The 63,223-nt window shown below is 32.9% G+C and overlaps 5 protein-coding genes across 5 annotated transcripts in view; 3 read left to right on the top strand and 2 right to left on the bottom strand.

The window, feature by feature from the left end:
- Positions 1-2,653: 2,653 nt before the first annotated feature.
- On the bottom strand, positions 2,654-4,785 carry LOC143057108 (dual specificity protein kinase shkA-like). The gene has a single exon (XM_076230347.1). It carries the CDS (start codon positions 4,330-4,332, stop codon positions 3,448-3,450), a length of 885 nt encoding a protein of 294 aa, XP_076086462.1. The 5' UTR covers positions 4,333-4,785; the 3' UTR covers positions 2,654-3,447.
- Positions 4,786-4,917: 132 nt separating this feature from the next.
- Positions 4,918-33,377, bottom strand: LOC143057107 (uncharacterized). The gene is made up of 4 exons (XM_076230346.1): positions 33,294-33,377; positions 9,632-9,772; positions 6,957-7,087; positions 4,918-5,564 (listed from the first exon to the last, which is right to left on the bottom strand). The coding sequence occupies exons 1-4, from the start codon at positions 33,325-33,327 to the stop codon at positions 4,926-4,928; spliced, it is 945 nt and encodes a 314-aa protein (XP_076086461.1). The 5' UTR covers positions 33,328-33,377; the 3' UTR covers positions 4,918-4,925.
- Positions 33,378-34,584: 1,207 nt separating this feature from the next.
- On the top strand, positions 34,585-39,451 carry LOC143057135 (uncharacterized). Its single transcript, XM_076230375.1, has 3 exons — positions 34,585-34,797; positions 38,345-38,458; positions 39,312-39,451. Exons 1-3 carry the CDS (start codon positions 34,605-34,607, stop codon positions 39,383-39,385), a joined length of 381 nt encoding a protein of 126 aa, XP_076086490.1. The 5' UTR covers positions 34,585-34,604; the 3' UTR covers positions 39,386-39,451.
- Positions 39,452-41,905: 2,454 nt separating this feature from the next.
- Positions 41,906-53,727, top strand: LOC143056132 (uncharacterized). The gene is made up of 10 exons (XM_076229216.1): positions 41,906-42,061; positions 42,886-43,129; positions 44,630-44,696; positions 45,164-45,199; positions 45,593-45,694; positions 46,669-46,746; positions 47,725-47,823; positions 49,202-49,297; positions 50,647-50,742; positions 53,594-53,727. Exons 2-10 carry the CDS (start codon positions 42,899-42,901, stop codon positions 53,725-53,727), a joined length of 939 nt encoding a protein of 312 aa, XP_076085331.1. The 5' UTR covers positions 41,906-42,061; positions 42,886-42,898.
- An 8,877-nt stretch (positions 53,728-62,604) lies between these two features.
- LOC143056849 (uncharacterized) overlaps positions 62,605-63,223 on the top strand; it is an 8,534-nt gene continuing 7,915 nt past the window's right edge. The window contains exon 1 of the mRNA XM_076230015.1: positions 62,605-62,703. The gene's annotated coding sequence lies outside the window, so the exon portion shown is untranslated. The remainder of the gene's footprint in view (positions 62,704-63,223) is intronic.

Genomic DNA, 63,223 nt, shown 5'->3' with positions numbered 1-63,223 from the left:
AGTTAGAAAGATAGTTAAAACAATTTTTGGTAATTTCCTACGTCGTTCGGGTTATTGGGTCATCTCGTGCTGTGCAGATTAAATGGCATATACCGACTTGCTTGGTCAATAACTATAACATAACAATTTTAAGAACAATGGTTAGTTTTTAGAAGTAGATGTCAGTCTGACAGGTGACACCTGGCCTTGACCTCAATTGCAGTGCATGTTGAGTTATTGTGATTTTGTCAATTTTTTTCAATAACTGTGAAGATTAAGACATTTTTTGGTTATGGGGAGTACATATCGGTCTGACAGATGTCATATATCCTTGAATACGTTAATATTTTGTGATAAAGTGTGTTCCTTATTTACTTTGAATGGCAAGATTACAATATTTGGTGTATAGGTTGGTTATGAGGGGTACATGACAGTCAAACAGGTGTGACCTGACCATGACCTCAATTTCACTGTCCAGTTGCTATGTTAAGGTTATTGTGGTTCGGGCATTCCACATTAACTGAATAGTAGGACAATATTTTGTATATTGGTGGTTCTGCAGATATGCATGTCAGTCTGAAAGTTGTCACCTGGTTATGTTCAGTGGCTATGTCACGGTTTTGTAATTAGGTATTGCAAGTATAATGTTGGGTTAATGGGTTGCCGAGTTTGATATGTCTGGCCTTATTTGATACGTTAATTTACCGCAGACTTTTTAGTGTGTCCACACATCTGCTTAAATGTAATTGTTTGCAATAACAACCTTCACAAAATGAAAGATGGAAACGACAGCTACGTGTATGAAGGAACGGATATACTGCAGACATCAAGTGATGGCACGGGCTTTAACTGATTCATAATTGCATGTTGAATATAATAATTTGATAGTTTGATGATTGAAGTTGAATGAATCAATAGTTTTTTCCCCTTTTAATTATAAACAAAGGGGTGATCATAACCACAATTTTAATTTTTTCCCGGAAAATAATATGCATACTGTTTGTCAATAGAAGCACACACAGGAAATTGGTCTTTCTGTTGCCAAGATTATGAAAGGAATGTTCATCAAAAACATTAACAGAGTGAGTTAGTGAGTGCATGTTGTTTAAGGTGGCTCGGGACTATTCGACTGCGCATAATTTCACGCATGAATTACAAAAGTATTTGTCGTAAATTTGACATAATTTTTCTAAATATTTTGATTGATTATAAATGTTAAATCATTGTTGTTATGTGACTTATAGAATATTTTCGTTATTATCCGTATTTGTTAAAGGGTCAAAATGACAATTCAACCATTTTCCCCATTTTCCCGCCAAAATTTGGGTTTTAAGGCAAAATAATTTTTTTTCCTTATCGGTGACCTGTGTTTTTTATTGGTTCATTCTTTGAAGCTATATTCCAGCTTTCCATATTACAGTTTTGGACCAATTGTCATAGAACGTTTTTTTTGAAATTCCGATAAAAATATGTCAACACCTCTATTTTCCCTATCATTTCATTGAAAAATGGTCCCTTTTACATACCTGTTTAAAAGTAAAAATTTGAGCTTAAATGGTCCGTGACCCCCTATTTTTTTTCGACCAATTTGATTCATTTTGTTTAAAGAATAAAATAACCAAAATTACGACACTTCTGATAGAAACTTCGAATAGGCCCGAGTCACCTTAACGCCAAGTGAACAACTGTGTAATGCAAGCTTTCATATAAAAATGAGAAGATGTGGTATGATTACCAATGAGACAGTTCTCCACCCGAGACCAAATGACGTAGAAGTTAGCAACTATAGTTCACCGTACGGCCTTCAACGATGAGCAAAATCCATACCGCAAAGCAAGCTATAAAAGCCCCCGAAAAGACAAATATAAATCAGTTCAAACGAGAAAACTAACGGCCTGATTTATTCTAGACAAACACGCTGGGCTGCATTTTTATAGTGCTAGCTAACTGGAGTAACTGTCCGCAGTAAGACATGTCACCCCACTCGGACAAAACTATTCTAACTCAGAGCTGACCAGTCCTTGCTATATGTGATGATTGTGCATTTCAAAACAAAGTTATGATGAACATTTCAATTTAAGGTTTTTAAAATGAAAAAAACAAAGTCTAACAGTGCACTCGTATTAGTATTTGTAATCTTCATTGTTAATAACAATTTAAATCTTACATGTGTGTTAGTGTACACTTGTATAAATGATAAGGTCGTCTCGATTACTTTGAAGCAGAAAAGGATTTTTGAAAGAAACGAAAGAATAGTTAATATATAAAAGATTTTGTGTAGTAGACCGTTGTATAATGTTATAAATATGATAATGAAAAAAATCTATGTTGGTTTAAAAAAAAGATTTATTTAGTTATCTCCTTTTAATTCCTGATGGAGATATGAATTTAGAACATACTAAAATCGATCCACTTTATGAATACTCTAGCCAAAATTAGGACACTGCTCCCAAGCGACAGTACAGAATTGCTCCAAGTGATAATACAGTCGAAAGTTGTTTACCGACAAGCGACCGTACAGTGAAAACTGTTTAGTTTCATGTTTTTGTAAAGATTAAGCACTATTTGAAATGATATGATATTGATGTTAAATTTGAGGAAAAACTATATATTAGTTCTGACTATAGAGGTTAACATTTTTGAAAAAAAATCTTTTAAAGTCATAATGCAGCCAATTGCATAATTTGGGTCGGAGCTCTTAGTTTTATTTCAATATTTTCCCCGTTTGCTTGCCTTACGAATGTTTTCTGCACCCATGATAGTTAAAATATTAATGACAGGTAAAAACATTTACTCTTATGCATTACAAGTTAGCCCCAGAGCTAAAAGTAATAAAAAAAATTCCTTTCTCCGCTGCTGTAAAATATTTCGAATGTCGGAGCACCGCTTGACATTCTCCCGAATGACCAAAATATTAAAAAACCGTACAGTTCCGTTCCCACTGTGGATATACCATTTTCGGCAATTAAAGCCAACTATAGTGCGTAACCTGATGCGCGTTAAGTAGGCGGGGTTACACTGTATCTTTATATAATTAAAGAAAACTGATGCATTCCGAGTTTCACTCCGAATGGTTTACTAACAAACAAACAAAACAAAAAACTATGAGGAATTCCGAAATTCATAAAAGAATTCTGAATGGCCCATTGACACTACATTAACTCGTTAATGTGGGTTCACGCAAAACAAAATGTTCAAAACTACATGTATATATCTTAACTTACATGCATATTTTTACACATGACATACAAGATATGCACATATTTCCTTACTTTAATAAGTCTGCTAAAGGTAGCTACGGTTAGCAGTACATTTAAAGTCCTAAACAAACAGTTAATTTGTATGCCTAATACTAAGATGCGAATTGTGGTTATGACAGACAACAGCTGGTCATTTACGAAAACTAAATTCAAAATCAAGCAGATTTAGTACACATTGTAAATTTTTCTTGTCCTCTATTTGCCATGTCTACGATAATTCCTGCAGTATTTTTTCGGCAGTTGGTCGTAGTGCAGTTTCAAAATGAACGCATTTGTTTAATACAACCATGACATTTTCTGGTATATCTGAACCTTGAGCTACTGGTGACACTTCTTGTCTCATCTTATCTTTAATAGCTGCAACAGGATCTAGCTCATCATCAACCAACCATGCATCTTTTTCGGTGAAAAACTCGATAAAAGTTACACCCAGTGACCATATGTCTGTTGACGGGGATGTGTTTTCCTGCCGGAGCAAACATTCTGGTGCCATGTAAGCCGGGGATCCACAAGTACTGCCTACTGCTGTTGTCGTGGCTGCACCAACAGACTTCAATCTGCTTATACCCATGTCACAAACCTTTGTTGTTAAGCAACCTTTTCTAATTAATATATTACACGGTTTAATATCGTGATGGAGAACCACGGGTTCCAAAGAGTGCATATATGATACAGCTTGGACCACTTGTTTCATGATATATAGTTTGCCCTTAGCTTTGATGTCCATATCAAGTTTTGTTGCTGCACTGAAAATTGCATCCTCCATATTGCATCCCATAATAAATTCATGCACAAGATAAATGGTATTGTCTGTTCGGGCGACAGCCAAGAATTGAATTATGTTCGGATGGCGTAATTTGGAGTTTATGTTAATTTCCTTTTCCATTGCATTTCTTGCTCTCTTCGTGATTGGTATGGCCTTTATTGCTACTTCCAATCCGGTCCACTTCCCTTTATAGACGGTTCCGAAGGCTCCTCTTCCTACAACGGAGGAGTAGTTTATATTAAGATCTTTTACAAAAACCTCTGGAACAGCAAAAGCGGGTCGATTCGTAGCAATGATTTTATCGTCTCTAGGGAAGCCTTTTTCCATACTTGTCGACTGTACAGCACTGTTTCGTGAAGTAGAAGTTGAAATAGGCGGTGGATGGGAGCAACGATTAGATAAATCTTCTTGGATAGAGCCACTGGTTCTGTCGTCAATATCTGAAAAAGCAATGATTTGCACGGCTTTTGACAATTGTTTTATATCAGCCAACGAGACTTCGCACGAATATACCCCAGGTTCTGAAACCACAATTATGTTCATTGATCCACTGCTGGTCATGACGTTATCCTTGAACCATGTATACATAACATTCTCTGTGGTGCCAATTACTAATCCAATCAAGAGGTTCTCTTCATCATATCCCCAAATTTCAATAGCCTCGTGAATGATAAGTCCATTTATGTTGTCTCCGGCTGAGGGATGTCGGGTAGTCTTCTTCAGTATGCCATCTGTCCTTTCAAATTCAGTTTCTAGGAAATCTTTCCCTCCAATTTGCATTCTGCAAATAGAAAATCCATTGTTGCAAGGGTTGTAAACTTCGTCATCTGCAACAGGTTCGTCGAAAGAGGTGATATCTTTACATTGCCGAATGGAACTGCATGTTATTATTGACGTGTCCTCAGAATATTTGGACAAAGTTAACGTTCTCGATAATATTTTATAACAATTTCTTGTTTTTCTTTGACAATCCCACATTCATCAACAGGCAGAAGAATAGACATTTGAGGTTGGTCGGAAATTGCTTGTTGTTGTACTAGGCTTCTTGTTTGATTCGATACAGGATCCTGCTGCGGAGTTTTGAAATTGTCTGACTGAATTGATACGCAGCTGCTTGACGGACTGTGTAGGGAAACGCCTATTGGTTCATGTTTTGAATTTACTGATTGATCCTTTCTTAGTTTTGTCATCAGATAAAATGTACATTTTGACAACTGCAGTCCATTGCATCTTAGATAGTTGCCTAAATTTTGTTTTTTTCCTTTCACTGTTTCAAACGTCAGTTTCTGACCAGAGGAATCAGCAAGGTATAGCTCCATTTCCTTCAAAGGACCATATTTAGATTTGCCATCAGGGTAAAATACGTCTGTTCCCAATAGAACAACGTCATCGATTTCTACATCAAGCGTTGTTATTGGTAGTTGGCGAACATTGCCACCATCGGCTTTGAAAACTTGCTTGTATCGTCCAGCCTTGTAGTGTTGCCAACCAATATATAATTTTGGATTCCTACTTCGAGTATACTGTTCATCATGCTTTCTTTTCAGTGCGTTCATATCCTTCAAAAGGTAATGAAAACAAATATGAGAGAATGGTTCTGGCAAAACAAACACGGTTTTGGCTCAAACAAGTCCTAACCTTTTACAGAAATGGTCAAGAAAAGCTGCAAGAGGACTGTCTGATATAACTAACTTTGTAGTGCTTATATCGCATAAGAAACATTATTTAGGTGACAAAATATTGGATAGATAAACAAAAAGGGGTGAACGGGAGGCTACTGCGAGCCTGAATCGTTAACATTGATATATATAGCCGTTTTGAAAATTAGAACAGATAATTGGGCACAATTTTGAAAGAAGATTATCCAAGAAACATACCTACTAAGTTTGGTAGAAATTGGCTTTGTAGTTTGTAAAAAGAATTAATAAATGTGTCAACCAATCAGAGGACATAGTGGCCATACTGAAAATCAAGCGGGTCATTTGATCCAATGTAGACTATCTAAGGAACATGACTACCAACTTTGGTTCAAATTAGCCCAGTCATTTGTGATGAGATGTCGAAAATGTGTGAACCAATCAGAAGCCAGGCAGCCATATTGAAAATCTCGCAGGGTCATAGGATTCAATTGTTATAGAGGACAGTCCATGGCACATTGCTGCCAAGTTTGATTCATACTGGTCCAGCTGTTTCTGACGAGAAGTCGAAAATGTGTCAACCAATAAGAGGTCATCATGGGCATAATAAAAATTCGACAGGACCATATATAGGAAATGCTTTTGATAGAGGGCCATCCACGGAACATTACTGGCGCAAGTTTTGTTTAAATTTGTCAAGTGGTTACAAAGAAGATTTTTGTTTGAATTTTTTATCAATTTTTTACTTCTAAAACAGTGACGGCAATGTTTGGCCTCGATTCGGGTCATCAACCATAGATAACAAAAGGTGACTTTAAATGATATTTTATTTCAAATTGTGGAAGCAAATTTGTTCTATGTTTTGTAACATCGGCCATTTCTTTTATGGATCAAAACCCGAATATGATTTACAAACAAGATACCCTAAGGAACTTGTAGTTAAAGTTTGGATACAATTGGCCGAGTTGCTTCAGAGGAGATAATTTCTGAAAAAATGTTAGCCCCGGACAATGAGTAAGGACTACGGACGCCAAGTAATTGCAAAAGCTAGCTAAAAAAAAGCAAATGAGGTAGATGTGCTTGACACAACATAATAGTAGTAAGTAAATCTAGTTTGAAACAGGACTTTAATTGTTGTTTTTCACCATGACATCTATTTTATACCTCTTATTAGCGAATATAGCTAACGTCCGTAGTCCAATTTTTTATGTAAGCAAAATCTGCTACTCAGTTAATTGCGTATGTGAATAATAAGACTACACATTTTGGAGGGTGCAAGTAATATTTATAATTTCACTACTAAATACAACCTACCATATTCTCTTCTCCGTCTGAATGTTTTTTCTCTACCTTTTTGGAATCATTCTTAGGATTTTTCTTTTGTTCTCTGATAGTCGTTATCATATCCTTAATGTGCTGTTCTTTATCACTTTCAACAGAGTTTCCTGAAAGATATTCCAAATATTCAACGGGAAAACCAAATACCTCTATTCAAACATTTAAAGCTAAAATTCCGTTATTTGGATGGAATACACTTGATAACTCAAAAATATTTCTCTCACCTCACTAGTATGTTTTGAAACACAAAATGCAAATGAAAAATTTGCAGTGTCTACTTCATCAGGCAGAAGCTAGCGAACAATAGCTAGCGAACAATAAGCCAGCGAACAATAAGGCGATATATCGAGAAACCAAAAAACAGAATAAGACAACAACGGCCGTTAAATAAAAAAATATTCAAAAAGGCAGAAAATCAGTTAAAATATAGCAATTTTAACTCAATTTTGAAATGGCTTTTATACAATCCTTTGATTTAACAAGTCGCATAACTTTCTAGGCTAATATTCAGTACCACAATAACTCTGCATCTATCAACGGATTTTTTGTAGGTGAAGGGCCACCAATGCACCCATTTCAATTTAGAAAGTATGTAAAAGTAGTCCTACCTGTAAAATATAGCACCTTTTATGCCATTGTTTAATCTAGAGCTCAAAATTTGAAAAAAATGTCAAAAAATTAGGGGGTTCGGCCTATTCCAGGGCTTTTAGAGAAAAATAATGAGGGGTGTCACGGGGTATGACTATATAGGTCTTGTAGAGGAGAAACAGGCGCTTCTTTTGCGCTAGGTATCGAAGGGCGCTATGTTCAAAATCTAAAACTAGAGCTCAAAATTTGAAAAATATGTCAAAAAATTAGGGGGGTTGGCCTATTCTAGGGCTTCTAGAGAAAAAAAATGAGGGGTGTCACTGGGTATGACTATATAGGTCTTGTAGAAGAAAAACAGGGGCTTCTTTTGCGCTAGGTATCGAAGGGCGCTATGTTCGAAAATCTGAAACTAGAGCTCAAAATTCGAAAAACATGTCTTTAAAATGGGGGTAGGGTCGGCCTATTCTAGGACTACTAGAGAAAAATAATGAGGGGTGTTACGGGGTATGACTATATAGGTCTTGTAGATGAAAAACAGGCACTTCTTTTGCGCTAGGTATCGAAGGGCGCTATGTTCAAAAATCTGAAACTAGAGCTCAAAATTCGAAAAAAATGTCTTAAAAATGGGGGTAGGGTCGGCCTATTCTAGGACTTCTAGAGAAAAATAATGAGGGGTGTCACGGGTAACATATTTAAATGTTGTATTTAAACTGTGAAGCTGGTTTTCAATGGCGATTATACCATGCGTCTCATGTTATGCAGTTTGCTATACACGTGTAATATCACATTATGATTTGTGACGAATACCACATGCAGTCTCTGTAATAATTATTTTATTCTCCTAATCAATCAAACTGTTAGTATAAGAATCTTCGTAGGACATCAAACTGAAATTATTTTGTGTCGATATGCTCATTAGCGTCACTGTGTTAAACTTTAACATCTGTTACAAATCGTGAGGTCAAATTTGTTAAAGGGTCCTGTCTGGTGAATGTAATCTTAATGTAATGTCAGCAGACTGTAGATTCAATAATAAATTTTGTTCACGGAACCATCGATACTAAATTAAATACTGTGTAAATGTAATTTATTATGAATATTACACTAAATAAAATGAAAATGTAGTTTCTGTAGTAAATATATAAAACATATTAAATTGTTTGGCCTTGGGAAATCACTCAATAAAAATAATTTTGCTTCAGAACTTTGTCAGGAGCCGGTTCTTTCGTGGAAAGTACACCTGAGCTGACAAGCCACTACGCTCAACTTGAATAACACAACTGACAAAAGAATGACAAAGCGAAGCTTCATCTGACGGCCCATGCGTGGCAGTGGACCAGCCCCCGCGTGACGGTGGGCTACATTGTTTTAAGGTGTTGAGTTGAGGTTGGAGATGTTTAATGAAAAATGCTTGGAAAATGAATGAAAATTATGAATGATAAGTGAAATATTTCAAAAGGTTCACTTGTTGAGTTCTTTCCCTGTCATTGAAATATTGAAGGTGAATCATGAGGTGGGGATGGATGGTGGTTGTTTTGAGAATAATTTTTAAAAGCTTTTGCCACAAGGAGCAATTACTAAGACTGTGATTCAACTTGTTTCTCATGTGACACATAAATTATAAAAACTAGAAGCACGCAACTTTATCTAACCTATATGTTTTTGTGACCTCTTAACCGATATTTAATGTCGAGTAACGGATTATGCAGAAACGGGTTAAGAAAAGTCAACAACACCATTAAACAGCTGGGAATAATCAACTCATCTATAAACCATGATTATACTAGTCTATAATCTACCATTTTTATACTCGTTTTTTCTGTGTGTGTTTGTGTAAAACTGATAGTCGAATTTCTGTTTCAAAATATATTCCATGTTTTTTCCCGTCCTGTATATGCATGAACTATTTGCCACTGGATTTATACCAACAACCAATCAACCATGTAAGCAGTCATCCAATTAATCAATCAATAACTGTAGATCTGAAAATAGCGTGAGTTTTTCACATTCGAAAGTCGATTAAAGGGTCACAACATTTCTTGGACAATCTTGCTATAGCTTACCTTCAATTGCAAAATATGTTCGACCTTCCTTAGTCCAACCATCTGCAGGAGTTTTGAAAATTCCATTAGAAGCAGTGATTACTATCTTTTCTGAATTTTCATCTGCATATGCCAGAGCTGTTGCTGCCGGAAATGCTTGAACTAAAAAATATATATGTAAAAAATTAAATAAAAAACTTTAACAACACATGTTCCAGTATTTGGAACAATAAAAAACGGTTTGCACACTATAATTTAACGCCATAGGCACTGGAATTCCAACTAGACACCTTTTTTTCTCTGTAACTGAAGATCTTTTCCCTCTCCCAAATATAAAAAAATGTAAACACTATCAAAAAAGATTGTCACCATATCACTTTCAGTTAATTTAGTGTTCTAAATAAAAAAAATAGATTTAAAATTGTCTCTTGAAATGTTGGTACATGTGTATTTGAAAAACGCCATAACAATTTGGGGTCACCGATGATATTTCTAAAATAATTGATTCTCAAAATCCTCTTAGAATCAAATTCATAACAGTGTGGTCGACGGTAAAACGTTTGTTAGTAATTATACTGAAACATTCACCTATAACTTGTTTGTCGTTGGCGATGATTTTATGCTCACTCAGTCTATCGGAGGCCTTCAAGTGGGGATTTAAATAATCTCTTGTTAAGAGCCAGTCTGCCATAAAACCATGCAAAATCTCAAATTTCGTCCAAATTGGTAGTTATAACTGGGCAACATTATATATATTTCCAAAATCTTTGGGTATTTAGGAGTTAAAATAAAAAAAATTTTTTTTGTAAATTCACACTATTTTTTATTTAACAGCCTTATTTGCATATTTGTGAATTATTATAAAAAAATGCAAAAAAAATAACCATATTTAGGTACTTTTTAAAGGTCTGGATAATTGATATATCTCTTAAATATAGCATTATCTTGTTATATTTTGCAAAGAACATTATATAAATAAAAGAAAAAATGCATTTTGACATTTTTTTTACCTTTTGGCAGGTTGCCAGAGAGGTTCGTGCAACAGATGTATTAGATAACTTGCATGTAGTACATGTACTCAGTAGGTGTTTTCTCTCAAGATCATATTTATTTTTTTCAACTTTTAGGATTTTTTTAAAGGTGCATATCAGTTCTAAGACAAGTAAAAAAATTTAGCCTGGCAAATATTGGGAAATTGGTAAAAAAATGCTCCCAAATATCTATAAAATGCACTAATTGTAATAGTTTTTGCCCCTTAATATTTTAACTAAAACTGATCAAAGTAGACTTATATTCAGGACAATAACTTTAGTTTAAGTGTATAGATCTTTATGATTTTTTTTCACCACAAAAGGAAGGTTTGGGTCGATTTTGGGGATGATGGACCCAACCGTTAAGGAATTAAGGGCACAGAAGGGGGCCAAAACAAGCATTTTATAGTTTAAGGATAATAACTTGTGTATAAGTATTTTAATTGCTCTGATATTGTATCACAATGTTTAAAACCACACGTAGAACGTTTGGATTCATTTAAATGGGTCATGGGTTCAAAGTTTGGAATTAAGGGCCAAAAAGGGGCCAAAAAACAAGCATTTTTCTAGTTTCAAGACAATAACTTGTGTGTAATTGTATGGATCTCTCTCAAATTGTACCACAATGCTCCATATAACAAAGGAGAGGCTGGGACTTAGTTTTGGATTAATTGTCCGAAATATGTAGGAATAAGGGGCCAAAAAAGGGCCTAAAAGAAGCATGTTTCTAGTTTCCAAAGAATAACTTGGGTTTAAGTATATGGATCTCTCTGTAATTGTACTACAAGGTTCTATACTTAAAAGGAAAGGATGGGATTGTGTTTAAGGGTTATTCCTTAAAGGGGGTTTCAATAGGGGGGTGGGGGGATTTGTAAACAATTTTTTAAGGGATTTCTTTTTTTTTCTATTTTCAAGAAGAAATCTTCAATTGCACAGTATTTTGCAATAGATTTGTTGATCTTTGACCACATTTATTTTGTAACAAAAACCTTTAGTTTGTCAAAAATGCAATCACAATCCAAATTCAGACAGCATCAAGCTTGAACATTGTGACCAACTTTAATTTGCCCCAACTGTTCAGGGTCCAACCAATGCGGTTGTATAAAGCTGCGCCCTGCGGAGCACCTGATTTTCACATACTTTCAATTGATGACAGTCTTTTAAAAAGCTTGTTATATGAAACAGAGTTGTGAACATACTTGTACTTCAAAAAATCTTCCTCTTTGAAACTTTTGATTGGAATGCAACCAATTATAGGGGCAATCACTCATTGCGTGTCTAGATTCGAAATCTGTGTCTATTAGAGCGTATGAAAAAAAAGGGGCCATTTTTTTTCATCTACGAAAAAAATTTATATGTACATATATAATGTGCCATATAAAAGTTTTTGATTTATATCTCAGATTAAATAAAGATAAAAAAAAAAGACATTTGAGGTGACCCTTCTTCTTTAAAAATCGAAAGCTTTTCCAAAATTATCTTGAATGTTCCCTCTCCAAAGAACATCTCTTTCTTGTTTGTTGATACTTTGAGATTTTGATTTTAAGTCTCCTAACGGCTAACGTCTAAGTGGACTTAGCTTTGCACTGCGTTTGTCTGTCAGTCTGTCTATCTGTCATTTCGGCAAATCAAGACTTTTTGTGCTTGTAGATTTTGATTTGATATTTGGTTAATTGATTTATCATGACAAGTTACAGGTCGAATTCATTATTCACGCTTTAAGCTTTTCTCTTTGTTCAGTTGAAGCCCTTTCTCTAGAATTAAATTTTTGATGAAATACTTATTCATTAGAAGATTTCTGTTCAAACGGAAATAACTCATTTTTTTAAAGACAAAATGACATTTTGAATGTTTTTACTTTTCTTTGGTATTTAGTGATTCAGTTTTGTTCCAGTCTGATATTTGTGTGCAGAGTTGTGGTCTTTGGACATAGGAAATTCACTTAGATAGTCAGAATTCAACAAGGTTTTTTTTTGTTTTGCTTGAAGATTTTGTCTCGATATTTTTATGTAGTTTACACCATGACAAATTATAGATCAAGTTAAAATTTTGTTCCATTACAATGAATTTGTAAAGGGTTGGGGACTATGTATTGTCATGTATTACTCACAGAATGCTTGTTTTTATCCCAAAAAATTCTGATGCTGTAAAATTGTTTAATATTTAGTTAAAATAGATATTGATGACTTTATTATGTTAAATTTTTTCAGATCTATCAAACTTTTACTTTTTTTTTGCTAATACCTTCATCATGTTCATTCATGACTAAAAACTTGTATTTAGACCATTTTGCACGTTTTTCTTTACGGTAGACCACCATAATATTACATGTACATAAACAGTAAAATCTTACCATTTTAATGACAATATAAAAAAGAAGATGTGGTATGATTGCCAATGAGACAACTGTCCACAAGAGACCAAAATGACACAGACATTAACAACTAAAGGTCACCGTACGGCCTTAATCAATGAGCAAAGCCCATACCGCATAGTCAGCTATAAAAGGCCCCGATAAGACAATGTAAAACAATTCAAATGAGAAAACTGAAGGCCTTATGTATATAAAAAATGAATGAAAAACAAATATGTTACACATAAACAAACGACTACCACTGAATTACAGGCTCCTGACTTGGGACAGGCACATACATAAATAATGTATCGGGGTTAAACATGTTAGCGGGAGATCCCAACCCTCCCCTAACCTAGGACAGTGGTATAACAGTAAAACATAAGAACGAATTATAAAAATCAGTTGAAAAAGGCTTAACTCATCAGATGGACAAAAATACAAGTGGACGTGGACGGGTAATTGTATGTCTGCTCAACAGTTTAACCATTTATCTGTGTATATTTGTTTTTATACAACCGCAAAAAATGAAAAATGTTGGTCGTATATTGGTATGACGTTGCCGTTGACATCGTCGTTGTCATCCAAAGATATTTGGTTTTCGCACTATAACTTTAGTATAAGAAAATAGAAATCTATGAAATTTAAACACAAGGTTTATGACCATAAAAGAAAGGTTGGGATTGATTTTGGGAGTTTTGGTCCCAACAGTTTATGAATTAGGGGCCAAAAAGGGTCCAAAATTAAACTGTTTGATTTCATCAAAAAATGAATTATTGGGGTTCTTAGATATGCCAAATCTAACAGTGAATTTAGATTCTTAATTTTTGGTCCTGTTTTCAAATTGGTTTACATTAAGGTCCAAAGGATCCAAAATTAAACTTATTTTGATTTTAACAAAAATTTAATTCTTGGCTTTTTTGATAATGCTGAATCTAAAAATGTACTAAGATTTTTTATTATGGGCCCAGTTTTCAAGTTGGTCTAAATCGGGGTCCAAAATTAAACTTTGTTTGATTTCAACAAAATTGAATAAATGGGGTTCTTCAATATGCTGAATCTAACCATGTATTTAGATTTTTAATATTTGGGCCCGGTTATCAAATTGGTCCACATTGAAGTCTATATTTTGGATATTGGACCATAATGGGTAAATGTCAAATTAATTTTTTTTAAGTTTTTAAGTTTAAGTTCTTAGACCACACTCATTCTGTTGTGTCAACTATTTAATCACAATCCAAATTCAGAGCTATATCAAGCTTAAATGTTGTGTCCATACTTTGCCCCAACTGTTCAGGGTTCGACCTCTGCGGTCGTATAAAGCTGCACCCTGCGGAGTATCTGGTTATTACATGTGGTTATGAAATAAATTTTATTGCAATTTGAAATATTTGTGTTTGTCTCAGCTGGTAGTAATAGGCCATCTGTATTTTACATGTCTTATTCCCAAGCCTCAAATTGCTAGAGATTACATTCTAGGAGGAAACTTAACATTACTGTTATGTCCACTGTTCTCCCAGAATTGACATAGGGATAACGAACTGGTTCATGTCAGCGTCACAAAATTTCAGTTCCAGTTTTATCAGGAACTACTAGGAGTAGTCTCTTTATATTTGACATAAAGCTTTATCACAATATACAAAATATAGCACTTTTCTAGGTAAAAGGCACACTTCTATGAAATTCACAAAACTATTAAATCTTCCTCTTTTCTGGAAATAGATAACATGGATGTACAAGGCTGCGCAGTTTGTACAATTTTATCTACATTTTCATACTTTTTAGAAAAGAAAATACCCCGATTTCATCTGAAGGAGACGTGCTTAGAATTTTTAGTACTTTTATGATAGTATTTTTGTCTAAATTGCAAGGGGTTGCATTCATGTTGAGTCTCTATCTCTTATATGTTAAACAGTTTTATGAATCATTATCAAATACAACATGTTTTAAAAATTTAAGACTGAACTCAATTGTGGCCACTTTGAATTTAGACAAAAAAGCGTCTAAAAACTAGATTATTATAAAATGCTAAAATTGTGAAGAACTCATGTTGATATTACCTCATGAGTGTGCATAGTATTGTAAATAAAACAGCCCATTTTAAGTTACTAAAGTAATTTACTTTTTGAATAAATTAAGATTTTAAACATGTGGTAAAAATGCTCATTTTAGGGGCAAAAAATGCAAAAAAGCGGTTTCCCCGGGTTTACTCCTTTAGTATCTTTTATAATTTAAACTAAGTTAAACTTGGTTTATTCAATTAATATAACCAGTAAACATTAGTTCAGTCATTATTTTTCTTATATTTTGACTATTACATACTTTTAAAAGTTTCTAATGAAACAGATAAAAAAATCAAAAAATCGGCAAAATGGCCATCACGCCTATCTTTAATCTTTTCTCGTAGGAAGGTATCATTTGCCGAGCACCATTTTCTTGCATTTTGTAGATAAATATATAAGCTTCATGAAATATTACATTTTATTGAAAATAAAACATGATCTTACAAGATTCAAGCCTTTAAAAATATACAAAGGAGTAGGTCCAGTAAGAGCCCTTTTTGGCCCCAAAATATAGCAGTTTTACAAAATTGTTAAAATGTAAACTTTTAGTTATTCATTGGACAGTAGAATGCTTCTGCTACATAGATGTGGGTTGATTTTGACAATACAATGCACATATATCGGATACTAGCACCATTAAGTCATGCTAAATTACTGAAATCTTCACAATTCTAGCATTTTAGTTAAATTTTAGACGGTTTTCGTGTAAAACGAAAGTGGCCGCATTCGTGTTCATCCTTAATATTGAAATGTAAGTTGTATTTTATGATAATACATAACATATATAAAGGTTGAGGATGAACACGGATGCGGCCACTTTCATTTTTGACAAAAACCACCTGAAAAATGACATTTTTCGGCATATTTGGTAGATTTTTCATATTTCAGCTTGAATCCGTGCGTTTTTTATGACTAAATCAGTTGAAAACTTTTACAGAAACTAATTGATTCAAATAAAATAGACACTTAAGTGTTTAAAAAGTGATCAAAATCTTTCGTCAGATGAACATGAAATTTGAGGCCAAAATCGGTCCTTACCGTCCCTACTCCTTTTGCTGAATCGGCACTTTTTCAAAACCATGCAATTTCAACCTGTTAGTAGGGGTATTGAGAAATCTCACAACTTTTTGAATTATCATAATTTCCTTTCATTTTAAGTTGTTAGTTAAGATATTTGTTATCATTAAGCTGTATTTTTTCTATAAAACAAAAAAAAATCAGGTCAAAATACCCTAAAATAGGCTTGAAATGGCCATTTGTCAGTACAGAAAAAGACAATTATCGAATGTTCAGCATACACAAATAATGGCTGAATATTTTTTCAAAATATTTTGCACAAATAGTTATTACATATAAGGTATCTAAAATTAGGAGATAACTGTATTGTATTTTAAGCTTGGCCTTCGTAAAACGTCGATTTTACTGTCGCAAATTGAGTTTACCTAGCGACGCGGAGCGGAGATAGGTAAACGGATATTTGCGACAGTAAAATCAAGTTTTACGAAGGCCAAGCTTAAAATACAATACAGTTATCTCCATTCTAATGCCACATATTAACAGAAATTTCATTTAATAAATATTTTGGCTTGAAAATGCCATAAATGAAAAAGTCCGCGAAACTGTTGCATCGTCTTTAGCATTTAAACAATGTGACGTCATATGTATGCTCTGGTTGACAAACATGAATACTAAACGTATTTCTACCTTTCGTACGCTTCAGAATGGTTTCAATATAGACAAAAAGAAGATTTTGAGGCTCAGAATGTGACTATCTTGTTTATTTTTTAGAAATTACGAGGAAATTACATACCTAAAAAATATCGGAATTCAAAATGGTGGCTTTCTTAGTTACGGACTGGTAGAACGTGGAATCTAACCCCTCAAAATATTTGTCAACGTCCAATGAAAATTGTCGTTACAAACTTATTGCATTAGAATACAAAATATCAGTCTGATTGGAATATTTTGGATTTGGACCATTTTGCATGGTTTTATCACAGACTGGCTCTTAACACATTTTGATACATACAATGAAACTTTCTTTTCACAAATCATTTAAGGAATTTGTTTTAAATAATTTTTGTACCATCACTTACTACAGTTTCACTTTAAAGAATGATAATGTTCAGAGCTGATATCAATAAGTAATGATAAAAAAAAGTTTATTCATTGTAAAAAAAACACACTTTTAAGTAATGGGGACCCGCGTTATTTCACAAATTATCTTATTGATTAAGGGAACAAAATCATTTAAGAGTGACCTTCTATTCATTCAATGCTAACCATGTGGGATTTGTTTGTGAAGAGTTCCAGATGACAAAATAAAATCATTTTTTCGTTGTTGGTATAAACCATAAATCGATCCGTTCATTCAGATATTTGTCAATTTGCCTTTGCTCTTCAAGTCCAACATACAACTTCTCACGAAATTGGTATTTTTCTTACAAAAAGTACATTCATGTGATGTATTCTTTTGATGGAGAATGAATGTTGCACCTTATTTTATTTTTTGTCGTTTTTTTGGTGTGTGTATCATTGATGTATAAGACAACCTGACTCCCCTTTATTCAAATTTAAAAACATACGAGATGCCATTCATGGCAAAATAACTAAATTAAACTTACAGCAGAAGAAAGATAATGAACATCGCTTTAATAGTCTACTAAATATCGAAGTCACAAAGTGGTCTTTTTAAAAATGATGTAAATTTATAAAGGAAACAACAAACAATATACTTCGAATATTTATATTGGAAAAAGTAACGGTGTGTAAATCATAACAATTATTTTATTTCAATTGAAAATCAAACTGTTGAATTTTCCGCTGCGAGCAAATTTTTACTTTTGGTCGCATTTGAAATTCAATAAATCTTGTATTCTTGTTGGAAGTTGCACTGTGTAGTTTATACTCTTGTATTTTTTAATGCCACACAAATCCAACACAGACAAAACAAAATGGTAGGTTTAAGAAATAACTGATACAAACTATACTTTATTGTAGTTTTAACATGGGTAGGCATTGTATTCATGATTATTTTTGCCTGAGCGATATCGAAAAACTATTATAAAAAGTGCACTAGTTCAGTGAAAATGAACGTCATACTTAACTTCTAAACAAATAAACGAACAAAAATTAATAAACATACAAGACTTCCAAAGGCCAGAGGCTCCTTACTTGGGACAGGAGGATCAAATGCGTCCTGTATGATTTTGTAAATAAATGCATCTTTTAAAAATAGTCGAAAACAAAATTGTCTGTCCAATGGAAAGGTCGAGGCCAAAAAAAAGATGAACGGTGCATTATAGAAACATAGAAGCTGGTTGCAAAAGTTGACGACAAGATCTATTTACAACTTGAGTATGGCCTAATACTATTAACCTGAAATAAATATATTAATATCAATTCCCTTGATACGAAAGATCTACATGTTGTCTTGGGCTTGTTTTGCTCTTTGGTTGGGTTGTTGTCTCTATGACAATTCAATTCTCATTATTATCATAGATATTACTGCATGTAAAAAAAAGAATATGTGGTGTGATAGACAATCATACAAATTCTTTCCATGGACCAACAAGCGTTAGCAGACTATAGGTCCCTGTATGGCCTTCAACCATTAGAAAAATACACACTTTATAGAATGAAAGCTCCAAGAGGTCTTGGCATGTAAAAACAAACACGAAAGTTGAGCGAGAGAAAAAAATAAGAATACCGCATGAACATTGGAAAATGGTCCGCAATATTACTTTAGTCAACTCACTAAGTTGAAATTAAAGACCTGGCGAATTTTAGCCTTTTTCAATGGATGTGATGTATGTTTAAAAAAATCATGGTTTGTTTAGACATTTAATTCAAGTCTTGGTTTTAAATTATTTGCAAGAAAGTTTAAAGTCATTTAAAATAAATAATCACTCACAGAAAGACGTCACATCCATCAACAAAAGAAAAAAAAATGAATAGACGACCTATGACGCACAGATTATCATGTATGTGTTCGGGCCGTATGAGTATTTGGACCATACGCGTATGGTCCGGAACATATTTTATTTGTGATCACAAAATGCACGAAGTCGTCCATTTCTATGTAAATTGGGTCGATTTGAATATAAATAAGATGAATGCGTTTCTGTTGCCAAGTGTTTTTCACATGTATAGTAGCAGTATATCAGAACAGTTTTACCAATGCAATACCGTAAATGCATGCAAATTTCACAATGTTTAATCCAAGTAGCTTTCTTACTATCCAATATCTTTCAAGTACGAAAAAGACAGGGCAGAAGTATATTTTGTCTATATGTTCTGTATTTGCACAACTTTTGAAAGTGTATTATGCATTCGTTCTATAATAATTTTTTAGACCAGATAAAAGTTAAAAGATGACATAACTCGACAATCGCAATTGTTAAATTTCTTTGACGTCCGAAAAAGATAATCAATCAACACATGCAATGCAACTTTTGAAGCCAGTAAGTCATTCTTTTTTCAAAACACAAATTCCTGATTAGTATTTCGAATTATTTTATTTAGGCGTTCAGAACCTTTGGTGACCCCACAGTTTAAATGTCTATACTAAGGACGTCGTGAGCAATGGGCGTTATAGACGAAAGTTCACCTAATCTGTCCCAGTCAATGGGATATTAAACTGCGCCAATCAATGTCCACAGCCACACTGTTATGAATTCGATTCTATTTTGTATGGAATACATAGGGGAAATATGAAGTTTTTGTCATTGTAGTTACACAAAAAGAAAAAAAAAGTAATTTACTCTCCTATAATGCTTTTAAAAAAAGACAGAGAGATGGTCACCGTTAATTTTTCAAAATATTTTACAAAAAATAAAGTTTCAAAGTCATATCTATACAAAGTTATCTTTTGAAATAATCTCCCCTCCCTTTATAGCATTGTCTGCAGAATTTTGGATAAAACTATTTTTGAAGATACGGACAAAAAAGTGTATATAATATAACGAAGTGATATCTATTCTTTAGGATTATGGAAAATAAAATACAATTTTCTTCTAAAATAAAAATATTTGTATATTTTATAAATAAACAATACCAAATTATTTAAAAATTGTAAATTAAAAATGCCGGTTTACCCCCATATTCACGGCCGACACTCGGCTAACCGAGAGATTGGTCGGTTAATCTATATTGAGTATGCGGCTATATCGGCAGTGGGTCTGTTAATCGGGTTGGCTATACGTCTGTTAAGAGTAAAACGAACAATTTAATGTTAAACTCGATCAAATATACAGATTTTTGGCATATTATAAGAATTAAATCAAAAAAAGAAAAGTGTCTGACAAAATGATATCTATCAAAGAACATTTTCCACCTTTAAAAATATTTCATAGTCTGCGCAGTTTTCAGTAAAAGTAAAAGGCGTCGCGCAAGTATGTAGTATTTATGATTACACGCATAGCAATTTTTTAATAAAAGGCGAAACAAACAATTTTAGATATCATTTAAAAGACACAAAATACTACTTTGGTTCTTAAATATAAATTGACATTAGTAAATATTTCATAATTGTAATATAACGTGAGTAATACCACGTTTTTAGTGAAAATTGTGTGAATAAAGTCTGTTAATGGGTTGGACAATTGAAATTGTGTCAGTTAAGAGTTATTTAGCCACGAAAATAGTTGTGCTACCTTTATATTTTCCCATTGAAAATGTTAAAAATGAGATGTTCTTGAGTAAAAAAAAATATTGTAAGGGTTCCGCGGAACCCAGTGTCTCGCCTACTTTTGCTGTAAATCGCAGGCTCAACAAAAATGAGGAAAAAAATCAATAAAAATATTCCTCTTGATACTATCTTATGATTGTAAGAAGCTTCTGTCCAAGTTTAGTAAAAATTTAGGATAGTGAATGAATCTAATAAATGTTTTGAAAACTTTAACTGCAGACTGTATGTAATGTTAACTGGAAGAAAATCTAAGTCCATTTAAAAGTAAAATACAGAATAAATGGAGTTATCTTTTTACAATATTTACTTCTGGATACTATCTTATGATCATAAATAAGCTTCTGTCCAAGTTTGGTACAAACCCAGGATAGTTTAAGAAAGTTATTAAATTTTTAAAAACTTTAACCACAGAGTGAATGTAATGTTTCCCCGCAGAAAAACTAAGTCCATTCAAAAGTAAAATACGGAAAAAAATGGATCTATTTAATTACAAAATTTACTTCTCGATACTATCTTATGATCATAAACAAACTTCTGTCCATGTTTGGTACAAACTAAGGATAGTTTAAGAAAAGTTATTAAAACTTTAAAAACTTTAACCACAGAGTGAATGTAATGTTTCCCCGCAGAACAAACTAAGTCCATTATTTATAAGTAAAATACGGAAAAAATAGAATTTTATTTTTACAAAATTTACTTCTGGATACTATCTTAATATGATCATGAACAAGCTTCTGTCCAAGGTTGTTAGAAATCCAGTATAGTTCAAGAAAAGTATTAAAATTTCAAAAACTTTAACCACAGAGTGAATATTTGTGGACGCCGCCACACCGACGACGACTGAATGTAGGATCGCTTAGTCTCGCTTTTTCGACTAAAGTCGAAGGCTCGACAAAAAATAATAATACAATGCAACACTATCCTTCCAGTAAAAGCATTTTTATTTTGACTTTCTTTGCATTTTACTCAAGAGTGTGTCACTTCAATATAGCGTGATCTGGGTTGGTCGCTGGAATATGCATGAATTTATTATTAACGATTTCAATCAGCCTTAATTTTTGTGTCTGTAGCATGTTCTCAAATCCGATTGAACGTGTCTTTCTAATACTACGCAGGGTACATATATAACGTGTTGTCGTTTTCATATGCACATGACATTTGTCACTGGACGTTTAGGTGGTACCCAACACTACAGGGAGATAACTCTGTAAAGTCAGTGATACGTTTTAATTACGTTGTGTTACAAGTAAAGGGAATAATAAGCTTCTCGAAGATCAAAATTGGTGTTCGTCAAACTGCTATATAACCAGTTAATTTTTCTGACAAAACGGTTGGTTCAAATTTTTTGAAATTTTTATATTTCTGTTAAAGGTTCAAATTAAATACTTTGTCAAGATTTTATCCAAATTAAACGAACCACATTGATTTTAGTGAAAGTTTTCGGTACCACCTTAATCCTAATTCCTCAGCATCATCCAATTGTTTTTTTTTTCTTGTATTACTTAATCATCTGTTGTTTACAAATCATTCTAAAGAAGTAAATGGAAAGGAGCGAATGCAGCTACATTTGGTTGTATTTAAATGTAATTCATTTTATTCCGTTTAGTTCCTTTTCTACATATGTGCAGAGAAGAACTGCAGGTATCCACATGTATGAGTACATCGCAATCCGTTACTGTTTCAACACCCAGGGGGGTTTCATGTCTTTATTCTTAAACAATTTGTTTTCTTCTCTTTTTTAGCAATGCATCACTCTCTACTTATCTTTTATTCTGTATTCTGTATCTCCATCCAGATTCTCGTGTATACCATGAGGGTACGGATTGGTGGTGGTGGTGGGGGGGGATGTTGTTTATTTCTGTATTCTTTAAATGGTTATGTTACTTTTCTCTGCATTTTATTTATCTTACCCATTATTCTTTCTCTATTCTTTATATTTAGGCATCCCAATATACTGATGTTTAGTTACATTACGACGTTAATCTCTGATTTATATACTGGTTACCAATGTAGATGACAAATTGGTGTCATTCATGACAATTAAACAGAATCCACATGATATATGCGACCATTCTCGGATAAAATCAATTTTACTTTAATTTAAAACTTTTTGAAACCATTTTTATCAATTTTCAATATCCATTGCCTACATTGTTATTGTTCATGTGTTTTGTTCCGTATATTTTATATTCCATTGCTCATGTTTTGTTTCCGTATAATATTTTATGTTCCATTGCTCAAGTGTTGTTTCCGTATATTTAGCCGCTCGTCTTGAGCCTACCAAATGAACACACCATAAAGTAATAAAATTATACTTTTATTGTCATTCATAACTCTTAACAGACTAATTAACAGACCGGGTTTTATACATCCGACCCATTAACAGACCAGGTTTTTAATAAAGATTGATTTATGTCACCAAAATACAGATTTTCGTGTAGATTTTTCACAAAATGATATCAATTTGGTTAACACTCATAATGCCCGTCTTTTTTCGATGTTCAAAATAGTGCATGCAAGTAAATTCAACCCAAGTGTCATTTTGTGTACATTTTGTGTGTGTAAAATGTGTATAAATTTACTGATGAGTAATTTGCCTTTTCATTTTATAGATCGTAAATAGAAGCTAGAAAAATAATAATTACACCACTGGATTCAGTACATTGAATAGTTTTGTCAGACACAAATATTTTTTATGATAAACATATATTTAAAAGGTTATACAATGAAACATTCTGAGTTTTCAATGATTTTCTCGATAACACCTGATTAACAGACTTTAGCCAACCCGATTAACAGACCCACTGCCGATATAGCCGCATACTCAATATAGATTAACCGACCAATCTCTCGGTTAGCCGAGTGTCGGCCGTGATATTACCTTAAATTATCTCAAATTTTCCAAAATTGTAAGGTTACACCAGATTGAAATATTGTTCTTCGGACTTGCTTGCCCTAAAATATTTTAATGAAAATAAAAATAAAATAAAATAAATCCCGCTCTCCGCCTCGCAGTTCAGCATTTTATAGCCCAATTTTGGTAAATATTCAAGAATATCGCTAGCTACATAGACAAATTACATGAATTTCCACGAGCTAAAATACAAAATAAGTACAATACAAATAAGCATAAATTTTTTTTATCAATTTTAGGCTTCATTCATATACAGTTACAGTATAATACGAGCAAATACAATCTAAATGTTCAAATCGCTCGCTTGCACCTGTATTTTTCTGCCAAAAATCCGCAAAACAAGAATTTGGTGCGATCTAAATAATTTGTTTTTCCTTTGTAAAATGATATGCAAATTTACATGTTAAGCGAAAAAAATCCTATCCACGAATATGTTTTTAATACACAGCTCGTTTCTGTCAAAATCTGTCGTTTGTCTGCCTCCGATTATGAAAATGATTAGACTGGTGCATTTTAATATTTTTAAACTGTTGATAACAAGGACAGTATGGGGTTTTGTGTTGGTGTGTTATGGTTTACTACGGAAGCCGATAAGGGCCATTCAAAAAAAAAATATATGTCGTAATATAACGACATAGCATGTCGTAACTTCGACATAGCATGTCGTTATTACGACATCGCTATGTCGTTATTTCGACAAATAATGTCGTTATAACGACATCGCTATGTCGTAATTTCGACATAACATGTCGTAATAACGACATCACTATGTCGTTATAACAACATAGCTATGTCGTAATAAGACATCGCTATATATATAAAAGAATATGTATTATGATTACCAAGAGACTAAAATGACACCGAAATTAACAAATATAGGTCATCATAATGCCCCCCAAAATTAGAAAAGACCCCACATAGTCTGCTATAAAAGAGGGACGAAAGAGGGAGAGTCCCGATATGCTGAGTGGCAGAGAGTGTTATTAATTAATTATTAGCTCCCTTGGTAATACTCCAAATTTCATATTTAACGTATTTCGTTGTTAAATAATTTCATGAAGCTTAATAAGTATATTATATATATTTGTAAATTGCATAGCTTTTGCTATTTGAATTCATTGGTTAAAGATATTTATCTATATTGTAATGTTTAACATTTACATCGTCGCAAAATCGTTCGATACCTTCTTTGGGTGTCTTCTGTGAGAAACTTATACATTTTATAGATCCTTATCAGATTATCATGTGAACGACCGCGGGAAGGCTGTAAGAAGGTCGATATATCCTTGCAATTATTTGAAGAAAAATAGGTGGAAATATAAGATAATGCATTATACCAAACTGTCTATATTCCAAAGCACCCGTAAGATCTGACAAAGGCATTTTTGTAACCCCTAAGTTTCATTATTTTAAATTCATTTCTGCTGCAAGCCCCTAAAATATTTTTTGCGTATAAGTGTATGTGTCAGATGAAAAAGCCAAAAATCCCCCCCCCCTAAGATGTATAAATTTAACACCCCTCAGAAAAGACCATCCATCTCCCTTTAACAGACATTAACTGGAATGGCCCAATGTATTTGTAGGGATACTAATTTTACATCCCGAGCTTATTTAAAAATTTAGAAAGATATGCCTCGTTTATTATGGTGCAGGACTTATGATTTGCAACAAAACTTATTACGAAAAACAAATATGACGGGCATGAACATTTCGGCAACTTCTATTTGATTATTTATGAGGAAAAGTGATATCGCGACAGTGACTGGGTCTGTATATGACAAAGAAACATACAGTCAACGCACTGTGAATGCTTTTAAAAATAGAACGGGTGCAGTAAAAAAGCCAATAACAACGAGTAAACATTCTAAGGCAATGTGTGACATTCTTGTCACGCTTGTGTCTTTGTCAAATTATCTAATTGTAAAAACTTAGTACATTATGTGTTTTGTGGCATACTTGACACTTATTTCTTCATTTTAAGATCGTTCCAAGGAGAACAATAATTAGATATAATTGATTTTAAGAAAGATAGTTCAAATGTTAATTAAGAACCCATGCATTACATTAGGAATTGAAACTGCCAGATACTAAAAATAAACACGTATTGTACAGCTGATAAAGTTGAGGATGAGCGTCATTTTTCAATCGAATGCTCCCTTCATAATAATTGATGAACTCTTTCAGCATATTAATTTCTAGCACTTGTCAGAACTTTAAAAACTTAGATAAACATAGATAAACATGACTCATTAATCTTCGATGTTAACACAAGAAGACTTTACTACTATGGGAACAATTATGATTTTATTGTTAGTTCATTTGATTTATGCATGTAGTGCAGGTCTTGATACTGACTGTTGTTTGATATCAAAGTGTTAGTTTTTTTTTTCCTATTTTGTGACTGAGGCTTATGGTGAAATAAAGATAAAAAGTATATATTAGTAATTGTAATGTCTTAATGTTGACCCAAGCATTAAACCTCTGTCTGACCGTCCGTCCGTCCGTCAGTTCGTCCGTCATTCACGTGAATATTTTCGTTGCATTTTTTTTATAAACAACATTATAAGGATTTCTGAAATTTGGTGTCAGGGTTTATTGAAGTCGGCTTTATCGTGATTTTGAGTTGAGTATATAGAAAGTATTCGAACTACCTTAGTCTTGTGTAATATATACGGAGTTGTTTCTTAAAATATGTTGTTACATTAACGTAATAATACAGACAGACAAACATTTATTTTACCTGATACTTGATAAGTGTCGTACGTATGGGTTGTCGGAGTATTGGGCTGTTAATAGGCTGTCGGACTGATGGGCTGTCGGAACTATGGCGTGTATCTATTTAATCCATTCAATTACAAGTCGTTAACTTTTACTTTAACTTCAATGGGATCTATAAAATATATATGTTTCTCACAGAAGGTAACCAAAGGAGGTAACCAAAGATTTTGCGACGATGCAAATATTAAACTTTACAATATAAATAAATATCTTAAAGCAATGAATTCAAATAGCAAAGCTACGCAATTAACAAATATATACTTATTAAGCTTAATATAAATTATTTAACAATGAAATACATTAAATATGAAATTTGGAGTTTTACCAAGGGAGCTAATAATTAATTAATAACACTGTCTGCCACACATCATTTCGGGGACTCTGAGTCTCTCTCTGGTATCTTTCGTCCCTCTTTTAAAACTGACTATGCGGGGGGCTTTTCTTAATATTTGGGACATTATGATGACCTATATTTATTAATTTCTGTGTCATTTAGTCTATTGGCAATCATAATACATATTCTTTAAAGTTTTATATATGTATAGCGATGTAGTTATAACGACATAGTGATGTCGTTATTACGACATGTTATGTCGAAATTACGACTTAGCGATGTCGTTATAACGACATATTTTGTCGAAATTACGACATAGCGATGTCGTAATAACGACATGTTATGTCGAAATTACGACATGCTATGTCTTTTGAATGGCCCTTATCGGCTTCCGTAGTATACTGTTTGGGTTGGGGTTAAAACACAGCATGGATATTTGAGTTTTGAATGTTTGTGACAGTTTTTGTGATAAGCACTATTCTAAAGTCGAACACGTACAATGTATTTAAATTTTTACAATATAATAGAAATATAGTAGTTAGTTAATATGATACGTCAGAGTGTAAAACTTGAAAACTTGAATGTATCAGACATGAAATGACACAGTAAATGATCTCATTAAAAATATTTCATACAGTGTAAAATGTCTTGATAACTTTGTAATGTATTTAAATGGTTGGCACATGTTTATAATCAGTCTTGACAGTTCTAATTGCAAACAACCTCAGTGGATCTGTTATCAGAAAACAACTTTGAACTTTCTTGTCCATATGTTTCGCGATGTTTTAAAAACTAGAGTAACTACGAGCACAGCTCACAAAATGATACCCCAGCCCGTTGCAAAGTACATACATCAAAATCAGATAAAATAAACAGGAAGTTGTTGAGTGATGAATCTGAAAACGCATCACACGGTATAGCTAACTTATATAAACCCTGAAACCAAATTTCAGAAATCCTTATGATGTAGTTCCTGAGAAAGATGCGACGAAAAATATTCATGGGACGGATGGACGGACAGACAGATGGACGGACTGGCGGATGGACGGACGGACAGGCAGAGGTAAAACAGTATATCCCCACTTTTTTAAAGCGGGGGTATAAATATGAAATATTTATAAAACTTTAAAACTATAATAAAATAAATAGAGAGAAACTGTAAACAGCTTAAATAGTGGAGCGGCGAATGTTGAAAAAGTCGCTTAGTTAACGATTTTAAATTACCTAAATACCTCATGGAATTTTAAGGTCCTAAAATGTTTATCGATTATTCAGCTTTAGAAAAATATTTGTCGTCAATATCAAATGCGGTACAAATGACGTTTAAAATAGCCTTTACTGACGTTACCCAACTTGCATCGCATACCCCACTGCCGATTCGGTAGTCAAATTTCAAAGCAAACCCGTTCTAAAAAATAATTTTTGAATGAAATAGGTAAATAAAGTTATTTGTGAACTTCATACAATGTAAGGGCATTTCCAAATAGTCCTAAATTTAATGCTTAATGCATCTGAAAATGGTTGAAAATAACACTGTAAAAATCATCGTTTTTCATCTAGCATTATTTGCACGTGCAGTATAGGTATATTTTAAAGGCACAACAATGAAGCCGTCGTATAATACTTCAATCGACCCGATTTACTTTTTGAAGTTAATTTCTAAAAATATAAATATTTGACTAAATATCTGCTTTTTATCCAGATTTCAAGTCCGAATATTTGTCACAGATTTACCGACATTGTTGTGGTTTCTAGTTATAGTCACACATTCAGCGATTTAGCGAAGGTCATGTGTGGTCATTTTTAAGCATATTTCTTGTTCATTTTATAATTTCCAAAGCCTTGTGATTAATTTATGTTGTTTGGTATTGTTGTATACTCGTTTTTGTTGAATTGAACTGAGAAAGTGAATTTCATTTTCGGGTTCGTTTGGTTTTCAGGTGTGTTTGATTTGTTTTTTTATTCAATCACATGGACAATTTAACAATCTCGTTAAAACGGGTCCCGCTAGATGCCAAAAAAGACCTTATTCTTGACAAAAAGTCTCTTGTTTAATCATCAAGGTATCAGTCTTTTTTTACCTGATAAAATAAGTAAGACATACTGTACTAAACATAAGGCTAAACTTGAGAGGTACTACAGGGATGCCATTGCCTTTTTTGCTCAACAAGGACAATATAAATCTAGCATTGTATTTGCTAGCGATATTTTCATTGGAGACGCTGTTAAGACAGCGAATAACATCAAAGCATAATTAACAAGAATGTGTCCAAAGTACACGGATGCCCCACTGGCACTATCATTTTCGATGTTCCATGGACCGTGAAATTGGGGTCAAAAATCTAATTTGACTTTAGAATTAGAAATATCATATCATAAGCATCAACTGTACTAACTTTAAAGTTTCAAGTTGATTGGACTTAAGCTTCATCAAAAACTACCTTGACCAAAAACTTTAACCTGAAAATCCCACTTTCATTTTATATGTTCAGTTGACCGTGAAATTGGGGTCAAAAGTCTAATTTGGCTTTAAAATTAGAAAGATCATATCATAAGCAACAAGTGTACTAAGTTTCAAGTTGATTGGACTTCATCTTCATCAAAAACTACCTTGACCAAAAACTTTAACCTGAGGACGAACGAACGGACGGACGGACGAACGAACGGAGCCACAGACAAGAAAACATAATGCCCCTCTTCTATCGTAGGTTGGATAAAAGCCAACTTAAGTACATGTAGCTCCACCAAAACCAACGACAAATCGGTATGTATGTACTTTATGAAGCAGCCTCAATTTTATGACAAAAAATGGAAAATATTTATGTATCTAGCGATTATTATCGTGCAAATAACCAAGTTCAAATGCATATTGTTGGAAATGTCAGAAGCAATGTTGTTAACCTATTTGATAAATTTTGTTACTTGTCTCTTGACAAAGTCTTTTGAAACATTTTCTTCAGTATCAATGAATATTTCGCATGACATTCGGAGAAAATGTGCTACTCTCGCAGAGTGCCTGGTGTCAAATTGTAATAACATACTTACTCCATTTAAAGTATTATTATGCCGGTCGTTCATGCTCTGGGTTGGTGTGACTTCACTTCAAGTTTTTTTTTGGAATCGGTTAAAAGTCGGTATTCAACCTCTTTAGGACAAAAACAAGCCGTTTCGGTAATCATGTAGCCTTAGGTCACCTTACGGCCTTCAACAATGAGCAAAGCCCAAATGGCCATACCGCAGTCAGCTATAAAAGGCCCCGATAAGACAGTGTAAAACAATTCAACCGAAAAGCTTTCGGCATGTGAATTTGTATTTAAGCATCACGTACTACGTACAATGTGGCAAAGCAAAGTTTGGTTGTCGGCAAATCTAGCCAACCTAAGTAATGGCTCCCCATGTGCCTTTGTTGGAAAACTGCGCAACATGACACGTTAGAGCCCGTTTTCTTTGAGGGACAATTGGCATCGGACTTTCTACAAGATCTAATTAGTTCATGTAAGGGGGAAAACATGCTAGGCAGCACGTGTTTGCAAGGAGCAGGGTCTTACTTGCACTGATTTATGTTTTTGTCAAAATGTAGGTAATTGTAATGAAATACCATGGAAATAGTTCTTGTAATATTTGGTAACTTTATTTTAATTTGCTATAATGTTTTCGACGTTTCATTTGGTATGAAAATAAACTCATCATAGATACCAAAACGGTCAATAGACATGTCTCAATTTTAGGAATTTGTTCTACAACACGCTTGCACTAATTGAGTAATATATCAAACTCCATTAACTATATTAAATAAAAAGGTATCTTGTATTGAGATAGTTTGAATTCATTTTAAGAAAACTCAGTGACACGTCGAATCCTTGAAAACTGAAACGAATTTTTTCATGGCTGCATATTTGGTTTGATTTATTAGCTATGCATTTCAGATACTCTTTGAAAACTTTTCAACTATTAAAGTATTCAAGAAATGCTATTTGTAGATGTCAATTATCAATGTTAATATGTTCCTGTTTTCCATTAGGCATTAAAATTTGTATGTACCATGGACTACCTTTAAAAAAGTTAAATAAAACGTTGTTCTGACGTCATGTGCAAATATGAAAAAGATTTTGTATGAACTAACGTTTTTCTACATAATACTACTCTTATAATTTATTGAATAGATTATTAATTTTGAAAAATATCAATGGTATTGTTTCTCTAGATGAAAGTAGGATTTTTTAAGTGATGAACTTTGACCTTGATTTTCGATATTATTGTACCAGATTTGATATTGACGACACATATTTTCAAAAAGTACAGGATTTCAGCTTTCCAATGAGCTATTAAAATCTCATGAGGTATTTAGGTAATTTAAATTTCTAAAATTGTCCTCTCCGCCGCTCCACTAAAACGATCAACAAGAAAGTCAACATGACTAAAATGTCAATCGACTCCTTACAGGAGTTGTTGCCCTTACATAACTATTTTTACCCATTTTGCATTTTTGGCCATCATCTTGAAAACTATTATAGATATACAAATAAGTCAACATGACAAGAAATCGTCAATTGTCTCCTTATAGGAGATGCATTGTATTGCATTTAATGTTTACTCATGTTTTGCGTTTTGGGGTATTATCTGAAAACTTTATTAGATAGAGAGAAACTGTATATAGCATAAATTATCAGCAAGACAAGATCTACAAGAAAGTCAACATAACCGAAATTGTCAATTGACTCCTCTAAGGTCTGTATTAAAAACATATTCGTCTTAAATGACGATTTTTACCATAATTCGCATTTTTGTTTTACAAATGTTCTCTGAAACCACCGGTATACCGGGTGGATTAAATCCACGTGAGCGATTTATGGTCCTGGGATCTAGTTTTATTATCTAATTTGTGAAATAAGCATATTAACCCCCTCACTGAATAAAATGCAGTAGACTGTATTTGTCAATCGAAAAAAAATAAATTCAGATGACATTTATGATCCTGAGGCTGTAAACACTTTTATTTAATTATTTGATACCGCAACTTTCAATGTTATCTGAAATATTGTTTTCTTATCATATAACTGTCACTTCATATACTAACAACATGTTTATATCTGTTACAGTAAAAGTGGTAAAATGCCCGACATATTTAAATTCGAAGACAGAGGTCATTTAAGTGATAAAACGTTTTATCAATAAAGTGAGTGAGTGAGTGCATGTTAGCTATATAATGGCGAGAACCAGGACTTATGTGTAATGCAATCTTTCATATGTTTGCTTTGTACTAGACCAGCACGGTGGGCTGGATTTGCATAGTGCTAGTACTCTGGAGTAACTGTCGGCAGTAAGACATGTCACATCTCTCGGACACATTATTCTGACTCTGAACCGACCAGTCTTTGCTCTATCGTCATAATGTTGCGTGCTTAGCGGCTCGCTTAGCGGAGATGCAGCAAGTTCCAATTTTAATAAAGGTCTTTGGTCTGACCCGACATGGGATCAAACCGACGAGCACCAGCACTCCAGGCGAAGACGCTACCGATTACGCAACGTTTAATTAATCAAGAAAATATAACTAGACAAATTAAATAAGTAGAACCCAGTTCTACATCTAACCAAAGAAATCGCATCAAAATGATGATGGATAGAAAATGAACTTAATATCATCCACACCACTTAGAAACACAAAAACTTTACAAATGTTCTCTGAAACCACCGGTATACCGGGTGGATTAAATCCACGTGAGCGATTTATGGTCCTGGGATCTAGTTTTATTATCTAATTTGTGAAATAAGCATATTAACCCCCTCACTGAATAAAATGCAGTAGACTGTATTTGTCAATCGAAAAAAAAAATTCAGATATAAATACCATGTTTTGTTTTCTTGATAATAGGTGGTAATTGTTGCATGAATGAATTAATAGTAAATACACAGAACTAATCCATATGTACAAGTGTGTATCTGTAATACAAATTGTGTGTTGTTTTTTTATAGGAAAATTAATAAAATTTCCATTTCTTATTTCTAATGTATAGGGAAATTACATCACAAACTTTCCTTCATTCTTTTTAATATTTAGTTTCTATTAGGTTATGAAGATTTTAGCATTTAAAAAAAAAAACTTCAGTTAGCTTCATTGTTTTTGTCCTGGAGTAGTTATATGAGAAACTGGACACAATCACCCCTGCTATGTTTACATACTCAGTTTTTTTGTTTTGTTTTAAACATCTGTTTGTGAACTAATATTGTATATCACTATATGAGCATGCAATGACAGATTTACAGCTCTACTTAAACATTTTATAATTGAGAGAAAATATAAAATTATCACTCTGAACGGGTATATGTAGGACTGACCTGAGATTCGTTGAATGTCAATCAAAGACAAAACATGGACGAAATTTCCGAGTTTTTTGTGAGATTTCGATTAAGAGAAGTGAGATGGGAGTGGGGTTTTGGTTTTGGGGTAGAGTGAAGGTTATCCCCCAGTGCTGTTTTCCCCTCCCCCCAATTCCCAATACATAAAAAAATATCTGACTTACCTAGTTCATCGTAGGTGAAATCTTTCTCAAACATGAAGGAATATTTTCCATGCTTACCACGAACTGTTATTTTGTACTTATCCGTAACAGTGAACGCCGCCATGTCATCAGTTGCTTGAGTCTCGTGTGGTTAATTTTGATATACGCAGGATATCTATTTCAGTCGCTGCATTTTGTTAGTTTTTTCTGTGATAAGATATTTCATTGGTCAAAAAAATTTCAAAACTTATAAGCTTTCTTCTGATTGGTTACGCTGGATATAGAATTTCGAATTTCGAATCTCGAAATCAAGATATTTGAATCTCGAATTTCGAATTTCGAACTTCGGATATTGAATCTCAAATTTCGAATATCGGATCTCGCATGATCCTTCTGGGCTTTCGTATTTATCTATCCGGTAATTTCGTGTGTTAGTTGTAAAAAGACTATTAAACCGTCAGTTAAAATTAATTTATAAATTGATAAACAAAAAGAGAAGAGATTTGTAAATCACATGCGTGACGCAATATTGATCTTTTGCTTTTGCTGAACTGTTAACAAATTTGAATATATCTCTTTTACACTTTTTGTGTTTCTTCGGTTCTTATAACGCGACTCTGAACTTTAAAAGATCCCGTCAATATGATATTGTTCTATTATATGTCATTATGATATATTTCTATTATGAATTAGAAAATACGTTGAACCACAAACGTCAAAGTTATTCGATCGCGTAGTGGAATGAACTATTTGTGGATTCTTATAAATTCTATATAACTTTTGGACTGTTTTAAATCTCGGTCTTTTTCCGAAATTAATTCTTACATACTTTGATTTTTTAACCCTGTATGCTAACATTGCCCATGTGAAATTTTTAAATTGTTTTTATATACATTGAACGACAAATTTATGTGATGTTTAAAATTTTCTGACGTCAGGCACGCGAATCAATGAAAGTTTTTTGTGTTCTGTTAATTTTTTCCTTTTAAAATTGTTACACGATGATGACTGCTTTACCCATATTTTGACTATTTTATTTATTATGTCTGTTTAGTTCACGCATCATTGTAAATATAACGGAATTTTATGAGACTGTCATCTAAGTGAGAGGTTAAGCGCTTTAAAACCAGGTTTAATCCACCATTTTCTACATTTGAAAATGCCTGTACCAAGTCAGGATTATGACAGTTTAGTTCTGGTCCATTCGTTTTTGATGTGTTTTGTCATTTGATTTTGCCATGTGATTACGGACTTTCCGTAAGGATTTCCCCTGAGTTCAGTATTTTTGTGATATTACTTTTTACAGTGATTCCAGCAACAACAGAAAAAATTATGCAAACAACGCAAACTTCAGGTCAGCAAACAATATCAGCAGGGCAAAGTGTACAATCAACGCTAACTGGAAATCAGCAGACGATACCAGCCTTAAAACAATGCGTAGATGAACAGTTTGTCAACTGTCAAGATCCAGATATATGTCAATCACCATTTAGTGACAGGTGCCCGTTAAGTTGTAAACTTTGTGGTATGTGTAGCTTAGGTTACTTCAGATAAACAATGTTATTCCTCCAGACTATTCAAAGTAATCGTCTTTTAAACAAAGAAATTCATTTGGACGATTAAATTAATATTAACTAGGGTTTGGTTTGAGCTTCGTGGTGAAGGTTAATCCAGAAAACGCTTCGAACGCATACAATTTGCACAGTGTTGTTTCAATGTTAAAACTACTATTATGATAGGAATTATATTCTAATCAATTCTTGAAGCAAAAACATTTTTCATTATTATTTTTAAATTTTACAATTTATGACAGTAAATATATTGCTCAAATCATAAAAGAGAATATATTTCGTACATATATAAGACAGTCATCCTTCAACTTAGAAATTGAAATAGCCTTGTAATAAGAGTGTTAAACGACTTTCATGAGTCTGTAATTCAGTGGTTGTCGTTTGTTTATTTGTTCCATATTTGTTTTTCGTTCATTTTTTTAATATACATAAGGCCGTTTGTTTTCTCTTTTGATTGATTAACATTGTCAATCGGGGCCTTTTATAGCTGACTATATGGTATGGGATTTGCTCATTGTTGAAGGACGTACGGTGACCTATAGTTGTTAATGTCTGTGTCATTTTGGTCTGTTGAGGAGAGTTGTCTCATTGGCAATCATACCACATCTTCCGTTTGTATATTTATATCATATAAGCAGGTTAGAACTATGTCATTGCTTTCAGTATTACCAATATAGTCCCTAGTGTTGACAGTGGGTTACTTGCCATTAATTTTTATACCCCTCTCAAATTTATTTCTCCATGTTTAATGCCTCAAATTGCAAGTAGGGGGATGAAATTACACTGTAAAAAAATTTGGGTCCAGAAAGGAAAGTAGTGATTTGGTCCAGCTGTAAAAAGGTTTAAAATTAGCACTTCGGAAGCTGTCAAAAGATTTCAAGACGCCCTAAACATACAATTGTCCATTTTTTGAGTTAGAGCCGATGAAGTTTTCTATAATTTTGATATAATTTGTCCCAAAAGTTGTACAACACACTGTAAAAGTTTCTTTGAGAAAGCGCAGGTGGGATTTTTTTTATTTTCATTTATGTTCTAAAAGAAATGCACTACGAAATAATTGTGTTCTCGGACCTAAGAGGTGACATCTGTAAATATAGAATTTGTACTTTGGCAACTTCCCTAAATGATTTGATAGTGTCAACTTATCAAATAGCATGAAACTAAAGGATTTAAACTTTTATTTTATAGAATTTCTGCAAAAATGACCAATTTTGGCATTTTTATGGTCAAAATAGGCATTTTATAACTTTTTCAATATTGATGCATAAATGGCATCCTGACTTTCTATCTGACAGGTTTTCATGTGTCAATATTTGTGTTTCTATGCCTTTATCTACTTCTTCTACTTATTTATGAACTCTGAATCTACAGAAAAGAAGTTTATCTAAGACAAAATGTGCAAAATGTGTTGTATAAATGACCCTTGTCTAACGCCTTGTTTGAATAAAGTCAATAGTGGGGAGCTTGGTACATAAAATTTGATGTCCATAATAAAGATCTCACTAAATTTGTATCAAATGCACTTTACAATGTTTATTGTACCTGTTCCATTTCACATAATATCTTTCTTTTCTTCTGTAGGATATCAAGTGGTTTAAATATAAGCCTGTTGAGAATAAATTGCATGCAAGTTTTTCCCTAAAAATGCAAAAATCTTTGTATCAGACCATACTGTTTGTAAGAAAAGTTAATTGCAAGAGTCTTTTTGTGCTCAGATTTGTTGTATCATGTCACATGAGTATAGAAATGATAAAAAAGACACAAATTTTTATTTCTTGTAGCCTCAATATGCATTTTTTAATGTACATATGTGGCACGGCCTAAATTGACCCTAAATTTTTTCCAGTCTTACTTGGCCTAAGACCCTTTTAAACTAATATGATATGTTATTTGTAACTTTTCTATCAATTTATAGTACTTTCAATACATATGTAAGGATTATTTATAACCAAAAAGCTTCACAAATTTAAAATTGCTGGAAAATATTACATCTTCATGTAAGGCCCCCCTTCATTGAAAAACCTCAATTTTTAGGTGCAGGTTCATATGAATTTGACTTTTGAATAATTATGCCAACTCTGATAAATCAAACGAGTACTCTATTGCTTTTAGTACATGATAAGTTATATATTAAGGCATTTGAAAAGTATTGTTTTGCAATATTTTAATTTTTAAAGCCCCAAATGTTGATAGTTGAAATTTTTTAATTTTAACGTCAAAATTTTACACGCAAAGATGAGTATAGAACTTAACTTAATGTCTATAATATACATCCTATTGTCATGAAACTTTGTAAGCAGTGTTATAAATCATTAAGCTTTGGTCATAGCAAGTTTTTTTTAAGATTTGTCAACTATTTCTACCCTATTAGGTTCGAGACCACCATTGTCGTCCCTTGATTTTCGTTGTTCACAAATATAGTCCCTAGTGTTGACAGTGGGTTACTTGCCATTAATTTTTATACCCCTCTCAAATTTATTTCTCCATGTTTAATGCCTCAAATTGCAAGAAGGGGGATGAAATTACACTGTAGAAAAAATTTGGGTCCAGAATTTTAAAGGAAAGTAGTGATTTGGTCCAGCTGAAAAAGGTTTAAAATTAGCACTTCGGAAGCTGTCAAAAGATTTCAAGACGCCCTAAACATACAATTGTCCATATTTTGAGTTAGAGCCGATGAAGTTTTCTATAATTTTGATATAATTTGTCCCAAAAGTTGTACAACACACTGTAAAAGTTTCTTTGAGAAAGCGCAGGTGGGATTTTTTTTATTTTCATTTATGTTCTAAAAGAAATGCACTACGAAATAATTGTGTTCTCGGACCTACTACAATGTTATGTTGATATGATGTTTGTCATTACTGTTCTTTAAACCGTAATATAAGAGTAACTTGCTATTTTATACTTTTGATTTTAAATGTGAGTTCTTCGTTGTTTTTTGTATGCAGTTCTGTATGCAGTATTAATAGTAGAGGGTACAAAGCTAACATACAATGAGCAATTATTGGAAATTCGTGATACTAGAACGTTATAGAATAAAAACGAAACCAAGCACGTTGGATTAACCTTTTCCCATGTAAATCGTTACAAACATGTAGGTTTTAGTACTACTGAAAAGTGACATGTACGATCAAAAGAAAAATACCTTAGGTAAACAATTCCTGGAGTAAAATCCTCTAGAACCTGCTTTAAATGCTGAACTGGTAAACATTATTGTTTTTGGGCTAACTGAATCCCGCCTCTGGATGTGTTTTTTTCAATGGTGATGACCATTGGTCGCCTTCGAATGATTTATGCTCTTTGGTCGAGTTGATGTCTCTTTGACACATGTCCCATTTTTATTCTCATTTGTAAATGTCAAAGCATAGACATGTTCCAATAATAATACTAACTATCAGTCGTTGCAGAATTATTTCATTCCACAAGGGTATTTAAAAAAAGAGAAACCCAAACTGTATCGACAAATAAGTAAAACAGGGAATGTTACATTATTTTATATTACAGTGCCAATCACCACACAGAAGCCATGTGCTGATAGTAAATTTGTAAATTGTCAGGACCACATGGTTTGCTCATCACCTGTAAGCCAATACTGCCCAGTCAGCTGTGGTACTTGCAGTGTGTATATTTAAAGTTTATATTAATTCATTAAAATGGATTTTACATTCAGTTATAATGATTTACGAACGAAATTTTGAAAAAGTGCATGTACACTCATTGAATGAAATTAGTAATACGGACATTACTTTCGGATATTCAAATTACGAAACCTTCTTTCTGAAATTCACATAACGGAAAATTCTCTCTGAAATTCACATTACGGAAATTTCTTTCTGAAAATTTATAACAATATATTTACATTATGAGGAAATGTACTGAACAGGGTGGTAAAATAAATGAATAAGAAAATCTTAGTACATGTATATAGAATATGACGAAAATAGCAGTCTTTATAGAATTTCATTCCTTTTAGTTATTTATTTTGATATTTAGATATATTCGAGTTAACAGGTTTAAATCTCTTTGTAAGCGTACTCGGAAACACGAAGGCTTTTTGTTCAATGGCCCTTTTATGAGAGAATTTTATGCAACTGTCATACAAGTAAGAGGTTTTGCTAGCTATAAAACGAGGTTTAATCCACCATTTTCTACATAAGAAAATGCATGTATCCAATCAGGATTATGACAGTTGTTATCCATTCGTTTGATGTGTTTGTGCTTTTGGTTTGGTCATTTGATGACGCACTTTCCGTTTTTTTAATTTTCCTGGGTATTTAGTATTGCTGTTATTTTACTGTTTATAGACATGAGATTCATAATAATGCGTTAAGGTTCATAACATAATGATTAAATGAGGTCAGTAAGACTCAAATCGAAGGGATTTCTTGAAATATGTATATCTGTTCGCGTTAGCTCGTACTACAAACATTTACAGAAAATAATTCTAATTTTAGATATTTGCATTTTATAGGTTCTAAATCCATTATGCATGTAACAACAGCAAAACCTTCAACAACAACTGGATGGTTGTTGATTACAAGGTAGCATTTACCTAGAGTTATGCCGAATGGATGCAGACTCAAAACAAAATAAAAATACCACTAACACGAATCGTATTATTTAATTAAACCCGATTAAAGGTATACATAAGGCTTATTATTTGTTACACGAGACACTTCTTCGTCCAAATAAGTTTCATTTGTGGCTCTCGAATCAAAGCAATTCTGCGACAAAATTAAATGCGAAGTAGGAAAGCTTAAAAATTCTATATTCAGAAAAGTTAAGCTAATTACAGCAAATGCAATGTAGTCTAATCCAGGGATTGGAAAACCTAAACAAATTGCATATTTCAAGGTATAATTTTAAACAGTAAATACAAAATGAACATTAAAATGCTATTACATGTCAATACAAAAATATTAGATACTAGACTGGATCATACCCTATGGTGCGAGCTTTCTTCAGCAGTGGCATCAACATGTTGAAACCAATATATGTAGAAAATAGTTTTCCTCTTTTGTTTTCATTTGCATAGTATCATAGGATCTTGATTGTTGCTTCGTATCAATATAAGTTTGTCGACATACACGCCATCTTGAAAAAATACTTATCACAAATAGATTCTGATAGGTTGATTTATAATGCGGCTGAGATACAGCAACAGCTATTGACTTTAATGAGTGAAGGAATAACATACTTTTCTCGTCTCAGAATAAGACATAAAATGCCGGAAAAATACAGTTTCGATCTACTGCCATTAATTAATGTTCGTTTTACTATACATATATTGCATACTGAAATCAAAAATTGAAATATCTATTACTAAAACGTGTTTATTTGCTTTGTTAATCTGCAATATGTACCATTTGTTTTGCTAAATAATGATCCTATACAATGTTTACAGAAATGCGTTACCAGTATTCAAACGATTGATCGCCAGGTTAAAGTAGGGGACAACTTTGACCTATCGAGGGCCCCATAGTATTCATTCTGAAATAAACTCCGGTCTAGGTACCAGCGATATGTGTGTGAGAATGAAAAATATCCTTTATGAGGTTCTGTAATTTCCCGCGCCAAAATTCAGACCTTCAACACTGTAGCCATCGGTCTTCACCTCTTTACCACGAACCCACATTAAAGATAAAGTAAAATAACACATAACTATAGACAAAGGAGAATAAATCAATTATTTCAATTTAAATTCCTAAATCAACTATTCAATTATTCATACATAAGGTATCATACAAATATGCAATATTAAAATAAATAAGCACTACCGATCTCAATTTTGATGTTCAGAGATATTCATAAATAGCACAATATTGATCTATTTCGAGCAAAATTGAAACACTATAGAGGTACAAAATAGACAAGACAATCACTAACTAAACGATTTAACATATTTCTTACCACATATGTGGTATATTGGTCATATATAGAACCATGAGTGAATTCAAAAAGACCTCATAAGAAATGGATAATTCCTAACAAAAATGCTTCCCAAACAGAGTTATGAGTTATAACGACAGACATTATCGTTACACAAGCTTTAGAGTCAACTTCTCGAACAGGTGGGCTGATACAATACCGGTATTTTAGTGTCTCAATTCACGAGTGGCATATTTTCATAAATCTTTAGTTACCATTATAGTCTTCTCATCTGTTACTTTACGGCTTGTATCCTCTTACCAATTGAGATATATTGATTCATTGTGATAACTGGTTACAGATGATTTATGCATTGCAGTAATTGCTGACTATGTCGACACACAAGTTTTTACTTCCTGCAGAGTTTCTGTACCGCTTGTATCCTATTACCGATTGTGATATCTTGGCTCAGTCTGAATATCAATGACAATTTATCTATGCATAACAGTAAACGCACGCTCTGTCGACCCACATGGATTTATTTCTGGAGAAGTTCCTGTGATTTCCTTCAATTCCGTTGCTTCTTTGATTTGTCTTCTTAATCGATTATTTGAATATCGGTGAATTTCTTTTATCTTGACTTCTTCAGAAATGTTCTGCTATGACGTTATGGTCTCTCCTTACTCTAATTTGCAAACAGCTTTCATGCATATTCGGTGATCAAAACCACGATACCTTGTTGAAAATTTGGCAATCAAACAAAGCAAGTGATGTAAGAAGAATAGAGAACCGTCGAAAGAAGATAAGGCTAACTGAAAGTCTCATTATTTTTCTGAATTTGTAGAATAATACTGTTAACATGTTTAGTATTAAAAAAAAAAAGGAAATAGTAAACCCACATTGTTCGGACGTGTTGACACGTACTACAAATTAACAAGCTCCAATTAATCATTGTTAATACCAACAAACGGAAATATCAATCTCTCAATGTTTAAAATTAACAATTTAAAAAAAATCTCTGATTTAAATCAATTTGTGTACTATGTAAGTTTTATTTTATTTAATCAACATCAAAATGAACGTTTAAAACATAGCAACATTATTTTAAATAATATATCTATCTCTGCCGATTTCCCCAATAATTAAGTTAATATACACATATCATGTTGGAATCCTCAGGATTAAGGTAGTATAATCACTTAACACGTATTGCTGCACTTGAGGAGAGATAACAATTCAGTCTAAATCGTAACCTTTGTGGAAAGATTTCTTGTTTGGACAGTGTTTTTTTTATCGCATAGTAGAGACATCTCATTGATATAAACCTGCGTTTGCGGAACACGTGTATAAAATGTAAGTATAATTCAACATCTTATGTGTACACAAATGTAATCAACATAAACTATTGAAGCATATTGGTATCAATTCACATGTTCTGAAATAACTTTTAAAAGCATACGTTTGCCATCTACCTTTTTGAAAACTAGGCACAGGGAAAAACCGCATCAAAATTTACCTGCACAGATCAATTGTTGGTAAACATCTTTGCCAGGGGGTTGAAATGATTATCAAAAATATATTTTTTCTGACAATGTTTTTCAATTCTTATTATGTCAATATGCGTCATGTTGTACACGTACAAATGTCAATATTAGGAACCACTATCACATTCTAATCATTTTCAAACTATGTCAATAGATCAAAATAAGTTCGATTAAGATAGAGTCTCATGACACTTTTATGCCTATTAGTATACTTATACATCTACGATACACAAACGGTACAAACTTTTTTGACTGAAAGAGAGCACAGCCTTAAAAGAGGTACGACAGATACCAAAAGGGACAATCAAACTCATAATCGAAAATACACTGACAACGCCATGGCTAAAAATGAAAAAGACAAACAGACAAACAATAGTACACATGACAAAACATAGAAAACTAAAGAGTAAGCAACACGAACCCCACCAAAAAACTAGGGGTGATCTCAGATCTCTTAACTGTTAACAGAGAGAGAGAGAGAGAGAGAGAGAGAGAGAGAGAGAGAGAGAGAGAGAGAGATATGACATGACACTATGATATGCACATCCATTGTTTTTGTCAAATAAGTGGTGAAAGAAAAAAAAATATAACAGTTGCATATTTTCAAATTTTATTCATCTTAATTATTTACAGACGCAACTAGAGAATGTTTTTATTGTGGATTTTTGTTGTCAATCTAGGACATTGTTATGCTGCGGTAGAAAATTATCCATGTGCGTTTTTACCCAATGACTCAATGAAATGTATAGAGTATTGGACATTGAAAGAAATGAAGCACAATTGTACTGATGTAAAAGATGATTTAATGTTTACTGGTTTGATAAAGAAAGTCGACGGAGAACATCTCATTAGTCTTCGTGCTAGTTCGGAATCTTTGGTAAGTTACAGTTTGTAACGAAGTATTATATGCAGATTCATAATTATCTATTTTGATCATTTTAATTAATAATGTATCTATATGTTTATTTATTCATTTATTTAATAATTTTGTACGTTTATTACCCTCCGTAAACACAGCCTCCAAACTCTTTACTGGAATAAGCTTCATCAGGAACGCTCAAAGTGAAATGTTTGAAAATGAAGGATGTATTAGAACTGAAGAAGATATATAACAATAAAACGTTCATAGCCGTATTAATGTAAGGTCAACTTTACCTGATTTGAAACCTAAGTTTTCTTTATAACTCGATCAATTTAACAGAGAAGTATGTCATTAATCGTATTAATAAAAAAGTACTGAATTCTGTGATAATAATACGGTTGGATTGAGGTATGTATCGACCCCGTGCTGTAAAAAATTACCAAAAGAATAGGTCTGTGAAATGTTTACTTTTGATATGTTTTGTTTTGTAAATTTCGTCGAATGTGGAAACGTCCGGTGTGACACGAAAATGCCTGTGTGTATTTACATCAATATGGATCTATTCTTTTAAAGATGTTTTTAGTTTTTTAGTAAAAATAAATGATAGAACATAATTTTCACACTTATTATTCTGAACATAGGATATGCACAAAATTGAGAATTTCTCATAATATACAGATATGAAGATTTCAAATGTACAAATGTAACGATAGCTGAACGATAGATACACATTGATCCGATATCGATTCTGATGTGTGCAAACGTTTTATTTTTTAAATATTCATTTAAAACATTATCAAGTCAACACGCGTACCAATATTGATAAAACAATTAACAAAAGTGTCCTCCATAATCAAAATACTAATTTATCCAGAAATGTTCACTAAAGTTTTCGACAAAGTTTTAATTCCCTTAGACTACCCATGGTTGGTTTTTCATGTGTTGGGATAGTGTTACTCAGTCTTTGGTTTTCTTTGTCATGTTTGCATAATGTCGTTTGGCATTTGTCGTCTTTTGTTTGGTTTTGTTTTCATTATGGCATTGATAGCTCTTTTTCGACTCATGAGTTTTCATGTCTATTTGGTACATTTCGCTTTACTTTTACATGGTTTTGAACAAATTGTCTGTTTTTCTTAACAATGAAAGACAATAAAACGATTTTGAAAACCATATTCAAGTTAGCATGTTGGGCTTCGGAGGCCAAGTAGTCTAAGAGAGTCTACTACTGCAATCACAGCCGGTCAACACTGAGGCTGTGAGTTCGAATCCTGCTCGTGCGGGTGCGCTCGACTCCAATCTTAATTGACTAGGATTGCAAATTTTTCTATCGAAGCTCAGTGGTTTTCTCGGCACTCTGGCTTCCTCCATCAATAAAAACTTGCCGTCACGAAATAGCACAAAAGTGGCGCTTCAAAGCCGCGGCAAAACACCAACTATCAATCGAGCAAGCAAGTTATCAAGAAATCAAGAATATGCAAACTAGTTTCCTGACTCAAATGTTTACTTGATTTACAGAACTTTGATGTTAAAACGCAAATATGGGTACGACGAAAAGATGGCTTCTGTGAAAACAACTGTTGCGGTAAGCAAAAGTAAACAGCAAAAAAAATTATAAATGTGTCGATTAACAGAATTCGGTTTTTGCCTTTAGGTTTTGTCTATTACCAACCAGTGTAAAAAAAAGAAAGTGATAATTTTCCTACTATTTATATAACATGCATAAACGCATCTTAGATACCAGGATTAAACTTGTATTTACTCTATACGCCTCGTTTCGTCTACAAAAGACTCATCAGTGACGCTCGAATCCAAAAAAGTTTAAAAAATCCAAATAAAGTACAAACATATGTATGAAATCAGAAAACATATACTTTTATAATAAATTCAGTGTCATTCATATTTGTATTAAACATTCAATGTTTTAATTGTTGATTTAATCCAACGATACTGACCATCAATACATAAAGTACAAATTGGCAGTACAAATGATAAAACAAGAGGTGGGGAAAAATTACACACCTCAGCTGTATTCTACTTTTACATTTGCAGGTGTAAATGTGAAAGAGAAGAGGTTTTTGCTTGATGGTATGATTATATAATAGCAGTTGTCAAACTTAAACATAATATAACGGGCGTAGTAAACTTGAATTTTTATTCTGAACTACATAAAATAGCTTCGTGTTTTGTAAAGCATTTATTTTACTTGAAAAATATTTCATATCATATATTTTGTGTCGAATATTCTTAAATGATTCTATTCCCACAAAGCAAAGTCATCTATTGGCGTTATGAACATGCTTTCTTCCATAGACATTGTTTGAAAATTGAAAATAAGACACCAACTGTAAAAGAGGGACGAAAGATACCAGGGGACCGTCATTAATATTGTTCATGGTAAGCATTCTTTTATAAAACATTGTCCATGATAAGCTTCCTTTTATAAAATCTTTTAAAACTTACAAAATATTATATCCATAGGTGGTTTGGCTTGTATTACTCAATTTTGTCTGCATGGTGGACATTGTGAAGATGGCAACTGTGTTTGTAAACCCCAGTACTACGGTCCACATTGTGGAAAATGTAAGTCAAATTCAAATTTAATATTTCATGCAAATATAGAATAACAAGGATAATTATATACAAATATACATACAGGCGGCTGCTGCTTTCCTTATGTTTACATGTATTAATCAACATAATAACGGGAATAAGGAGCAATTATCATTACACAGGAACAACTTCCAATTCAATCAGATGGAGAAATTATTGGAAAATCGTAACAATGGAGAGTTGAAACTCGTATGCATAGGTTATGAACCAATTGTTTATTTCTCTCTAGATATTGATATCTCTACTGAAATCGAAAATTATCAACTGTGTACCGAAAAGAGTATATAGTCCGGTCGTCAAAATGATTGACTAAATATCATCACCATTTTGCCTGCAAAATTGCCTTTTCAAATACATGATTAGTATATTCAGCCAGCGTTATTATTTACAGTGATCACGAGTTTTCCTATGTTTTAATTTTAAAGTTATTGTTTTTATTACATTTATAATGAATCTTTTTAATGGGATTAATGCAGAAAATTGTAGTGAACTATATCTTTTTCTACACAATCACAATTTGCTTTGATGCGATTTCATCGAGAAAGTCTTAACAACAACTATTGTTGTATGACGTCAAAGAAGTGAATATAATTTTCAAACTGAGAAATCAATTTAATTCATTTGAACCAATCTAATAAAAATGTTCAATTAACACAAAACAAATAAACTAACATCATTATCTCACATAATTATAACTTTAACAAATACTCACCATCTGCATAAGAGATGTATATTTCACTGAACTAGTAAACACATTTGTTTAGGGGCCAGCTGAAGAATGCATCTGGATGCGGGAGTTTCTCGCTGCATTAGAGACCTATTGGTGACCTTCGGCTGTTGTCTGCTCTATGGTCGGGTTGTTGTCTCTTTGACACATTCCCCATTTTTTCCATTTTCAATTTTATATCTATATGAATATTTTATACTTCTTTTATTTTCTTGAGGGGATCCATGTCACAACAAGGTGTGTCACAATGGTGGATTTTGTGTGTATGGATTTTGTGTTTTTGGAAAAAATACAGGTAACGTATTAAGCTGGGGTCACACATTCACGATTTTTACTGCCGTCCTTGACAGGACCATTCCCGATTAACATTTGTCAAAAGTCTGATCAAGATCCTGTGAATCGTAGATGGAAATCCGATTTGTATCTTTCGCCAGGTAAAATTCGACCGAGTCTGTCACGACTGCGTCCCGATTCTACCGAATGTAATCCGACAGAGATCAGATAGTGACAAGACAGTGAACCGACACTGACGGAAGTTATCCGTTCGAAAATTGTCGACATACTCGGGATGATCAGGTACTGTCGGAACGTAATCCTATCACGGTCCGCTCTATCGCATTGCAAACGGCTTTGTCTGGTCTCAGTCGTATTGTATTCTGTTATTGTCGGGACTTCTCCAGATCATTCCCGTTCCAAAGGACACCGTCCCGAATACACAGAACATTGTTAGGAATTCGATCCGATACAGCAGAATCTGTCACGACATAGGCACGATTGTAATCCGAATAGACAAAATCGGCTGATTTCCCCCGAATGTTGCGGGACGCACCTAACTGTCGGGGTGCTTTGCCGAACTATTCGGACCCTTCCCGACCAGTAGGAATCTGTTACGAACTAAAACGACTGCGTTCAGACAATAATAGGACATTCCAGATAATTGAGGATACTAATCCGACTTTTTCACTTTTCGTGTCGTATCGCTGTCTGATCTCAAACGGGAGCAATAATCGGCAATGTGTGAACCCCGCACTATATAATTACTATGATGAGAATTATGATTCATTACATTTATTTGATGTTTTATCTGCAAGTATAGATATTTTTCAATTTTGTGTAATTTGTTCACTCTTGATCTTTGAATTCTGTTTGTTTGTTCTTTTGTCCATCACTACCGTTCCTGTTGCGTTAAAACGTCTAATTTAATACCTTATAGTTGTATGCATGATATCTGTTCTCTTTAATAAATATCAACTAAGTTTATATCGTGTTTTAGATGATACATGTGCTGGTATAATTTGTAAAAATGGAGGATCTTGTAATGCCGGACATTGCTCTTGTACAACTGGATTTTCAGGTGATCAGTGTCAAAACTGTAAGTAAATGTTCGAAAGTGATATAAATCGATTGAGAGAAAACAAATCCAGGTCACAACCTAAAACCGAGGGAAACACATCAACTATAATAGCAAAACACATCAACTATATTAGCTAAACACATCAACTAAAATAGGAAAACAACGATTCAACAGAAACACTGAAGTGTAACAAAAAACAAACGACGATGCAACTCACACAAAAACGAACTGCAAGTTAACAACTGCCATTTTCCTGACTTGGTACAGCACATTTAAAGAAAAAATGGCAGGTTGATCCCAGTAATTGATCCCAAAAAAAAGTTACAAAAATGACTATCGAGCATATGTCTTGCGTCTTTCATGGACAATATTTTTCTTTTTTTGTATCACGATAGGGTGTGGTTCATGATTTCTTTCCAAAACAAATAAATATTTTATCATTATAAATATATCCTCATATGAATATATAACAAAATCTGCAAATGAGTTTTGTTTTAATAAGTGAAACATAAGTTGTTATTCCGAAAATGAAAATCGATGACATCAAAACTAAATGTATCTTGTTTATCATACTCAAAGCATGTATGGACGCATAAACATATAGTGAGCATAAGCCATTATTCAGGAGAGGAATATCGACACATTTGACTTTTTTTCTGTGTTTCCCTGCTGAATTCAGATTTGCACATCCGTTTGTTAATTTTTACCATATTGTTTCAATTCCCAAAATCATTTTTAATTGATACATAGAGAAAAATAAAGAACAAGATGTGGTATAAAAGCAAATGTGAAAACTATCCACAATCCAACTAATTCCAAATGGGTATAAGTAATAATAGGCAACTGTATAAAAAAACAGAATAGTGTATAGTCGGATTTAAAAGACCCCAAAATGAAAAATGTGAAACAATTAAACTGAGAAAACAAACGGACATATTTATAAAAGATCTTTTAAGGAAGTATGACAGACATCAGATGTAAACTTGTTCCGATATAGATCAACATCATCTTCCGTCGACCATGAAATTCATATTTTCTTTTTTTTTATTTTTCATTTCATTCTATTTTGATTTTTAATTCAAGTTTGTGATTGTTGTGTGCTTAAAATAATTTATATAATATATTTATTATCATTGTTTGATTTTGTGCAATGTAGTTTTTATATGATAAAATGACATGGCAGGCGGATACTCAATGAATTGGTAATGAGTCATACTATCGTATACAATACAATGGTTGCAGATGCAAGTGCTTTTATATAGTTTTATCTATGTTTCATATACTGGTATTCATACAATAATACTTATATTCATATTTTTACACACAAAAAAACACAAAACAAAGAACATACAAAAAACAAAATAACTTAAACCAAAACATATTATTGTTTTATCAGACGATCCTTGTCATGGTGTTTCATGCACAAGAGGAGGATATTGTTTATATGGAGTTTGCTATTGTCACCCTAATAATCAGTGGGAGATATGTGAAAGTGAGTACAATAATCTATATCATAGTTATATATATATATATATATATATATATATATTGGAACTATCTGTCTTGAGAGGTGCATCTAGTTCTAACAAATCGGTGACAAAAAAAAACCTGATTATATGAATGCATTATACAATAAAATAGTTTCAGAATATTGTTATGATATCAGTAAAATAAAATAATTCCCAATAAGCTACGCCAATAAAATGGTGAACGACTACGCACTTGATGAATGAAACTCTATAACAACTCTCTATCTCTCCAATTTACAATTATTTATAATGCCCAAGTATCTATATCATGCATACTAGGTGCATGACATTTGCACTTTAAAGAATGATATACCATGAAGAAAATAAGGGAAATTATAAATGATGGTGGACAAAAGCAAGTGTGAACAAAACGGACATCAAAACATAGATACGTGCATACTATATGCATTAAAAAATTCACAAGAAACAATAAAATAATCTTTAGCAGTATCAACCTTTGAAAGAACAAATTTAAGTCCGCGATTTCGGCTCGACCAATATTGAATTTGCGACACTTTATCATTCATCGTTATTGGTTTAGCGCATCAGAATATGTGTAGGAGGCTTAATAATTTTTTTTTTTATATAATTAAAAGAATTCATATCAGTATTGCGTAATAACATGTATTTGATACAATTAGCGACAAAAGGAACGCATATTCGATTTTATTTGCAGTAATGTTGTTGGTCATTCACCGGAAAAAAAACAATGGTCTTATTTAAACTACACTTATGGACCGAAAACAAATATTTGTACGAACAAGTATAAGAAAAATTACCGAATTCCAAGGTAAATTCATCAAGAGGTTCCAAAATTAAAACACGGATATTTCAATTGGCAATGTCCCCTTTATTAGAATCAGTTTAAAGAGAGAGATAAGGATGACAACAGATACAGTTTAGTCTGCCCCATATCTTGACTTACATCTAGAAATTGACATTGATGGTCAGTTAAAAACAAAACTTTGCGACAAAAGAGATGATTTCAGCTTACCCATTGGGAACTTTTCTTTTCAATGTAGCAGCGCCTGCATACGGAGTATAAATCTACCAATTGATACAATATTAGCGGACTTGTATTTCCTATCATGATTTCCTCTGGTATCCTTCGCCCCTTTTATAAAGTAATACTATACAATTTAAGCATTTTTGTGCGGTCGATACAATGATATACTGAACTGAAAGAAGTATGTTGACTGAGGACGAAGTTTACTAACTGTAACATTCATATGATAACGAAATAACCAACAGACGAAACAAATATTTAAAGCAAATAACCAAAAACTAAACGAATATATTTATCTTTGACCAGATGATCCTTGCCATAATGTTTCATGCATGAAAGGCGGATATTGCGTAAAAGGAGTCTGCTACTGTCCAAATAATAACCAGTGGTTACCATGTGAACGTGAGTGGAATAATCTATATCAGAATTATACATGTAATAAATATTTATCTTTGAGTTAACATCGCTTTTACTTCTCCGTTAAAGAAACAAATGAAAACATAATGAAATTAAAAGATTTCAAGCAATTTTAATTTCATTAGTGAAATTAAAAATTAAATACGATATCATGTCAGAAAGGAAGAGAAGTTGCATGAAATATGCTTTCAAGAAAGAAAAAAACGCCATGTGGGCAATAAGGAAAATTACAAATGATGATGGATAAACAATAACTTGTTTAATTGAATGAATTTGGTGTGCATAACATGTTTCACACAAAACAGAATACAATTTAATCATCTTCAACCTTATAATTATCAAATTTAACACATTTGGTTTGAATGACAAAATATAAAATCTTTGTCACTCTGTCAGCATTCTTAACTAATTACAAATATATAGCAACAATCTTAATTGTTTTATAAAAAGGAAAAAATACTGTTCATTTTGTAAAGCTGTTAAAACAGTATTCTTTACTATCTCTGTTTATGTTAATATTAATCAAAGGTACCAAGCGTTAAATTTGATACACCAGACGCGTGTTTCGTCTACATAAGGCTCATTAGTGACGCTAGCCGTGGTGTAGTAGTAAGTACATCAGTCTACTAACACAAAGTTTTCTAATTCGATCCCAGCTCCGGGTAAGAATTTCAGGGACTGAATTTTTGCCTATCCCTTGACACCATTTGCGAGTATGGTCGCGATGATAGTCCGTCGGAAGGGAACGATAAATGGCTGACCCGTGGTAAGAGAGAGCCATATCTCTTACACGTGAAATACACCCTTTTTTATTTCGATAAAAGAGCTGGCTAATGCCACTTCATGGCAGCACTCGCACCATCAAAGTGGAAAGGAATTCATATGAGTTGCAATAACTTGTTTCCCATTCTACTATAAATAATATGTTTTAAATATCAGTGACGCTTAAATAAATAAAAAGTTAAACATCCAAAAAAGTATTAATTTGAAGAGCATTGAGGACATACAATTCCTATCGTTGTGCCAAAAACGACAAAGGTAAATCTATACCTGGGATAATAAATACTTAGTATTTCAATTAGTTCATAGTTTTGCAATTTTGTTTTATAAAATTACCATATACTGTGGATTCATTAATATTCGTTGGATACCAATTTACGTGGATTTCGTGGGAACAGGGGAACCACGAATTTAAATGTTCAACGAAATACAGATTTTCTAAAGGATTGTATGCAAAATTTGCCAAAACAACGAATTTACATATCCACGAATATGCAAGTTTTCATCAATCCACGAAAATTGGTACCCAGGTAAAAAATGAATCCACAGTAATTCATGTTCACGTCAACAACAAAGTACTGACTACTTGACTGGTGATACACTCGGAACGTTCACCAGCAGTGGCATCGACCTAGTGGTATACATTGGTATCAAAGGTACCAGGCTTATATTTTAATTGACAACAGAAGGTTCACATTGGAATGTTTCACTCAGGTTCAATCCTTACAAAAGAGGGACGAAAGATACCAAAGGGACAGTCAAACTCATAAATCTAAAACAAACTGACAACGCCATGGCTAAAAATGAAAAAGACAAACAGAAAAACAATAGTACACATGACATAACATAGAAAACTAAAGAATAAACAACACGAACCCCACCAAAAACTAGGGGTGATCTCAGGTGCTCCGGAAGGGTAAGCAGATCCTGCTCCACATGTGGCACCCGTCGTGTTGCTTATGTGATTACAAATCCGGTAAATAGTCTAATTCGGTAGGTCACATTCATGAAAGGGAAGGGGATTGTAGTTACGACGTAAGGAACATATCCGATATCAACAACCTGTATGGAAAAGTATTAACAAAAATACACTCGATTTGAAAAAAAAGCAACAAAATGAACGGAACACAACAGTCATATTCCTGACTTGGTACAAATATTTTATGTAGATGATGGTTGGTTAAACCTGGTTTTATAAGTCCAACTGGTTAGGTTTACCCTTGTCTATGTGAAATTTTAAATTCAAATTACCAATAGTTATATGTGGTCAGGAATTTCATTACAATCATTTCTTAATTCCTCGTTAAATGTACATACATAGGTATTGTTTCGAAGCTTTGCGATACTTAAATACGGGCCATCATATCCTTATTTCTATGTTTTCCACGAAAACCACCTAACGAATGACACTGATCACTGGATTAATACTTATATGTGCAACACGACGAGTCCCACATACCAAGATCTACTTACCCTTCCAAAGCATACGATATCACCGCCGAGTTTGGTTGGGATAGTTTTGCTAAGTCTATGTTACTTTTTGTATACTGGTGTTTTTTTTATCTTTTAATCTGTTGATTTTTTTTTATTGATTTAATTAGATATGTCTAACTTGTTTCAACAACAATCCCATATTGTTGCTTTCTACATGTAGTGTTCCTATATTGGAATCATATTGAGTAGCACTGAGATTCTCGTAGACTTTTTGTTAGGTTTGTTATGCATTTATTCTGTTTACAGTTTGAAGATTTGTTTTAAACTCTTAATGTATATTGCATTGGTTCTTTTTATTATTTTAACAATTTTTTAGTAGGTAATGACTCATTCGAAATGTGACACTCACGTAGTTAGTGCTATAGTACTGAAATTGCAAGATACGAAATAAACTTCCCTGAAAATGCTTATGATAAAACTATGTATCATATGCATTATAATACAATACTTGAATCCATTTCAAAAGAGCAAACACGAGTAATGATAACCCTTAAGTAAACGTTTTTATAAACGGTATACTTGTAGAATGAGTATCTCAATATTTTCTCTTTTTTTTAAACAGATTGTTTACCGAATCAATGCAGTGGACATGGAAAATGTATAAACCTTCAAACCGGATTCTCTTGTACATGTGATACGGGTTATACCGGAATAACATGTAATACTGGTATGTTGATAAAATATATCAATACATAACGCGGCGCATTTCGTCTAAATAAGACGCATATGTTATAAAGTAATAGTTCGCTATCCTTACTTTTACAGATTTTTCGTATGGTTGATGGATTTTGTGTCATGAATTGATAACCCTTTTTCTCTGTGAGTTCACTAATATTCGAATCAATTTTTTTTTTTATTCTGAAAAAACCAAATGCATCGTGAAGTTAATCAAATGTCTCTATATTTCATGTGTAAACTATTTCTTTTATCTTGCAGTTGTTGATCGTAAGTATTGTAAGTTGATGGTTGTAAGTAAAGACGACAAAAATAATTTTGAGAACAAGATAAAAAAAATTGCAATTTAAGATTAAAAATGTTCTCATGTCAATAATATGGAATACCGTTTCAAAATTACAAAAACGAGTATCAAACATTTATACACAATGAACAAAATAAATAAAGGCAAACAACAAAGCGAGAACAAACAAACGTTTAAATCCCACTACATTTAATGTACATGAAAAAATTTAAACTGACCAATTCGAACCTCGTCAAAATTAAGACATTTTAAAATTTAAGATGCAACAAACGCGTGCGCAGATTCAATCTGGCATTCCCGGTAAAGAAATTATTGACTTATAAAGGTAACAGATAAATAATGTATATTTAGAAGTTTGAATTTGAATTGAATTGAATAATAACTGCGAAATGTTTGAAATATGGGACTTAGAAATGTCATTGACAACGAGATTCGAATCTAAACTGAGAAGTGTTAACTTGGAACTGTAAAAAGTTCAATTTGTAATGACAAGTTTTAACAACCTAATTTCACTAGTATTTCGTACTAGTGTATATCTTGCAGATCTTTAGGTAACAATTCAATTTGATTTAACAGTTCCGTATTCTATTCTTACAGATTGTCACCCTGATCCGTGTAGTAGAAATGGACATTGTACTAACCGTCCATCTGGATTTTCATGTTTCTGTCAAAATGGATATACAGGATCAACATGCAATAAAGGTATATATATTTAATTAAAACTTACCTTAGTGGAAATTTGGTTCTTTTTTACCTTATTATTTCTTTGCTTTTAATCACAAGAAGGTTATAGACCGTCGGAAGGGGATGATAAATGACTGGCCCGTGTTAAGAAAGAGCAATATCTCTTGAACGTAAAAGACACCCTTGTAGATTTAGAAAAAGAGCAGGCTAATGCCGCTACAAGGCAGCACTCGCACCCTCAAATTGGGAAAGGATTAAAATAAGTTGCAATAACTTGTTTCTCAACCCCCTCCTAAAAAATATGTTTAAACTAAGTTTGCAACATTGAATAGTTTGTAGGTTTGTTATGCTGTCCTACATATTCTAATTATAGTTACGCCGTGTTATTGCAAATTAACCTCTTCACTTAAACCATATGGGAGCTATATTCCGAAACTGGACCAGATATCAGTTGGTAAATCCATATACGGTCAAGTTTACTTAAGAGATGTTATAGTCAAGCAAACTGTTCGTTCAGCATATTTGTATTTTAAAAATGGTGTTTTTATACCACTATGTATAAACATTATTAAGCATTAAGTATTGCTTTATGCTTTGATTTTGTTTCCTTTAGTATTTTCTGTTTTTTTGTTATTTGATATGTTGTTAGTGTTTTTATCTGTGCGTTAATCAATTGGTTTTTTTTTTTTTTTGGCAGCTTATATGACGACTTAGCTTTGTTTTTATTTATTATTGCAGTTATTGATTGTGAGTATTAATCTTGTTCCGATTTGCAATAAAGAACAATCTTTAAATACAATGTATAAACTTCAAACTTATATCACTATCCATATATTCATGATTCGAAATGTCGGATGTATACGTGCAATAACATACAGAAACTTCATCTACACTCAGCTTGACGTTACAATCGACGTACGTCCGTGACATTTTACAGGACGCTTTTGCTATGAATAAATACATGAATGTTATAGAGATTTTAAAATAAATACTAAACATAGTGGTACAACAATAAAATTATACCTTTTTAATACAAAACGTATGAATAATTTGCATGAACGGAACATGATAACAGGTTGATATGGTAAATTTTGAAGGAGAAACTTTCAATTACATCCTGCAAAGTACCAAACAACAAAAAAAGAATTGTAAAATGCAAACGTAAAAGTAATGTATCGAGAATATACACTATATACAATTATGTAATTTTGCCTAAGCGCAGATGATTATAAATATACTAATGGTGAAATTAAACCTTTAGTTTTCTAATCAACAGACTGTCATCCTGATCCATGTTCAGGACAAGGAACTTGTTTGAATAGTCCATTAGGTTATACGTGTCATTGTAATAAAGGATATACAGGAAAGCAATGCAATACAGGTTAGACTGTTTCTTCATTCCATTGTACTCTCGGTTATTGTTTCACGTAAAAAATATCTACTAATACTAAAAAATTGACAAAAAATAAAATTCATTTAGGATTGTTAAAAGTCATGCTTGTTCTTTGAATGTTATCAAAGGTATCAGGATTTCGTTTCGTTTCGTCATCAGTGACGCTCAGGTCAAAATAGTTATAAAGCCAAACAATTACAAAGTTGAAGAGCATTGAGGACCCAAAATTCCAAAATGTTGTACAAATACGGCTAAGGTAATCTATTCCTGGGATAGAAAAATCCTTAGTTTTTCGAAAAATTCAAAGTTTTGTTAACAGGAAATTTATAAAAATGACCATATAATTGATATCCATGTCAACACCGAAATGCTGACTACTGGGCTGGTGATACTATCGGGGACGAAACGTCCACCAGCAGTGGCATCGACCCAGTGGTTTTAACAATTATCAAAGGTACCAGGATTATAATTTAATACGCCAGACGCGCGTTTCGTCTATATAAGAATCATCAGTGACGCTCATATCAAAAAAGTTATAAAGCCAAACAAGTACAAAGTTGAAGAGCATTTAAGACCCAAAATTCTAAAATGTTGTGCCAAATACGGCTAAGGTAATCTATTCCTTGGATAAAAAAAATCCTTAGTTTTTCTAACCTACTGAAAGTGTATACCACATGGTACTGTGATTAATAATATAATTGGTATAGCACAGTTTGGTAGACATGATTCCAATACGTACTGTTTTTACTTATTAATTGTGATTCCCTGTAGCAATACATCGCCTGGTATATTTTTTCAACTTTGAAAGACACTATTTAGGGTATAAACCGATGAATTCAAAAATGTCTTACCCAAGTAAATAAGTTTTACAATGACATTATATATGAATAACGTGATCACCAATTAGCAAAAAATGTTATAACATAGCAAGTATTATATGTTCAAGTGCTTTTCCCTGTTTTGATGCTTATTTTTGTTTATTACAGTTGCCAATCGTAAGTACATTTTGCTCTTTCGACTGTGTCACATCTTTTTCACATCTTATGTATAACACCTATTTTACCTAATACTTACATTACAAAACGACGGCTGTCACTAGTGAAATAGTATCTGCTCACCCTTCCGGATCCTGCAATCTAGATATTTGTGGGTTTCGTGTTGCTCAGGTTTTAGTTTTAGTTTTGTTTGTCTCTTTGATTTGTTTTCGTTTTTTGCCATGGCGTTGTAAGTTCAATTTCACTTATGAATTTGAATATTCCTTAAGTATATTTTGTCTATATTTTAATATTTCATTATATGTTCGAGCTTCAAGTGGAATACTGGAAGGACAATACAATGTTATTGTATTTTAAGTACGCCTTATTCATCAATACCATGTTTATTGAGAGAACATTTTTTTTTTCAATTGTGATATTGAAAAAGAGGGACCAAAGATAACAGAGGGAGAGTCAAACTATACACCTCAGACATGCGTCAGTTCGTGTTGTTTATTCTTTAGTTTTCTATGTTGTGTCATGTGTACTATTGTTTTTCTGTTTGTCTTTTTCATTTTTAGCCATGGCGTTGTCAGTTTGTTTTAGATTTATGAGTTTGACTGTCCCTTTGGTATCTTTCGTCCTTCTTTTAATAACAATAATGTAAGAAACAAGTATTTGTATATTAAGTGATTCCCAAACAGATATTAAAATTACCATTGTTCAACTGGTTATTATGAACTTTATATTACTACTTTTATTGTTTTAGATTGTTTACCAGATCCTTGCAAGGGTCATGGAAGCTGTTATGACGGCAAACAAGGTTACTTTTGCAATTGCCATGCCGGCTACACAGGACAAAATTGTGAACGCAGTAAGTTGAGTGAAGAACAGTACTAAATAGATATATAATACGTTTACTTTTCTACATTGGTTAGAGGTATAGGGGGAGGGTTGAGATCTCACCAACATGTTTAACCCCGCCGCATTTTTGCGCCTGTCCCAAGTCAGGAGCCTCTGGCCTTTGTTAGTCTTGTATTATTTTAATTTTAGTTTCTTGTGTACAATTTGGAAATTAGTATGGCGTTCATTATCACTGAACTAGTATATATTTGTTTAGGGGCCAGCTGAGGGACGCCTCCGGGTGCGGGAATTTCTCGCTACATTGAAGACCTGTCGGTGACCCTCTGCTGTTGTTTTTTTTTATTTGGTCGGGTTGTTGTCTCTTTGACACATTCCCCATTTCCATTCTCAATTTTATATATATTTAACAACTCGAGGTGTATTGTGTTGTTCAATTAAATTAGAAAAACTCCCTAATTTATACAGAGACGAAGTATTTAGAGGGATCTAAGCAACGAGCTCCGCTGATAATTCTTATAAAGTCTGGCGTACCAAATTGCAAGCCAGGTATCGTTTCTTTTAACGCAATTATCTTTTTGTTTTTTAAATATTTGTTTTGTTTGACATCTCTATTATATATGTTGTGAACATTTTGATTAAGTATTGCTTTCCTAAGGTGTACATGTAGTTGCCATAAACAGATATACATGACATCGGATCGATACAGCTTGAACGTTTCCCAACATTTCTACAAATCTTTATTCATTTTTCGATTTGTTTAAGACAAATTGGGTTTTATATTTTTTAACACTAAACGCTTTGTTTGATGTTGAAAGTTTGTATTTAGAAGTTATCAACAATTTGTTTCTTTTAAAAGTCTTTAATTTCAAATTATTTTTAAACTATTGTTTTAATTATTTTCAGGCGTCATGCGTAAGTATATTGATATTATGGACACGTCAATACAGTTTTTTATCACAAATAATAATAATAATAATAATAATAATAATAATAATAATAATAATAATAATAATAATAATAATAATTAGCAAGGGTGCTACATAGATATAAGAAGATGTGATATGAGTGACAATGAGACAACTCTCCATCCAAGTCATAATTTGTAAAGGGAAAAAAAAACATCATGTGTGAAAGTACAGTCTTCAAAACGGAGCCTAAGCTCACACCGAACAATAAGCTGAAGGGCTCAAAAAAAGACTAATGTAAAACCATTCACACTGGAAAACAAACAGTCTTATTAATAGAAAAATTTATCTGTCACTTTGTTCATGATTCTTACGCTATACCTTCTTGAGAACTTCATCTAAATCTTTAAATTCTATTATGTAAATAATAACATCAAATCCGTTGGTACATGTAATCAGTATTGTATTTCACTTTCATATTTATTCCCTGTTCTTCTAACTATATCAATCAAACCTGCTTAAGACACCACCTGTATTAAGCAAAAACCATTAATATTAGGCCCCTCTGTGAGGCATTTCATATAGATTAAACCTGTATTAAAAGAACACCTGTCTTATGAGACCACCTTTCCTTGCTTAGTCTCATCAAACAGGTTCCAATGGGAACCAATTGTGCCCCTCTTTTTCCCGACTTATTTCTTTATTTCAATGAGGCTGACTTCAAACAGGAACTTTTAAGGAAGAAAGATGAGAAGTTAGCAATATCCTTTAACTCTACTTTCCGCTATATAGATGATGTTCTTTCACTAAATAATTCAAAAGTTGGTGACTATGTTAAACGCATCTATCCTATCGGAATACAGATAAAGGATACAATAGATACAGTTACGTCGGCCTCATGTCTTGACTTACATCTAGAAATGGACAATGAGGGTCGGTTAAAAACAAAACTTAACGACAAAAGAGATGATTTAAGCTTTCAAATTGTGAACTTTCCATTTCTAAGTAGCAACATTCCAGCAGCACCTGCAAACTGGGTAGATATCTCCCAATTGATACAATATTTCCGTCCTTTCATTTCCTATCATGATTTTCTTGAAAGAGTGTTGCTGCTCACAATGTAGCTATTAAACCAAGAGTTCCAAATGGTGAAGTTGAAATCATTCCTTCGAAAGTTTTACAGACGCCATCACGAGCTGGTTGACCGTTATGGAATAACCGTTTCACAAATGATATCGGATATGTTCCTTACGTCGTAACTACAATCCCCTTCCGTTTCATGAATGTGACCTACCGAATTAGACTATTTATCGGATCTGTTATAACATGAGCAACACGACGGGTGCCATATGTGGAGCAGGATCTGCTTACCCTTACGGAGCACATGAGATCATTCCTAGTTTTTGTTGGGGTTCGTGTTGCTTATTCTTTAGTTTTCTATGTTGTGTCATGTGAACTATTGTTTGTCTGTTTACCCTTTTCATTTTTAGCCATGGCGTTGTCAGTTTTTTTCTTCGATTTATGAGTTTGACTGTTCCTCTGCATGGTATCTTTCGTCCCTCTTTTACACTGTATATATTTGTTTGTTAAAACATTATGATTATAAAAGAAGAAATATTAAGTTACACGTTTTAAATTCAGAATATGGCATACTTATCAAATTACCAAACCTTATATTTATCTAGTTTTAATATGTACGTGTTTAACCTTTTGTATGACATCTTTCAGATTGTTCTCCTGATCCATGTAACGGTAATGGTATCTGTCATAATACACAGACCGGGTTAACATGTTCCTGCCATCAAGGATATACAGGACAAACATGTGCTGCCCGTGAGTAGTTAAAATATATGCTTATTTAAGTTCAAGATGGAAATTGATAAAAATGGATTAAGAAAATAATGATTTGTATATAACAGCCACGATCATTTAATTATTGAATACACTAACAACGATATCATACAGACTATTATGTTATCCTTCTATGTAGCAATCATCATAACTTGAAAAGGTGAATTTGATCATATTATCTGCAATTAATATCATCCCGTATAAATTATTTCATTCAACATGTATGTTTATACGAAACGTAATAAATCAAACGTCAAATAAACATATTATTTTTCTTTGAACTTATTTTTTTATCTATCATTTAATTAATTTTTTTTATCTAGCTGTGAGTCGTGAGTATAATTTACATCTGCATTTTTTTTAATCTTTCAGTCTTTAAGTGTGTTAAGGATTGAAGAAAAAGACGAAAACTAATATAAAGAAGCAACAGAGATGTTGTTTTACAATGAATTTGCCATCGCAAATAGCCTTGAATGAGAAATGATAGTGACTATCAATACTGTATTTGAACATGAGCATTTCTTTGCATATAAAATTATTACCATTTGGTCTATGAAAGGGTTTTTTTTATGCCCCACCTACGATAGTAGAGGGGCATTATGTTTTCTGGTCTGTGCGTCCGTTCGTCCGTCTGTCCGTTCGTCCGTCCGTCCGTCCGTCTGTCCGTTCGTCCGTCTTTCCCGCTCCAGGTTAAAGTTTTTGGTCAAGGTAGTTTTTGATGAAGTTGAAGTCCAATCGACTTCAAACTTAGTACACATGTTCCCTGTGATATGATCTTTCTAATTTTAATGCCAAATTAGAGTTTTTACACCAATTTCACGGTCCACTGAACATGGAAAATGATAGTGCGAGTGGGGCATTCGTGTACTGAGGACACATTCTTGTTTCATTATACAAGAAGATTTAATCTTACGTCCAAATCAATTAAAATTTTATCAAAATATCCTCTGTGATTGTTTAAAATGTAAATTGACTTATACAAACATTGACGCTAATCGCATATCTGCCTCCTTTCGTCTTTCATAGTGACAGATAAACTATGTAAAACAAACACAACGAATAGTTGATATACTAAAATTCCGTTGTCAAAAGGAAAAAAAACACAAATGTTTCGTTCAATGTTCCGAAAAATAGGTTAGGCACTTGAAATGAACAAAAATCGACTAACAGTAGGCCGTATATTTACCTATAACTGTGAACGTTTACGTATTGGGATATCTGGTAGAGACTGGTCTCATTCGCAATTATGTCCAATCGTCTTTTGTACTAACCAATAGTTCAGAAACAAGGGATTCGATTTTCATTTTGTGAATTAGTTTACTTACGTTGAAATTTAAGGTTCATTAGGTTCAAAAGCACCGTTATTACTAGCATCTCATGTTCCTGAATCTATCGAAAAACGGCCATCTGATTTTCTGACAGATTTAATTATGTTTATGCTACATCTACCCTTAATGTTTAATGCAAATTAATGAACAAGACAATAGGTTCTTCAAATGATCCAAATATACTGTTTATTCAGTAAAGTATCCTTCTTGTGAATTTGCAAAAAAAATATCAAAATAAAACCGAATACCTATTATCTGAGTAGAGCAACATGTAGAAATGTTCTCTATGCTGATTGATTGAATTGATGTTGAAACACATAAATCCCGGACATTGATTTTATATCGTCATCTTTTATATTTTGATGCATTTTTCTGAAGTGTGGGTTAAGAATATTACAATTTATTGAACAAATATCAGTTAAATAACTTGTGATTTCGATAGAATAATACACTGCTATATTTTTTTCAGGACGCTAGTAATATAATTTTGTTGTAGCGCTTTATATAACAATACATTTTGGACATTAAATAATAGTTTAAATAATTATTAGACGTGTGAACATTTATTTGTATACCTTCTTTTATGAAGATTGTAGTCCAGATCCTTGTAATGGACGTGGCGCATGTTACAACGGAAAGACTGATTATTATTGTCAATGTCAGATTGGATATACTGGACGTAATTGTCAAACAGGTACATGTAACAAATAATCATTTTTTATGCTATTTGTCAAAAATTTAAAATGTCAAAAACATTGCGATTTCTCATGTACATACGGAAAAATGCTTTTAATTATTTACTAAATCTTTTCGATATCCAGGATCACCATGTTTTTAAAACAAATGTAATGTCCAGTAGTATCTTAATAAAATTGAGAATGGAAATGGGGAATGTGTTTAAGAGACAACAACCCGACCATAGAATAGACAACAGCAGAAGGTCACAAATAGGTCTTCAATGCCACGAGAAATTCCCTCACCCAGAGGCGTCCTTCAGCTGGCCCCTAAACAAATATATATACTAGTTCAGTGATAAAGGGCGTAACACTGAACCCCAAATTATACACAAGAAACTTAAATTAAAAACGATACAAGACTAACAAAGGCCAGAGGCTCCTGACTTGGGACAGGCCATAGGCTCCTGACTTGGGACAGGCCAGAGGCTCCTGACTTGGGACAGGCCAAAAATGCGACGGGGTTAAACTTGTTTTTGA

Source organism: Mytilus galloprovincialis, chromosome 13 (assembly GCF_965363235.1).
Source record: "Mytilus galloprovincialis chromosome 13, xbMytGall1.hap1.1, whole genome shotgun sequence".
Lineage (NCBI taxonomy): Eukaryota > Metazoa > Mollusca > Bivalvia > Mytilida > Mytilidae > Mytilus > Mytilus galloprovincialis.
This window is presented reverse-complemented; position numbering and strand designations above follow the sequence as displayed.

Bases quoted from the DNA above. Each gene is read 5' to 3' on its own strand.
- LOC143057135 (XM_076230375.1), top strand. From the start codon at position 34,605: ATGCAAACAACGCAAACTTCAGGTCAGCAAACAATATCAGCAGGGCAA. The intron at 34,798-38,344 runs GTATGTGTAGCT...TTTATATTACAG, and splicing joins GTTAAGTTGTAAACTTTGTG to TGCCAATCACCACACAGAAG. The intron at 38,459-39,311 runs GTGTGTATATTT...TGCATTTTATAG, and splicing joins AGTCAGCTGTGGTACTTGCA to GTTCTAAATCCATTATGCAT.
- LOC143057108 (XM_076230347.1), bottom strand. From the start codon at position 4,332: ATGGAAAAAGGCTTCCCTAGAGACGATAAAATCATTGCTACGAATCGA.
- LOC143056132 (XM_076229216.1), top strand. From the start codon at position 42,899: ATGTTTTTATTGTGGATTTTTGTTGTCAATCTAGGACATTGTTATGCT. The intron at 45,695-46,668 runs GTAAGTCAAATT...TATTTTCTTGAG, and splicing joins CGGTCCACATTGTGGAAAAT to GGGATCCATGTCACAACAAG. The intron at 50,743-53,593 runs GTGAGTGGAATA...TTTTTTAAACAG, and splicing joins CCAGTGGTTACCATGTGAAC to ATTGTTTACCGAATCAATGC.
- LOC143057107 (XM_076230346.1), bottom strand. From the start codon at position 33,327: ATGTTTGAGAAAGATTTCACCTACGATGAACTAG. The intron at 7,088-9,631 runs GTAAGCTATAGC...AATATCTTTCAG, and splicing joins AACATATTTTGCAATTGAAG to GAAACTCTGTTGAAAGTGAT. The intron at 5,565-6,956 runs GTAGGTTGTATT...TACCTTTTGAAG, and splicing joins CAGACGGAGAAGAGAATATG to GATATGAACGCACTGAAAAG.